Genomic DNA, 62,778 nt, shown 5'->3' on the forward strand with positions numbered 1-62,778 from the left:
GTAGAATTTTTTATTTAAAACTGGAACAATGCATTTTATCGGTGTACATAGGGTTTTTTTTCCATTGAGGTCAAAGGTCATTAAGGGGGTCAAAAGGTCAATCAAAAATTTTCAAAAAATCAAAATCCATGTATAAGTTCCGATTAAGCTGAAATTCACCAGAAATATTTCTTATGACATCCTAAGCACAATGCAAGAGCAGTTGACCCCATCTGTGACCCAGGGGTCAAGTTATAGGGGTCAAATCGCGGCTTGTATTCAGCGTCTGTTGACTCTAGTTCTTTCTTCTTCTTCTTTCTTCTGGCAACCGCAATCAGCTGCATGTAGCTCCGCAAGGGATTGACAGATTTCAACCAAAGTTGACCCAAATGACCACTGGGCTAGGCCAAACCTTCCATTTGACTTTGACCTCGCTGTGACCTTTGACCTAGCTATAATGGTCAAAATGTGATTTCACAAAAATGCTACTCCTTCCACAAATTTCATGCAATGATCATGTGACTCATGCATATGAATTAACATGTGGCAGTGCTTAAAACTTCCTAAAAAGAATTGAGGTCAAAGGTCATTAAGGGGGTCATTTCCGGTCTGAAAGCTAAAAATATTCAAAAAATCACTGTCTTTACAAATTATATAGCAGAGAGTCGCCATTAGCACACATGCATTGCTACTAGCCAGGGTCTTTAGGATGCCTACAGTTTTGTGGTCAAAGGTCATTAAGGGGTTACTTCCGGTCAAAAACCAAAAAGTTCAAAAAATTTTTATCTCAAAATGTAAACAGACCAGAGTAATATAACCATCATACATGAATCAGTGTTACCTGATGTATGCATATTATTTTTATTTTGGGGTCAAAGGTCATTAAGGGGTCACTTCCTGTTTTTAACTAAATAACTTCAAGAATTTTTATCTCAACAACTAAACATAGTAGAATTTTTTAATTAAAACTGGAACAATGCATTTTGTCGGTGTACATAAGGTTTTTTTCCATTGAGGTCAAAGGTCATTAAGGGGGTCAAAAGGTCAATCAAAATTTTCAAAAATCAAAATCCATGTATAAGTTCCGATTAAGCTGAAATTCACCAGGAATATTTCTTATGACATCCTAAGCACAATGCAAGAGCAGTTGACCCCATCCGTGACCCAGGGGTCAAGTTATAGGGGTCAAATCGCGGCTTGTATTCAGCGTCTGTTGACTCTAGTTGTCTTTCTTTTCTTTTCTTGTTTTAGTTATTTTTTTCTTTATTTTTCTTTGATTTATATTGCCAGGGTAAGGAGAGGAGGGAACTAAAGGCCCATTCAGTGATTTTTTGATTTTTTTTTCATCCCGACGATCGTAAAAATCATCAAAATTCAGATTTTGGATACTAGACTGCGGAACTCAGTCTTCAATGATAGTCAGTAATTTTTATATTTTGGACATTATTATGACTATCATTTGAGGACTGAGTTCTTATGATCCGAGGAGCAGTTTCAGACAATTGCTTGGGATTATTGGGGCAGAGGTTATTTGAATTCTTTCATGACCACTGAAGCATAGTCGAACCTGTCAAGGACACTCGGCGTGAATTGAAGACCATGTCACTCGCCACAAAAGAATGTCAAAGGTCATAAAAGGCCTATGGCTGATTTTGTACCTTTCGTCATTGTCATAGATGTGCTAACATAGCTTGCTAGTGTAGTGGTTCAGCCGAAAGCCGTGTGTCTAAGACAAAAAAATAATGCATTTACGTGAGTCTGTAATTTATATACCGGTACTGACAGTATGTATTTGAATGGGGCTTCAACTTCGTCAATACTGTCGTTTTCCTGTTTTGTTTTTTGCCATTTGTTTTTCATTAACAAAATTTATAAACGTAACGATTTTTTTTTTCACTTTCGCTGGGATCACTGAATGGGACTTTGTAGCGCGGATTCTTCAAAATGTGTTTTTACCTACTGCTATACGCCGTAGAAGTGACGTAGTTAATCGGATTAACTACCATAGCAATAGATGAATACAATTTTGGCAATATCGCCCCGCACTACAACGTTCATGCGGTACCGATGCATTGAACCATAGATGTCAAAGAAATGCTAATCACTTGCACCTGTAAGATTAGTCTCTTTGAAAAGAGCGGTATTTTTATTCAATCTATTATTTGATTGAAGACAGGTGATGAGTGCAACCTGCTGCAGTGCAGCGCGGTATATTCAAAAATTGTATTCATCTATTGCTATGGTAGTTAATCCGATTATGACGTCACTTCTACAGCGTATATAGTATGAATCCGATTATTACATAACTTAGCTAGCGTATTCAAGACATATGTTATGTAAGGGATAAACTATACATGGGTATAGGGTATAGAGGCCCTGCATGCTTTTATCGATTGGCTCCAAACAAAGGATTTGAACCGGTGTCCTTCACCGTAATCACGGCGCAGCAGCCAGTGTCTTGAATGGCCAATCATATGGGACATAATCAAATTGCAGTGACTGCTTCCTTTGTTACCACATGTCAGTCATCTTGTGATTATTGGACCATGTAAACCTGCAAAAAAACGAGACAAAGTGCTGGCCCTGTGTTTTGCGCTAACGCGTATCTGCCAAAAAGTGTTACAAAGCGGTAAAGAGACGCCAAAGTTATTAATGCTTTCCTCCTTTTTATAACTTTGGCCCTTCAAGAAAATGTGCGGATTTTTAAACGGATGCAAAGTAATCTACATTAGAGTCACGCGGTAGCCGTGACCAGCAAGTTTTAAAAAAAAGACTGATAAAGAAGACTAATAACAGATGCTCCCGCGAGACTATATTTACACCTAACATTAAAACACTTGACTTCTATTGTTCGATGTTATTTTTCGCTGGGTACAAAATGTATCTAAAACCCATGATGCAGTCATGTCTACAGTAGAATTCACCTCGACCTTTGCAGGACTTAAACCCCATTAAAAGCTATTAAACCAAGATAACACTCATTGAAAACAGCTCAACTGATTAAATCATATCTTCTCTTGTTAAATACACACAATACAGCCTGTCTCAAAAAAAAAATTGTGCAAGTAAAAAGCGCCCTCTGTGGCAATTAGAAAATACCGTTGTGACATAATGCTTACATTGACGTCAAGGGCATAGTCTTAGCTCTCAAATCAGTTCGGGGGCACTGCTAATTCAAAGACGTCTCTGATATCAAATACTCTTGAAGCGTCATGTCACATAACAGTATCATATTTCAGAGACGTCTCATAAATCACATACTCCATGATGCAGTCATGTCTACAGTAGAATTCATCTCGACCTTTGCAGGACTTAAACCCCATTAAAAGCTATTAAACCAAGATAACACTCATTGAAGCAGCTCAACTGATTAAATCAGATCTTCTCTGGTTGTGCACAAGTGTCTGTTTTCAATGTGCGACATCGCAATAAAGCTGGTATTATAGCTTCAGTTGGGTAACCGATTATAAAGGAAACGAAAGGAAACAAAGGTATGTGTACCTTTGTTCACGAAATGAGACAAAGACCTGCTTTTTGTTAACCAGCATTCTTCAAAATGAGCAACATAATGATTGTTGACTTAACACAGTTTGGAAATAATTTCTTCATATTTTTGGTGTTATCTGTCGTTTACATATCCTTCCTAAAACACAAAAGTGCGACCCTCTCCAAACATCTAAATGTTACAAAACTATATTTTCTAGAACCTATTTAGAATAGTTTAAATGTAGCTTTTACCGTTTTTTTTGTGGCATCCTTCAGAAGTGAGCGGTCCGATACCAATATTTTCGGTCAAATCTCCATTCAATTAACACGGGGAGTTGGCTAGCTATGCCTTGCCCTCACTCATATTTTACAAAAGTGCGACCATTTCTGAACATCTAACCTAGCTGTAATTTTAGGTCATGTTAGAGAAATATATTTGCTAGAAGTTTTGGAGAATAAATAAAACATTGGCTGGTTATTTTTCACACAGTGATGTTAACTAGGCAAGTGTCCATTCTTTCCAACATACATCATTTGTTGAGGTCACGCGTCAATGGTGAGAGCACTGTGTATTGTGTATAGGAAAACGGACAGTAACTGCAGTATGCCCTAGTTTCAAAACCCAGTCGCAAACGATATTAGTAATTTTGGTGAACGTGCCAGCGCAGTGGGAATAACTTGTGTATAGGCCTTATCAGGGTTGTAGCTAGCCCAAGTTGAGCAATTGTTGAGTGCCTGCTAATTTTACTATCCAATTCATGAATTGGATAGTAAAATTGGGATTTTTACTTCAAAACATTTGATTCTGGCCATTGCAATCTAAGTGTGTTCTGGGACCATTTGTCCGAATTTGCACAGACAGATATAATTTTTGCACAGGTAGATATTTGCTAAACATAGGAAATCTTATTCTAATCCACTCAGCTCTGTTCCGATGTGCTGCATCGAGTGCCGAGCTGTCAAAAAAGCTCGACGTATGTGATATCACAGACCCCCGTATGTGAAATCACTGACCCGTCTTTGAAATCAGAGACGTCCGTTTATTACGAGTGCCCCTGAACTGAAATGCCGTTTAGTCTGTTCAATTTGCTTGTTTTAATCTCGAGATATGCTAACTTAAATGGCCAAAATAACCAGTGGGGTTTCTTTCACTTTACTTTGTTATTTCAACTTAAAATGGGCAGCAACCCTTCCCGACAGTTATTACTAATATTATTTCAACATTTTGAATAAACAATAACAAAATTAAATTTTGACGGAAATCGTACATTAAGGCCTTAACCAGCAGTATAGGAATATTGTTGAAAAGAAATCTAAACTAGGCCCCTACGTAATACTAACAATCCTAATGGACGTATTTGTGATGTTTTGTAGACATAAAATAGTGTGTTCATTTCAAACAGCTGCTGTATGATGCATATTAAGTAAAATAATGAGCCACGGTCAATTATATACATGTCATAGTTAGGGAAAAAGTTCACTTTGGTGACCACTCTCTGGCTAGTAAGGTTTGACGATTGATTCGACTTCTATGGACCATTTAGAAAAAAATAGCCACCATGTCCCTCGCGAAAATCCCGGCATTTTTCGCTAGAGGCCAAAATCCAAAATGGCCGCCACCACCATTTTGAAAATTTAAGTTTTGAACCAGAGCACCTATAATCATGCACAAAGACACTTTTTCGGGTATGTCGAGTACAAGGATTCCGATTCTGACATTAGTTTGACATTACGGCATCATTTTCACCCAGAAATCCAAGATGGTGGCCGGCACCATCATGAAAAATTTAGTTTTGAACAAGAGGACCTTAAATCGTGTACAAAGACACTTTTTTGGATAAGTCGACCACAAGGATTTCAAATTTGACATTACTTTGACATTACGAACTCATATTTACCCAGAAATCCAAGATGGTGGCTGCCGACGCCATCTTGAAAAAAATAAGTTTTGAACCAAATTACCTAAAATCGTGTACAAAGACACTTTTTCCGGTAAGTCGACCCCAAGAAATCCGAATCTGACATTGATTTGACGTTACAAAATAATTTTTGCCCAGAAATCCAAGATGGCCCCATTTGGTAGAGCGTAAATGTGATTTTTGAATGAGAGCAGAAGCATAAGTGTGTCATTTCCGCCTTATCTGGGGTTCATGTCCCTTATATGGGATTTAAACTGCCTTATCTTGGGTTTACATCCCTTATCTAGGGATAAGGCGCCTTACCTGTGGTTTAGACGGCCTTATCATGGGTTTACGTTCCTTACCTGTGGCTAAGATGCCTTAACCTTAGCATATCGCAGTCTAAACCCAGATAAGGCATAAACCCCAGATAATGCGCCGTAACCCCAGATAAGGGACGTAGACCGCCGATAAAGCAGTCCAAACCCCAAATAAGGCGCTTTAACCCTAAATGAGGAACATAAACCTAAGATAAGGCATCTAAACCCCACATAAGGTGCCCAAACTCTAGATACGGGTCGTTAACCACAGATAAGGGTCGTAAACCTCAGATAAGACATCTAAACCCAAGATAAGGCGCCTTAACCCCAGATAAGAGACGTAAACTCAGATATGACAGTTTAAACCCCCGATAAGGCGCCGTAACCCCAGATAAGGGACGTCCACCTCAGATAAACCAGTCCCAACCCCAAATAAGGCGCCTTAACCATAAATAAGGAACATAAACCTAATATAAGAGAAGTAAACCCCAGACGGCGCCTTATCTGGGGTTTAGACTGCCATATCTGAGTTTACGTCTCTTATCTGGGGTTAAGGCGCCTTATCTTGGGTTTAGATGCCTTATCTGAGGTTTACGACCCTTGTCTGGGGTTAACAACCCTTATCTAGAGTTAAGGCACCTTATGTGGGGTTTAGATGCCTTTTCTGGGGTTTATGTTCCTTATCTAGGATTAAGGCGCCTTATTTGGGGTTTAGACTGCTTTATCTGGGGTCTACGTCGCTTATCTGGGGTTACGGCGCATTATCTGGGGTTTATATGCCTTATCTGGGTTTAGACTGCGATATGCTAAGGTTAAGGCATCTTAGCCACAGGTAAGGAACGTAAACCCAGGATAAGGCCGTCTAAACCACAGGTAAGGCGCCTTATCCCTAGATAAGGGATGTAAACCCAAGATAAGGCAGTTTAAACCCCATATAAGGGACATGAACCCCAGATAAGGCGGAAATGACACACTTATGCTTCTGCTCTCATTCAAAAATCACATTTACGCTCTACCAAATGGGGCCATCTTGGATTTCTGGTCAAAAATTATTTTGTAACGTCAAATTAATGTCAGATTCGGATTTCTTGGGGTCGACTTACCGGAAAAGTGTCTTTGTACACGATTTTAGGTAATTTGGTTCAAAACTTATTTTTTTCAAGATGGCGTCGGCGGCCACCATCTTGGATTTCTGGGTAAATATGAGTTCGTAATGTCAAAGTAATGTCAAATTTGAAATCCTTGTGGTCGACTTATCCAAAAAAGTGTCTTTGTACACGATTTAAGGTCCTCTTGTTCAAAACTAAATTTTTCATGATGGTGCCGGCCACCATCTTGGATTTCTGGGTGAAAATGATGCCGTAATGTCAAACTAATGTCAGAATCGGAACCTTGTACCGACATACCCGAAAAAGTGTCTTTGTGCATGATTATAGGTGCTCTGGTTCAAAACTTACATTTTCAAAATGGTGGTGGCGGCCATTTTGGATTTTGGCCTATAGCGAAAAATGCCGGGATTTTCGCGAGGGACATGGTGGCTATTTTTTTCTAAATGGTCCATAGAAGTCGAATCAATCGTCAAACCTTACTAGCCAGAGAGTGGTCACCAAAGTGAACTTTTTCCCCTAACTATCATGTCGTTTGCACTTTTCTAATGTATATCAAACAAACACGTAGACGAATAATTATAATGCCGTTAAAGAAACTTTATTTCACGAATTTTCTTGCCCTTTATCGGGTGATAGTGTAGTAGAGTGGGGCCTAGACGATAGAAACATTTAAAACATGATCAAAAACGCGAGCGCGAGTGCTTAGGTAAAAGCGATACGCAGTGCGTTTCTTTATTAAAGCCATATTATATATAACATTTTCATACAAAATAGATTAGTATTTCTTTGCCATAAAATATGTGACCATCCAGCACCAGTGAGCCCTGAAGTCGCCAATCATCATTTTTGAGATATTCAACCAAAATATTCTGCTTGAAATTAGCTTTAAAATGATGTATATCATGTCTATAGTACTTGACATTCAACCATACGACGTACGTTCGCGTTGAGTGGAGTAAATTTGAGCAAGAAATCCAATCGATATTTCTGAAGTTGCCGTTCCAGTTAAAGTAAATTTTCTAACTTAATTTCGCAAAATCTCTATTTACGCGTCCCGCACGCCGTGTTATGAACATCCGTTTCCATAACTAATTTTTCCATCGTAATAATAAAATGACGGTTCATGCGTTTGTTCAAAATCTCGGATTTTTCAGCTGCAGCACCTAAGGTTTTGATTTCTGCAGGGTATGTTGGTTTAATTGACCGAGTTATATAGCCAAAAGAGTACATTTTGAGTTTTGATGCTTCGAAATAGTATTTTTCTCTCATCGTATGACACTTTTGTTGTAATATTGATTGAGGAATGTGATATGGCGTGATTACAGTAAAACTGTTTACGGGTCTATATAACCAGGCAATTGCAAAACCAGTAATACACAGTTGAAACAGATTCATCAGGATCGTTCATAGTTCAATTAAGGTAGAAAAGGTTCTTTTTCAGATCCAATTATTCTGGTACTTACTCAGAAATATTTCAATTCCTATCAGGAATCTTGATCACTCTGTTGTGGTGTTTCTAGATGTTTGATGAAACGGCAACACTGTTTGGTCTTGATGACGTTTCCAAACTTCTTGGTTGCCGTTTGTTGATGAGTTGATCGTAGATCTTGTCTAGTTTGTAAGCCCCCTCGTCTTTGTTCATGGTGTTATGCCCCCTACTTCTTATCCAGATTGCCTCCTTCAGCCAGCGTGTTGTTTTGTCTGCTTCTTGGTCAATGATCTGTGCCTCCTCCCACCCAATTACGTGATTTTTTGCTGCTACATGTTCTGCTATTGCTGATTTGTGAATTTCTGATGTTGAGGCTTTTCTTTGTGCCCTAGTAAAGCTTTTTGCACTCACTTTCTCAGTTTCTGTTTTATGTTCTGAAAGTCTTGTACCGAACAAGCGACCAGTTTCACCAATATATGTTTTGGGACAGTTTTGGCACGGTATTTCGTAAATAGCCTCTGCTGTCTGCAATGGGTCGCGTTTGTCCTTAGGGTGTACAAGTAGGTTTCGTAGTGTGCGGTGGGTTTTGAAACAAGTGGAAAACCCGTGTTTCTTGAAAACCCTGGAAACACGTTCTGACAATCCCTCAACATAGGGAATGACCACAAAACCTTTGTTCTTTTCTTTACTGTCATTGGAAGGCTTTTCTTTGGTTTTGGATTCTCTTTTCTTCTTTCACCTTGTTGATGGTCCATGCTGGGTATCCGCACGTTGCGAGTGCTTGTTTGATGTGCGACTCCTCTTTTTGCCGGTCTTCTGGCTCGGTGACTATACTATCCTTCCTGTCGAGCAGGGTACGCACTACTCCTAACTTCTGATGAAGTGGGTGGTGGGATTGGAACTGTAAGTATTGGTCTGTGTGAGTTGGTTTCCTGTATATGCAGAGCTTGGTCGTGCCGTCGGGTTTCTTGATGATGAGAGTATCTAGGAATGGTATGCTGCCTTCCGATTCCTCCTCGTACGTGAACTTGATACTTCCTGTTGGATCCACTTGGTTGAGATGTTCTGTTAAATTGTCCACTTCCCCACGCTTGATGATCTCTAGTACGTCGTCTACGTACCTCTTCCAGAGCGTCGGCTTACAATTGAGCGGTGCTGTTGCGATGGCTTCCTCTTCCAACCATTCCATAAAGAGATCTACGGCGATCGGACTCAGAGGACTGCCCATAGCCATGCCTTTCTTCTGTTGGTATATGCTGCCCTTCGAAGTGAAGTATGTTGTGGTTAAGATGAACTTGACTAGTTCCATGGGATCATCAACATTGAGAAGTGTCCTTTTTTTGAGATCAGGATCTTGCTCCAATTTCCGACGAATAAATAAAGTGATCTCAATCGGAGTGTTGGTGAAAGGGGACACCACGTCATGAGAAATGAGGCATTCGTCTTCCTTGATGGTTACTTCCCCTAAATCGTCGGCTAACTGCTTTGAGTTAAGCACATGGTGACAAGAAGTGCCTACTATAGGGCTTATGATGTCCGCCAAAGATCGGGATACATTGTACCCAATCGAGCCTGTATAGTCGATTATGGGACGAAGTGGGGTATCCTTCTTGTGGATTTTTGGACTGCCGTATATCCGAGGGACAATTTCAGCAGTGGGATACAGATATTTTTTGTCCGCACTATTTATCTTACACTCTTTCTCGAGTCTGCTGAGTATAGTCACCAACTGCTTTTTATATTTTGGTGTAGGATCTTTGTCAAGTTTAACATATACACTGGTGTCATTCAACATGTCAGATAACTTGGTCTCATACTCAGTAGTATCCATGATAACGGTAGCTCGACCCTTGTCAGCACCTAAAATCTTGACAGATTTCTCTTTCTGAAGTTGTTTTATAGCAACTCTTTCCTCTTTGGGTATGTTTGATTTTGGGGGTTTGGTAGATTTAATAGCCCCTACAACCTCTGATCTGAGTTGGGCTGCGACACCGCCCAGTAATTTCCAGCACGCTTTCTCACACGCGATGATGTACTCATTTGTTATGGACGAGTCTACACTGTCCGGGGATATGGCAAAATTAAGGCCATGGCTGAGAGCTTTTTCTTGCGTATCAGTAACCTTGAATTTAGACATATTTACTACCCAACGTTTGAGCTGCTTACCGCTTAGATCTACATCGCCACCAACACTGCCTGTCATGGACGGAACACTTGCTTTGTTATTGTTAAGCTTCTCTCTTTTCTCCACCAGGCGATCGTATTTACCTTGCTGACGGGCGCGGACATCTTGGAATGTTTTCTCGCGAGATTTGGCGAGATGTTGAGCGATGTTTGTTTTGATGTCGTCCGGGAAACCGCGGGCATTTAAATCCTTGTTTAACTGAGATTTCTTACGATCTAAATTCTCAAGCTTGTTGTTTTGGAAGAGCTCTGGAAGAGGTACGTAGACGACGTACTAGAGATCATCAAGCGTGGGGAAGTGGACAATTTAACAGAACATCTCAACCAAGTGGATCCAACAGGAAGTATCAAGTTCACGTACGAGGAGGAATCGGAAGGCAGCATACCATTCCTAGATACTCTCATCATCAAGAAACCCGACGGCACGACCAAGCTCTGCATATACAGGAAACCAACTCACACAGACCAATACTTACAGTTCCAATCCCACCACCCACTTCATCAGAAGTTAGGAGTAGTGCGTACCCTGCTCGACAGGAAGGATAGTATAGTCACCGAGCCAGAAGACCGGCAAAAAGAGGAGTCGCACATCAAACAAGCACTCGCAACGTGCGGATACCCAGCATGGACCATCAACAAGGTGAAAGAAGAAAAAGAGAATCCAAAACCAAAGAGAAAGCCTTCCAATGACAGTAAAGAAAAGAACAAAGGTTTTGTGGTCATTCCCTATGTTGAGGGATTGTCAGAACGTGTTTCCAGGGTTTTCAAGAAACACGGGTTTTCCACTTGTTTCAAACCCCACCGCACACTACGAAACCTACTTGTACACCCTAAGGACAAACGCGACCCATTGCAGACAGCAGAGGCTATTTACGAAATACCGTGCCAAAACTGTCCCAAAACATATATTGGTGAAACTGGTCGCTTGTTCGGTACAAGACTTTCAGAACATAAAACAGAAACTGAGAAAGTGAGTGCAAAAAGCTTTACTAGGGCACAAAGAAAAGCCTCAACATCAGAAATTCACAAATCAGCAATAGCAGAACATGTAGCAGCAAAAAATCACGTAATTGGGTGGGAGGAGGCACAGATCATTGACCAAGAAGCAGACAAAACAACACGCTGGCTGAAGGAGGCAATCTGGATAAGAAGTAGGGGCCATAACACCATGAACAAAGACGAGGGGGCTTACAAACTAGACAAGATCTACGATCAACTCATCAACAAACGGCAACCAGGAAGTTTGGAAACGTCATCAAGACCAAACAGTGTTGCCGTTTCATCAAACATCTAGAAACACCACAACAGAGTGATCAAGATTCCTGATAGGAATTGAAATATTTCTGAGTAAGTAATAATTGGATCTGAAAAAGAACCTTTTCTACCTTAACAGTAATACACAGGTAATACACAAATTAAAGTAATTAAGCTCTATAACCTATATGTGACTGTACACGACGAATGAGCCGTAAATTCCTCCCCGGGTCAATTTTGTTTTATTCCATGTTTAGAAAATATACATCATAAGCTTTAAAATGGTATATCATTTGACTTCAAACGATATCCAGAAGCGGGTTATGGTATCTTAAACTTTGCTCCTTCAACAAAATGGTAGTTTTTTTTTCGTTTCTACATGTGTCCCTTTTTCCACATTGCTGGCAATAAATGTCGAACAGTCACATTTAGCGGTCATTTCAAATCATCCCCAAGCCAACGAGGTTCATGAAAGTTCTCTCATTGTTAATTGTTGGTTATACAACCTATACAAAATACAATGCCTGGTAACCCACCACTTGAACAGGATTTAGCCAAAGCAAAGAAAGACAAGGACTATTAAAAATTCTATAGCCATCCATGATGCAGTCATGTCTACAGTAGAATTCATCTCGACCTTTGCAGGACTTAAACCCCATTAAAAGCTATTAAACCAAGATAACACTCATTGAAACAGCTCAACTGATTAAATCGGATCTTCTCTGGTTGTGCACATGTGTCTGTTTTTGCATGTGCGATATCGTATTATAGCTTCAGTTGGGTAACCGATTATAAAGGAAACGGAAGGACACAATGGTATGTGGACCTTTGTTCACGAAATGAGACAATGCTCTGCTTTTTGTTAACCAGTATTCTTGAAAATGAGCAACATAATGATTGTTGACTTAACACAGTTTGGAAATAATTTCTTCATATTTTTGGTGTTATTTGTCGTTTACATATCCTTCCTAAAACACAAAAGTGCGACCCTCTCCAAACACCTAAATTAGCTAAAATTTAGGACATGTTACAAAACTATATTTTCTAGAATTTCATAGAATAATTTAAATGTAGCTTGTACCGTTTTTTTGTGGTATCCTTCAGAAGTGAGCGGTCCGATACCAATATTTTCGGTCAAATCTCCATTCAATTAACACGGGGAGTTGGCTAGCTATGCCTTGCCCTCACTCATATTTTACAAAAGTGCGACCATTTCTGAACATCTAACCTAGCTGTAATTTTAGGTCATGTTAGAGAAATATATTTGCTAGAAGTTTGGAGAATAAATTAAATATTGGCTGGTTATTTTTCACACAGTGATGTTAACTAGGCAAGTGTCCATTCTTCCAACATACATCATTTGTAGAGGTCACGCGTCAATGGTGAGAGCACTGTGTATTGTGTATAGGAAAACGGACAGTAACTGCAGTATGCTAAGGTAGAAGCTTATTAATCTCTTCAACAATATGATTATTGATTGGTCTATCAAATGAGATAGATATCGCGTCAACATGAGGTACCGATGAATACGACCGTCATGCGCATTTTACACTGTAACTCAAAATACAATTTAGGACATTTACGGCTCATTCAAGCTGTACGGTCACATATTGTAAACAGTTATGCACATTTTTACTTAGCTTGGGGAGGGTTGTTTACACACCCAGCTAGCTATTGATTTTCAATCCGATTCTTCTAAGGTATTTGTTATGCTATCCGATTCTTCTTTCTTTCTGGCCACAAACTTCAAAATGCTCATCCTCTTACATCTTACACCCTACAATTACATAACTTGCACCTTTGTATCGGCTTTATCAAGTGCCCATAGGGTGTAAACAGAATAGGCGTCAAGGGGCATTTTCGGTTTATAACCAAATACCTTCCCAATGTTTCTTTGTCACATATTACATAGCACAATGATGTCACTTGCACACATGCATTTGCTATACCGAATGCCCATAACTTGTACAAAGTATTGGGGTCAAAGGTCATTAGGGGTAAAATCTTACAATTGCATTATCTGGACATCTGTAAAAAAATCTCATGATCAGGGGACCATTTTGCAGGGGTCGAGTCAACTAGGTAATGTAGAGATAATTTAAGAAATGCATTTTCTGGACATATGTAAGTGGTACGTGGCTCAAACTCGGTGATAAACTTAATGACCAGGGGAATATTTTGGAACATTTTGCAAGGGTCAGGTCAAAGGTTATCTGGGGTCAAATCTTACAATTTCATTTTCTGGACATCGGTAAGGGGTATGGGGGCATTTTAAGTCTGTGATGCCTTTATCTTTGAGATGCCAAATATGCTTAGATAGTTCGGTCGAATTTGCTTTAGATTTCATTTTGAAGTAGTGGCCGATGTACTACGAGGGTTGGTCAATAATATCCCGCAACCATTATTTATCTCCGCACATGCATGACTTAGATGACTGTTACTTACGATCAATGAAGTTTCTACCTTTGTCTTTCAAAACGCACAACAATTAGTATCAGAGTACCTTTAATTACGTAATCTCATTTGCATAAAGTCATTGCTATATGTACACTGACATTATTGTCAACATTGGCGAGAAATTCGAATTGGTTTTGAGGAACGTGTAATAAAAAGAAGCAGAAGTAAGGACCAAAGTAGTTAACAAGCCTTATTTTTGGTATGAGATAATCTGAGTATATTCAATTGATAATTATGAAAGAAGAAATGTATCCGTCAACAGATGAGGAAAGGGACCGTCTTTGAACTTCACCAAAAATAGGCCTATAACAACAAGCAAAAATGGTGTGAAAATCGCGAAAAAGAGCCCACACGGCAGACGAAAGAATCCAAATTATCTCCAAAATAAAACAAAACAAAATATGGTTATTGGTATGGTATTAGAGATCATAGTCAGGACGATAGAATTTGTTGCAACAAAAATAGAAATATGCGCATGCGTTGATGGTATGCATGATTGAAAGTACCAAAAATGTATGAAAAAAAAAATTCATCAAAAACGCGCTAAAAATATGACTAATACAAGGTTTGCGGAACAGTAGCTGTGTGAGTGAATTGCTATACCAAGTCTTATGCTAAAATTAGACACACCTTTCGAAATTCAAATTTCTTATTCAATATAGATCCTCTCTATGGTGTGCTACTTTAATTACAAAAACAAGACTTTTTGAAATTAATGGTTCATTAAGAAAGAAATGTTTATGGTTTCACCACTGGGACCTCCCTTTTTTATAATCAGTAGATACCCAATCAAACCAGGTACCATTGGTTAAATTTTGTCATCGATAAATCTTTCTATCTCTTATTATGTAAAGAACAATGGGTGATAAAGCCTACTCAAAATTGGAGATATTCAACACGATTTATTTTCTTTAATAAAAATTGTATATGTCTAAAAAGAGTCCAGCAGTATGCCTATGTTATCGGTCTATAAAGCTGCAAAAACCGTGCAGATTCTATACTTTTATTCTCGAGATATTTGGAATTATGTAACAATACCTCAATTTGGCGCGAGATTTTCTTGACTACTTTTCACCATAAATCAGGCAGTGCCCATACGCTATTGTGTTTATGCTAATGTCATTACGTAATCAAGCATTCAGCATCGCTAATACATATTCGTTTTGAAAGACAAAAGTACAAACTTGAATTTGGCGTAAGTAACAGCCATCCAAGTCATGCATGAGCGGAGATACACCATAATTACGGGAACTTATTGACCAGCCCTCGTATTTAGTAGGCTCGTAAAAATTTTTGTTGTTGTGGGAGTTGATTATGCTAGAGATGTTTTCGGAACACGTGTAGCAGATTTCACTCTGTGGGGAATCCGCAGGAAAGTTAGTCTTCAAAAGTTTGGAAAATTCTTTGCCTACATCCGTGGTGACATTTTTTGAGTATTTTCTCGTCAATGCTGATTATTTGAATCATGATTAATAAGAGTTTGTCAGAGAATACAAATTATATGATGCAATGTTTAAACTTTCCTGTGGCCAACATCTAGAAAATGCGGCCGTCTTTAAGTTGGCCGCGCCGTTCCCAGAAAAAAATTGGAAGTCCCAGAAAAAAATGATAAAAAAAAAAAAAAAAATAAGTTTAAAAAAATGTTTGTACCTTACTGGTATTGCATGTATTCAAACCACCCAAGGCCAACTAAACCCTTGCCCTTACGGTATACCCAAAAGAGAATTAGGGTAGACAGAAAATCAGACCTACATTTAATGTTTTTAAATGCATGAATGTGTTTATGACGTTTTAATTACCTTATTTTGCCTCATTTCATCGAAATTGTTATTTTTATTGCTAACAAAATAAAAGAGAAACCTTTCATATAATTTTGGAAAATTAAAAAAAAATATTAAACGACCGATTTTGAAAAAAATTGGTCTGTAATATCATGAATATTGCCTCGAAGGTGTTTTTGCATGTATTGCAATAATACAGGGTGTCCCAGAAAAAAATACCGGGCGAATGAATTTGGACGTAAGTCGAGAGATAGACATCAGAATCCAAAAATCTAAAAATCGCGAAGAAATGAGTGATTACATAACACATGCCTTGAATCACTTCATTCCAAGTTTGAAAGAAGAAAGATCATTCAACACAATGCGCACTAGTGGTTAGCTGTCAATCTGCTTCATATTTTGTTCAGTGAAATCCTTTTCTTTTTAAATATTCTTTCTTGCAAAACATGTAATTAGGTTGTGTTCAAATTTGAAAATCTCCACGATATTGAAAATGAAAGCTTGCATGTCAGATGATGCTCAGTATGCTCGTTAATGTTGATATATAAATGATGCATACAGAATTATTGCATACAGAATTCCAGCTGGCTTAAAATCTTTCTCACACAGATTAATGTTTTTGGAATATATCCACGAAATTGTAATGCAAAGTCTAAATCTTTCAAAACTTCAACATTAATTGTCGAATAGTATCAAAAATCACATGCAAAGCTGTAAAGCACTTCATCATTGTCTTTCTTGGCTCAAATGTTCTTTGGAAAGTTAAAATGTAATATATTTGCACAACCTAAAAAATTAAAGTTGGAAAGCTTCCAATTGGAGAAATCAAAGTTTTCTCGACTGCAAGATCAGTCGAAAATGTACGTTTTCTTATATTTCGGAGGTATATTATAATATTAAAATTGAATTTTTGGGAGTTTGACCTACTACGATTTGGAAGAGGAATCGCTCTGAAGCAAATCAATGAAATCAATTGTTGAAAAAAATAGTACCCTCCCAGTGATAATCTGTAAGGTCGTGAAGATAGCAATGGAAATATAATAGCCTGCAAACCTTCCCCTTTTATAGGCGCTATAACTTTCATTGGTCTTTATTCATGTTCTAAAATGTTAGATTAATTGATAATTATTATAAGTTGCTTATTAAATTAAACACACTTCACAATAACATTTGTTCCAGAGACATTGGACTTTTAATTGCAATTTCAAATACTAATACAATTCAAGTTAAGCTTTCAACAATACCACTAAAGAAGGTCATGCAAATAAAATCGTATGTGTTATTTAACCGTAGAACTACGAGGGGTGTGTACCACCCCCTAATATTTTTTATCCTTCATAAATAAAAACGCCCATTTACGCCCAAAATACCTAAGCTAGTCGTAGATCCATCCTTTGCGCTCATTTTACAGTGGACTTCGGTTATATATATAAATGCGCTTTTATAAATGCGCACGTGGCCAGATGGCCAGCGCCATATTTGCATTACATCACTGTCAATCACTAAAATGGCGACCATTGAGGGAGTGGCTACAGTTGTGACCTTGTTTCGTGGCCAGCACTGTACTTACTTATTATTTTATAAATATTATTTGTTCCCCCTTTCGGCTAGGCAAAACCCACCCTCTCCCTTTACACTCATAAATTAATTGTTTTCTTTTGCTAAGTCCTTTCCGTGTAAAGTAAAACTTTATAAGCCGTTTGAACCAAACTGAACAAAATTGACGTATACAATTACAATATATAATACCACGACAATAATGTGTATGACGATCTAACTTGCCGAAATAAAAGTTTTTAAATCAGCTATATCTAGCTTTTCCGTCGTTAATATTTTTTTTCCGTAATGGGAACCCCAAATAAATAGTTTATGTTTCGGATCAAATTATTTTGCCTTTTGCAATAAATGCCACTATTTTGCAAAAACAATTTTCCTTGCTACCTGTCATTTTCGCCTATACTTTTGCGTGTGGAGTTTGTGTACATCCGGGTACCTTACATCATTGAACACGGTATGGCGACTTGCAGATTTCACGTGCGTATTTTTAAAAGCGCATTTATATATATATATATACCCGTATATGTCCACTGCTTTAGTGATAAAAGTTTACCCCCAGCACCTTACCCGGTAGTAGGACCGGCCATAAAGATGACCATAGAGGGAATTGGTGAGGCCTCAAGAATTTTCATTTCGCTCTTGTGAAATTATTCCAAGAGCTACTGACTTTTTACTCATTAGTGAGGTGAAAATAGTCATTTCCTTTTATATTTAGGAGAAAATTCGTTGAAAATCGGATTTTTGTAGATTTTTTTTTGCCGAAAATCAATTTTGGCTATACTTTTGTACATAGCCAGAATTTCCCAAATTTGCATGGGCGCCCTCACATAATGACGTCATAGCGATATTATGTGGGGAATGTTTGTACTTTTGTTGGTATCACTGGATAGAGGGGACCCATAGCGATACATTAGTACCACATAATAACGGTATGACGTTAAATTGAAAATTCGGGTGGTTGTCGTAGTCCGTGTTACAAAATATGGCTCATTAGTTAGGGTTAATAGGATTATTAGGGCTTTGTCGAACCAGAAGACCCCAAACATCCTAAAACCTTAGCATAAATGGTTCGGGCGCAAGGACGCACATTTTGATGACAGATAAAACACCATTGAGGTGGTACACCACCCTTCGTAGTTCTGCAGTTAATAGGCAAATAACTTACGAGTGAAATGTATTTTCCTCTACATCTAAATAAACTTTACGAATAAAATTATGCTTTATTTTGAATACTATATACAATAAATGAATAAGATATGCTTTCGTTTGACACTAACTATATTTTGTTTGACTATAATAACTAACGATTGCAGACATCCACAGGTGATGTGTTCAACCTGCTTGTAGTGCAGCGGGATATATTCAAAATTGTTTTCACTTATTGCTATGGTAGTTAATCCGATTTATTACGTAACTTCGCAACAAAAGAAGGTTAGTCACTTTGTATGATGTGATAATTGCTGCTTATTTATTGTTATCAGACGACGGCCCTTTGGTAGATGATGTACGATCCCAGGACTACTTCTTGTTCATATCTTCATTTAATCGGAACTATAATTAAAAGACACATAAAACATCAAGAATTTCATTTCCTAAAACAGTAGATACAATTGAAGACCGAATCAAAAAAGACTAGTTTGCATCTGACGGCAGGGTAAAGGCGCGACGTTATTGCTTGCTAACCTGCGCAGTACAACATTTTTGGTCTAGTTGGCAGGAAATCAGATGCAAACTACAATTCTTTCTTTCTGGCAACCAATTTCAAAATATTTCAAAATGCTCTTGCTCCGCTAGGGATTGGCCGATTTCAACCATACTTGACCCAAATGACCACTGGGCTAGACCAAACCTTCCATTTGACTTTGACCTGGCGGTGACCGTTGACCTTATGGCCAAAATTGTTGATTTCACAAAAAATGCCACTCCTTTCACAAATTACATGCAGTGATCATGTGACTCATGCATATGAATCAACTTTAGTTAGTGTCTATACGATGTGCACAGATAACGGGTCAAAGGTCATTAAAGGGTCATTTCCGGTCAAAATCTAAAAAATTCATATCTGATATGTGTGGAATAGCTAGGTGATATCACTTGCACTCATGCATGGCCGGGGACTGATATTTACTGCAGGGTCACATATTTGGGGTCAACGGTCACCTGGCTATATCTCAGGATATGGAAGACGGATAGGGCCATTATTACTATAGTGATGCACCATTAGTGGCAGCGGAGGTCTATGATAGTCTCGACCCCATAGGCCAAGTTCAAGGTCAAAGGTAAAAATCTACAAACAAGCTCCGAACTTTTGCCGCCACAACATCAGTAGGGCTGATGATGCGTTCAGGATTGGACGTGAAAATTTCCCACTCAAAAATAGTAAGTCCAGTTGACTAGATTATAGTTTAATATTAATAAAGCTCCGATTGAGCTGAAATTCACCAGGAGTAATATTTGTGACATCCTTAACACAAACTGTTTACCGTCGAATTATATGTAGGCTGTAGCCCTATTGTACCGAGTGTGGAAAATAGGCTTGCACTGAACATGCATTACTTTAGTATAGACCTATACGTTTTCTAGCATTTCGCCAGGATCGTAATGCAGAGAGAGAAAAGTTAGCACAGAACATTTGCTAGATTTTCTTTTTTAAATCGGATACATAGCGGGTTGAACTGATGAAAAGAAAACGAAATACAATAGTACTTTATGTGTTGAATTGAATTAACGAATCTCACATTTGACGTCGATTTGATGACTTCAAATATGTGACATGTCATGTCAACTGCAGACACTTTTGGGCAGGATCGTAAATGGAGAAATAGCCAAAAATCTGCCCGGGGGTATTTTTTTCACAATTTGTGTTTGTTGCGAATTTGTGATGTTATCAATGTTAAAAATATTGTCTGGTAGTTTCAGACCGGAATATAACTGCCATCTTGTATTTTTTGAGCCATTTTCTCAACATTGGCAATAATATTTTTAAAGGCCGATATCTCAATTTTCAATCTTATAATATCATAACATACGAACTCAATATCTTTGCTTAGGAATGTCCGATTTCATAGGGGAAAACGGCGTTGTGGAGCAAAATATCTCTATATTTAAATTTTGGATTTATAAAGCGCCTTTCTCCAGATCTTAGAGGACTCAAAGCGCTGTAATATCGCTGCAATAGTGAATCATCACAATCAGATCGCATCAACTAGGTTGTTGCCAAACGGCGCACACCTATCCGCTTTTAGATTGTAACACCCACCAATTATCTGTGCAGCTCCCCAAATTCCATTGGGTGAAGGAAGTTTTTGATAACCATACAACTAATCACCGATTTTTGCGATACAGGAGGAAACCGGAGATCCCGGAGAAAACCTGCGAGAGCGAGCATGGAATCGGGATAAACCAAGGTCGCATAAAGTGCGTCTCTCAAACGCGCCCATCATTCATGGCGCGCTTGCATGAAAACGAATGCCTCAAGCGCATTCCGAGGGAAACCGAATACCCCCAATTATTGCTCCATTCCTGTATCAAGATGGCGGTCGAGTCCTGGTTCTCTGGTTTTATTTCTGTGGCAGTAACACACTTCTGAACTGAGTGTCAGGACCCCGATTACAGGCTAAAACGATTAACTAAATTTTGAATGTGTGCGCGTGGGTGTATGAATTTGATGTGGGGTTTACATACGTTGACTGCAGGTTAGTCCAATGTATCCGGTTGCGCAGTCACATGTAAATCCCTGGCCCTGGTCACCCGGTGTACATGTTCCTCCATTCAGGCAGGGGAGTGAAGAACAGGGATCAACTGAGGAACGAAAACAATAAAAATAAATCATTGACGAAATAAGTCAGTGATGTATCGCTCGAGTCCGGACTCGGAATCGAGTCCGGACTCGAGTCCAGTTTTTGTCGGACTCGGACTCTGCTCTGTTCAAAATAGATCTAAAATTTGATTTAAAATTTGTTGACTTCACTTTATTTGCCCTTTTTCCTAAAATTAGGGGCTGTCAAATAAGTCATCTGTCATGTGTCCTACATATCCACCATATTATTTAGGTTAATATTTGTGAATTAGCATAATTAGGTTAGGTCTTGATAATTAATTATGCATAATGTATAAAAATATCTGATATTGTAACTAGACTTTTATAGTGTTAAGCATGCAGTTTTTTAAGGTTGGTCTGAACCCTGGAATTATGGAAACTTTCGTGCCTCATAACTGCTAAACTGTCGGTGTCAAGTATATAAAAGTTTATAATAAATATTTAGAATGGCAAAGACTTGATAAGTTCATTTGTGAGGTAAAATTTGGGCCAAAATGCTCATTTTGGGCCCAAAATTTTTTTTCGTGCCCATTTTTTTTTTAACTAATTTTTAAAAACTAGATAAAAATATCTAAGAGCCGTTTTTTTTTTTTTTTCAATTTTTACCAACTTCTCCAAAAATATTAGAAATTTGGGCGAAAATCAGGCCTTTTATGTTTTTTTTTATTTTAGCATTTTTAATTTTATCAAATCAAATTTAATTTATTTTTAATTTTTTTAATTTCATATTGGGGAAATGTGACTGGGAGAATTTATGTATGGCGTGGAGTGGTGTGGTGGACAATAGTCAAAGTGGATGCGGAAAAGTGGAACGCCGGAAACATACCTCAATCAGAACTGTGCAATATACACATGTGCCCGACCATAGCATAATGATGTACCAGGAGGCAGACCCAAGGTGGTGTTGGCAATTAAGACACACCTGAAGGGGTGCATTTATGTAATGCCCCTCTCCACGGTTCACTTTCCTCCGGCCCGAAAAACTGGGGCACAGCGGAACGACTTCGTCAAGTTCACACCATGATTTAAGAATATTGTGTTTTAGAGAAACTTTGTTATTTGTTAGTTGCAGTCCTAATCTAAGAATATCACCTAAATCTTTTACCTTCCAGTGATTTGTAATCCCTTTTGGAAACAAACTCATTTTATACATATTCATAACACACATAGCTACACGTTATCACTGTTTGTAACCAATATCACATTTCATTTGATCTAACGTACATTCATCTATCACCACCTTAGATCTCCATACTTCTTTTCCATTCTGGAATAGAACATTACAGCACACGGTAGACTGTAAACTCGCACCAGCTAAATTTGCACGCTACAGAGCCTGAAAAAAGATCCCGCGAACCAAACATTGACACACGTATGGGCGCTGCCATTGAGTGCTAACAGGTGCTGGGGTGCTAATGAACGCGTCGCCAGCACAAGCGTCCAACGCGATCAATAACGCGTATAGGGCGCATACAAGTGCGCGTACGCGGCCGGTAGTTCCAGGATACGCAATTACATGGTCAATGGCCGCTTCCACGCAGTAACCACAGAATTAGAGAAGGAGAACCGGGACTCCCTATACCGCCACGTACAATCGCGCCGTCAGCTATGGGGAGAAAATTGGGGGCATTCGGGTCCTTGCCGACGGTGCGCGGAGACGAACGAAAACAATTCGGCGTCTCATATGAAGCGTCTTGGTACTCGCGTACAGGTCGCATAAAGTGCGTCTCTCAAACGCGCCCATCATTCATGGCGCGCTTGCATGAAAACGAATGCCTCGAGCGCATTCCGAGGGAAACCGAATACCCCCAATTTTTGCTCCATTCCTGTATCAAGATGGCGGTCGAGTCCTGGTTCTCTGGTTTTAATTCTGTGGCAGGAACTGAACTGAGTGTCAGGACCCCGATTACAGGCTAAAACGATTAACTAAATTTGGGGTGTGTGCGCGTGGGTGTATGAATTTGATGTGGGGTTTACATACGTTGACTGCAGGTTGGTCCAATGGATCCTGTTGCGCAGTCACATGTAAATCCCTGGCCCTGGTCACCCGTTGTACATGTTCCTCCATTCAGGCAGGGGTATGAAGAACAGGGATCAACTGAGGAACGAAAACAATAAAAATAAATCATTGACGAAATAAGTCAGTGATGTATCGCTCGAGTCCGGACTCGGAACCGAGTCCGGACTCGAGTTTTTGTCGGACTCGGACTCTGCTCGGACTCGGACATAAAAAGACTCGGCTCGGCGCGGCTCGGAATCTGACACAAAAGGACTCGGACTCGAAGCCGAGTCCGGTCCGAGTTCATGCAATTAAATACATGTTAAATGTGAACTGATTATCCTAAAAATTTCAAATAGATCTAAAATTTGATTTAAAATTTGTTGACTTCACTTTATTTGCCTTTTTTCCTAAAATTAGGGGCTGTCAAATAAGTCATCTGTCATGTGTCCTACATATCCACCATATTATTTAGGTTAATATTTGTGAATTAGCATAATCAGGTTAGGTCTTGATAATTAATTATGCATAATACTGTATAAAAATATCTGATATTGTAACTAGAGGTTTATAGTGTTAAGCATGCAGTTTTTTAAGGTTGGTCTGGTGCCTCATAACTGCTAAACTGTTGGTGTCAAGTATATAAAAGTTTATAATAAATATTTAGAATGGCAAAGACTTGATAAGTTCATTTGTGAGGTAAAATTTGGGCCAAAATGCTCATTTTGGGCCCCAAATTTTTTTTTCGTGCAACCTAACAAAAAAATTCTTGGGCCCATTTTTTTTTAAACTAATTTTTAAAAACGAGATAAAAATATCTAAGAGCCGTTTTTTTTTTTTTTTTTTTTTAAATTTTGACCAACTTTCTACAAAAATATTTGAAATGTGGGCGAAAATCAGGCCTTTTCATGTTTTTTTTTTAATTTAGCATTTTTGACCATTTTTGGTGCAAATTTCTCGAAGTTGGTTGAAATTTCAAAAAATGAAAAAAAAACGGCTCCTAGACCTAGATATTTTTATCTAGTTTTGAAAAATTAATACAAACAAATTTCGGCCAAGAATTTTTTGTTATGTTGCACGAAAAGAACTGGGCCAAAAAAACCGTTTGGGACTTTGGGCAAAAAAAATGAACATTTTGGGCCAAATTTGACCTCACAGATGAAGATGTAGATCAAGTCGTTGCCATTCTACATAAAAATTATATATACTTTTATGTACTTTAGACCAGCAATTTAGCAGTTATGAGGCCCGAAAGTTTCCATAATTCCAGGGTTCAGACCAACCTTAATGCATTAAAATCATTTGTTGGTTCAAAGCTAACGCAGCAATTGTGGTAAGTTGCAAAAAGTGGCAAAGTATGAGGGTTTTGTTGAAAGATTGTTGAAAGAGAGCGTCACGTAACCAGCGTGTGCCCAAAGAGCATTAAACCGTAGTGATCAAGGATGAACTAATTATGCAGGGGTGTGCGTGGGTGTATGCAATATGGGTGTGGTGTATAATACTTACCCACACATGTGTACCCATCAGTCAGACTATGTATACATATTTCTCCATTATCGCAGGGTGGAGAACAGGTATCAGCTGAGGAATGAAAACAAACAAACAAATAAGAGACATTAAAATCATTGACGAAATAAGCAAATAATAATAATAGTAATTATAATAATTACTACCTCATTTTCCCAAAACTGTTCAAAAAATGTTTTCATCAATTACTGAGCAGTAGATTTTTGAAAACAATCTAAGTTAATGTTAACAAAATAATATAAATGTCCTTTCCATGACATTATGTATGTACCCTCTACAAGTACCCCTGTGAATGTCAAGTTCACAACGTGCGTATTTAGCTCGCATTTCTGAGCAAGCTGTTTATCATGTTGGCGCGACATAATGCAACAGGAGGTTAGCTGCCCGCACACGGCACACAGTGTATATGGCGGGTTTGAGTATAGGATTAGAGGATTAGCCATAGCATGGCAGGCGCAGTATATTATTTTGTTGAACAGATAATTAAACCTGTTCAGTTTTACTTCTAAAGTTCGGTCAGAAAATGGACAATATTCTGACAGTATGTAAAACAGCAGCGATTTCAATCAAACAAAACCCAAACAAAGCCTAAATGCAAATTGTTATTAATTTTATTAATTAAAGATTTCTTCTATGCAAGTCCAATTGAAACACTATATGGGACGTTTCAATAGCTTAGGTCTGCTCTTTTCATCAGCCAGATGATGCACTGATCTGCTTGGGTTGCCAGTTGACTTCTTATTGGTATTGATTGAAATAACAATACATCTTAATGTGAATCTGGCTGATGAAAAGCCCGGGGGGTACTCAAGTTTGGTTTTGGTAGGGACGTGCCGCTGAGAATTTGAAAGTGGACCCATAAATATACCAATTTTTCAAGAAATTTGGACCCATTTATATACCAAGAGTCAAAATTTTCGGCCGAATTTAACCCAAATTGTCCTAGTTTTTACAAATTTTCCGAAAAATTTGGGACAATTAACGAAAAATTGGGCTATTTTCCGAAAAAATTGAGAAAATTGTGAAAAAAGGACCCATTCATATACCAAAATAGGCTTTGAAAAAGGGGTCATTGATATACCAAGAGGCTGAAAATGCTACCCATATTTGCGGCACGTCCCCGTATGGTCATTTATACTGAGAACCCCCCCGGATGAAAAGAGCAGACCTTAGCCGACCTTAGCTCTTGAAACGTCCCATACAGTAAGTGTTTCAATTGGACTTGCATAGAAGAAATCTTTAATTAATGGAATACTACAGTCCTGATGAACTTAATCAAGAATGTTATTAATTTTATTATGTTGATGGCAGGAGATGCAGCGTGCAGAAATGCCTTCACCAAAAAGTGTGTCTCACTAATAACCATCTTTATTTTTACTAACAAGACTTTACAAAAAAAATGTCTGTTTTTCATAGATTATTATAGAAATAATTATGAACCTACAGCCTGTCTCAAAAAAAAATTGTGCAAGTGAAAAGCGCCCTCTTTGGCAATTAGAAAATACCGTTGTGACATGATGCTTACATCACCGTCAAGGGCGCAGTCTTAGCTCTCAAATAACATTTATACTGTGTTTACTGTTTTATTACGATACAGGTATAATGATTCTCTTTTTCCTCTTAAAACAGATTAAAAGATAAATAAATATTTCACATTCTGCTGTAAAATCAATTTTTATACACATGCATGCCAATGATTTTATCGTGGTGTCACTCAAGACATGTTAAAAGACATACAAATATTGCACACCTATAGGTTAATGATAATTATTATTATATATATAATGGTTATTTACTTGTTGGGAGAAATTAGACAAAATAATGCACGCACGCTGATATTGATGCATCTAATGCACGATCTCCGAAGGGGGAGTGCATTAGACGCATCAGCATCAGCTATCATTGATTTACATGTACAGCCCACTACCCTATAAGTGGCACAAATGTCACTTTACCCTTTCGTTGTTATCTAAACATATCTCGAGATTGAAACAAGCAAATTTAACAGAACAAATGGTATTTGAGAGCTAAGACCGCGCCCTTGACGGAGATGTAAGCATTATATCACAACGGTATTTTCTAATTGCCAAAGAGGGCACTTTTCACTTGCACAACTTTTTTTGAGACAGGCTGTATAATTATCAGGCCCCATGTCGCATGGGGGAAAATGGGAGATCACACAGCATGACTTCATTTGATATTGTTATGGTCACCAAAATGACCCAGGCCAAAATCACCTGCTTCGGGTTCACGCAACACCAAACACACAAACACACTGTTTATTACTTAAAACACTTATGATTATTTATTAATTAGTGCAGTATGGCTATCAATCAATCCTTATACAATGTTACAACAATTACTTAATTTACTCTTTCTTTATGCTATGGTTACTTAGCTAAGCCTGGAGATCTTGATTGGCTGGCTTTCTGATGAGATTCCGTTGATGGTCTCAGTTCTTGATCCAAGATCCGGCAATATCCGCGATCCTATCTACCACAATCTCAGTCCAAAGTCCTGATGACTATACTTTCACTACCCTAGCTACTCTGCTAGTGTTCTCCAAAATTAATGGTCTCCTATGTTGACCTTAAGCTCCTCTCTCGGAGATCTCTTGAGCAAGCTTTCTGCTCCACTTGACAGACATATAACACTCTATGCTAGTCCAGCAAAATATCACAGTTCGGTGATGGAGATACTTCAGTCTGTCACTTCTTTGAGTCGACAAACAATAAAGCACTATTGGCTTTCACTACCGCCTTTGGCGTAAAGAATTCTCTCCAACACGCACACACAAGAACCGCGAACCGAAGTTTGAAGACTTCAATGGTAACTTTGTACCAATACTGGCTAACATAAGTTTCCCAGAGTTTCCTCTTACACCTCAAGACTGCTGCCTACCAATCATTCAACCGCCAGGCTTTTATACTATTTCTTGTGATTCTAGATTAATCTGCATAAATTACAGCATTTAATCATCCCATATACGGCATATTACATTACCTCAATTCCCAAAATAGTGCATGAAATCACCACAATCCAATCAGATCAATTACTCTGTATACATAGTTCTAAAAATAGCACATTACCTCAACACAAACCAATCAGATTTCATTAGTGTATAGATGGTTACTGTAATAGAATGTTCTAGAAGCTTCTAGGGCACTCATGATTGTTCTAACAATATCCAAATGCTTCTAGAACTTTCTCCATATTACTAGATGTGAATTTCTTGCTCACTTTAATCATTAACATTTTCCATATGAGTTCCAGAACATTCCATGAACAAACCAATAGGGATAAATACAGTGTTTTAATTATATAAATATTATGAATCATTTTGGGGGACACATAACAATATCTACACTCCTGTGTACAAGATTGACGTCATGACCTCTATCTATAGCCAAAATATTTAATTATCGATCATGTGAGCCAACTTGGGTACGCACAGTAATTTTCATCGAGCGTACTACGCAAAGACCGGCACTTACGGCGCAAAGGCAGCTTTTGAGAATTAACCAATCACACGGTCGTTGCTAGGCAAGGTCAAGGTTCGGTCATGAAGGTCGCGCGATCGTGTTATTCTATGAAAAGTACGCTGACGCAGGAGGTACATCCTCTCATGATCGAGAATTTGTTATTTTGGCTATAGGGGGTGTAATGATTTTTTGGCTGCATCTCACACATCGGATGTGGCAAGGTAGGCTGCTAAATCACAGTGTAAGGACATTGTGTACTTTTTATCTGTGGAGCAAATTTGATTTAAATTTCCTACAAGCAATATGTGCGTTCTCGTTAAGAAACTTCCGGAATCAATGCCATTTTTTTTACGCCAGAGGAAAAAAGCACTTGCTATACCAGAAAAATGCATGTGAAGTTTTAATTTTACATTGAACCCAATGCAAAATATACAAGTTGGAACCAAAATATCCTACACATTTGCTGCCTTGAAATTCCAGTGGTTGAAAATATGAGCGATTTCGAACGTTTCGAATTTCCCCATCTGTACTCTCGCGTTAAAATGTCTTTCCGCAGCGCAGTGTTGATTTTTTAGTCAATTTAACAAATCGCCAGGTGGTAAGCGCCATGCATTCTCTAAATTCAGTACATTTCTGTTGTCAACCGTGTAATTGAATGGGATTATTTTGAAATTTTAAAACGCTTAAAATATCACAAACAAGTAGGCCTATGTTAATAAATAATATTAATACAAGCTAAAACCGTTGGGGTTCGATAACCCCACAAAACTAACCGAGTGTATAAAAAATGCCATGCGGCTGAGCGGTTATGCCGTCTCTCCGCCCATCATGCCGTTCGCCGCCTGCAAATTGTCGTTCTTTGAGCCTTTATCTAATATGTGTTTAGTGTAATGAAGCTTAATATCAAACTTACGTGTTTCACAGTTGACTCCAGTGAAGAAGGGCGCACATGTACAGGTATGAGAATTGGTTTCATCTGTACAAGTACCTCCATTCTGACACGGGTTAGGATCGCAATTATTTTCTTCAGAACTAGAACTAGAACTAGAACTAGAACTAGAACTAGAACTAGAACTAGACCCATGTCCATGTCCGTGTCCGTGTCCGTGTCCTTGTCCTTGCCCTTGCCCTTGTCCTTGTCCTTGCCCTTGTCCCTGTCCTTGTCCTTGCCCTTGCCCTTGTCCTTTCTTAGCCATTACAGAAGTAACAGCTGCTAAAAGTAGTAACAAGACTAAAACTCGTGCCTTGTACATTTTCGAATTGGCCTTCTGATTCCTCCAAGTCAGATCAATCCTTGTCTCTAAATGTAAAAGAAAGGAAACATATTTCTAACAAGTCATCGGAGAACACTATCTGCCAAAAACATTGCAAGAATTCTTTGTGTCTTTATCCTTATTCAAACTTGGTCCCATTTATGGAAAGTTCTATTTTTGAATTCTAATCAATTCTTTTGTTTTGATATTTTTTCTCCTACTGAAAGTACTCAGCTTCTTCATTCTTATTTAATATAGATGGAATGAAACATGGCAATGATCATCCCATTAACCATAATAATTAAACTCATCTGATACGACTTCTTTCCAAAAAGGAACGTTATAATAATTTGTTAGCATACACCAGACGTTGTCAACTATATAGTTGGGCCATAATTCTATGAAAGGACTCAAACGTAAGTTCATACAATTTCCAAAAGTTTAACTGACTGTCAGCACAATGAATACAGCTATAAACCTGCAATCAAGTGCAAATTTGCTGGGACACTTTCATAGTTCAATGACCCTCCCCGCACCCCTTATTCAATGTTGTATACCAAACACCTCATTTTTTAAATGGCCTATATTTTTGCTCCAACAATGGTTGGTGGCGGAGGGAGGGGATTCGAAATAGGTTGGAAACTATACAAATAAAATATCATATGGTGAACTTCACATGACCGGTTTTATTGAACAGAGGGCGCGAAATATAAACAAGTGTCCCAGGGAAATTTGCACTTGATTGTATTGAAGAAGACAATGATTTTTTCACTAATTTAAAACAAATAAAATTGCGCATTTTTTGGTTACTTAAATTGTCATTATTTGTCAAACTAAATATTTTTAGGTATCAAAACGCTGTAATATATGCATTATTGAAGTCATATTTGACACATGATTGCTATTATAAGCGCATTATCTTAAAATTCACTTTTAAAACTATTTAAAACTTATCAAAAGTAAACCATATTGGAAATATAGAGAACAATCGGTTAAAAAATAACAAAACAAAAAAATCATAAAATAAAATAATTGTTTCCCTTTAGTTAATTTTTGGCTCACTTAAGGGAACGGTTATGAACGTTTGGACAGTATTTATTTAGAGCACATCAGACATATCGAATTGCATTCTGAATACGAAGAATGTCCTTCTGATATCAAATAATTTTGAATTTTGAAATTCGCAATGTAATACACATTTTATGGCAAATCATTAAAATTGATATTTTGATATTTAACAGTACTTGAAGTAAACTTTATAAATCTGATGATGTATACTTAAAGTGTATGTAGGTGGGATGAAAAGCCGACGATCAATTGAAAATTTTGACCTTTCGTATTGAAGATATGGATTTTTTTTCCCAAAACACAAAAAATAGGTCTTTTGGGGAAAAAAATCCATATCTTCAATATAAAAGATCAATATTTTCAATTGATCGTCGGCTTTTCCTTCCAGCTACATACACTTTAAGAATATATCATTAGATTTATAAAATTTATTTCGAGGACTGTTATATATCAAAAATTTGAAAAATATCAAATTTTAATAATTTGTCATAAAATTTGTATTATATCGTGAATTAAAAAAAATGAAAATTATTTGATATCAGAAAGATATGCTTCGTATTCAGAATGCAATTCGATACGTCTGAGGTGCTCTCATGTCCCACAAAAATACTGTCGAGACGCCATAAACGCTCATTCTAGATCCCTTAAGTTATTAAGCCTAAAAAAAAAAAAAAAAAGAAAGAAAGAAAGAAAGAAAGAAAGAAAGAAAGAAAGAAAGAAAGAAAGAAAGAAAGAAAGAAAGAAAGAAAGAAAGAAAGAAAGAAAGAAAGAAAGAAAGAAAGAAAGAAAGAAAGAAAGACAAAATAGCATTACATGGATTCGAACTCGAGATCTCGGGGGCGAGAAGCGAGTCCAGTAAGTATGTGCCATCGGGAAAATAATGTTAACCAGTTAAAATCAGGATACTCAAAGAGTATTACTGAGTGTGGCCAGGGAGATCATGAGTTTCCGACAATGCTATTTAAAACAGCCTCTGAGCGATGGAGATGGATGGATGTTTTCCCCGATTAGCTGGAAGTATGGTTATTTCGAAGCTACGAAAATGGTCCAAAGTAAGACATAGGGTCTTCTGCGGATTGTGAAGGACTTTATGAAAAATGTTATAATTATTATCATCTGGATACGGATCTGACAGGAGGTCATAGCCTTTATTATGGCCGAGATTTCAAGACAGAATGTCTGGGAGATAAGTAATAGGAGTAAGCAGCATCATTTTCGTGTGAGGATTTCATACGCAAGGATATTTATAAATGCAAGTGTACACTGGACTTTGCTGATTTTCGCAGGACAAGTGAATAAGGATATATTACATCAGTCGTCCAGAACATTGCAAAAACTCTAGGATCACCAACAGGAAGACCGCTGGTTAAGTACTGATAGAATACAACTGATTGTGTGATTTTATTGTATATGCAATATTATTATTATGTACCAAGCATACTTTGTTTTCAATTAAAGACTTAGATTATGTTAGCTTAATCAAACAGTGTATTTGTGTTGTGCATTCGTGTGAGTTCGGGTAAAAGGTGATTTTGGTACGACTCGTAACAAAATGTATAGGATGTGGAAAAGTGCAACTTTTTCTAATAGCATCATTTCTGGAAAATGTGATTATTTTTGGCCAAAACAAAACGACTTTTTAGTGAAGGAACTTTGGGAGGGTAGGGGAAATTTTTAAAATCAACGAAATGTATGTCAAGTTTAACGCAAAGTAAATGTTTTGTAATTTTAGAAGGGGATGGTATTTTTTTAACCCTTAACTATTTGGAAACATGTTTTCTAAATTTATAATAGTCTGGTTCTATTTTATAAAAAATTCCATTCCAACAGGAAAGTTTAGGTAAAAGTTGGCAACCAGCTTGTTTCTGTTAATTTGGGTATGCTGAACTCGAACGTGTTGTCTGACAAGCAGTCATTTGACCGTGACCCTCATAAAGACCCCCCCCCCCCCCGACTCTATAGGCCTAGTTTGTGCATGTTTGTGCGTGTACGATCTATAAAAGAAGTTATTGGGGCACATAAGGTTGATTTGCATGATGTGTATGTATCAAAAGTCAAAGTTGCTCGAATTTCCGTAAAAGTTAGGGCAAATTGTTTGCTTAGTTTAGAGGTTTCAGAAATAGAATAGTTTACATTCTCTGAGATGTCTAGTTAGCATGTTACACAGCAAAGAGTTAAAATATATGTAGAATTCCATAGGATTTAATGGCATTTATATTTATTTATCATCTATCTTCTGACCTTCACATCGCAGATAGTAAACGAATTTCTCTTTTCCAGAATCCCTTGAAGTGGGAAAATAGTTTACATCCATTTTTACGAAAATGGGATTTTGTCAAATAGGCTATAGCCTAGGACTTGCTAAAAAGGGCATTTCGTGATCCACAACCTCATCCCCCACTTTTCTCAAATAAAGGTTGAGATTTTTTATATCACTGGAAACCTCTAGCTACACCATGCTTAAGTACAAAAAAGTTCTTGCAGATTAATTCGTTTTGCAAAAATATCGTCAAATTTGAATTTCGTTCTGGTATACCAGATCGAAATTGCAACAGTGGCCTATGGAGCAGTGTAACACACATAATCATGTATAACTCGCAAACGCAAAATCGGAATCATCTGAAAATTTGGGAGTAATCTTTTTTCGTGGATATCTACTGAAAATGTCCTAAAAATAGGATGCTAGGATCACGAAATCCTCCCTAATATAATTGACTCTGTATAATTGACCTATGTAGTTGCAGTAATCTGATATGCAAGTTTGTTTTTGTTCAGGCATCAAGGTATCATGGATGAATTTAAAGAAGACATCCCTCAAGCATTTTTGACTATATTTATTAGCAAAATTAATCAAGAAAACTCCAAACAAAATAGCCTTTAAAAATGGATGCTGGGAGAGGGCTGCTGGTTTCATGAGTAAAAGGTCCAACTATGGTGTTGCCTACTTGACAATAGATCAGGATATATGTGTTTCAACTTTTACATGACTGTCCGCTGATTCAATTAACACATCTGAAAGGTTTAGAAGCACGGAATTAAAGCCATATTATAACATTTCTTTAAAAATAGATTATTATTCATTTTCTATAAAATGTTAGCATTTACTGTCAGATATGTCCCCGTTTAATTTTGAACCGAACAAGTGAGGTAAAGCAAAGAAAATTGGAATTTACTACTAGCGCCAATGCGTGTTACTCCGGCGGTTGTAATTTGGTACGCTGGCGGGTGTCTGTGTGTCCCGCACACCGTGTACGTAGGTGTGTGTTGACATCGCATACGCGTTCGATTAATATTTCTATCGTAATAATAAAACGACGGTTCCGGCGGTTTATTCAAAATCTCGGATTTTGACAAATCTACAGCACCTAAAGTTATAATATATCAGCAAATGTTATAATATGGCTTTAAGTCCTGTCTGATTAATGTTGCTATCTTCAGTAGATAGCACATGGTTAGCAATACACATGCTGCGTTAATTGATTTGAGTTAGCATCATACTTAAAGTTGAATTATTTAACTTTTAATGGTCAAGAAAGGCTGAAAGCCATTTATAATGATCTTTTTAAACATGTGTTGTACCCTTATGAGATCATACCACTAAAGCAGGTCCACCCTTTCAAACTGAAAAATAACAACAAGTGTTTCCATTCGCAGGTCATACTTGTTCGATCAAAATGACAAAAAAAAGAGAGGGAGTGATCTTACCTTATTTATCTTCAGTTATCTTCCTTCGGTCTGTGCGAGGCAACAATGGCAAGCGAAATGAAACATAAAGATACAAACATTGATTAAATAATAATGTTTTTGCCAGCTGTTTATACGGCTTGATTGACAAGATAACGTCATAATTATAATGATGTTGCACCGCCCATTAGGCGGCGCAAACATGATTTATTTTAAGAATGTTACACGCAGAACGCTAGTCAGCCGGTGGCTATTGTTAAACAAGACCTACTCAGTCACTATGGTCACTTAAAACCTTAATGTACAATCTTTTTAAATTTTCAGATTTTTCTTTTTTTCTTCCAATAAAATGATAATATGCAATCATAATCAAACTTCTCAATACATTTTGTCGCGAAAAACATTGTGAATTTGCAAAGAAACAACATGATAAACTTTGCTCATAGCTTTAAGTTGGAACATGTGCAAGTATTACAAATATGCCAAAAAATCGGTTTTGAAAAAAATAAAGGTATATTCTGAAAAAAAAAAAAAAAAGATCGTACATTAAGGCTTTAATTAGGCGCTAGAAACGAACAAATTCGGTGTTGAAATTAGCAAACTTTTAGTTAGACCTTTTCAATTCATATATAATTAATTTTCTCGCTTAAATGAAAAGCAATAGTTTTCAATTCTTCGGTAAATGTCAGGAGAAAACTATAATGCTTGGTACTGTACTATACCAAGATTTTTTTAAAGGTATATCCAAGCACTATGTTTTTAACTGATATTATTGAAGAAAAAATATTGCTTATATTTAACCGAGAAAATGAATTTCATAGCAAAAATGTGTATCTCTGAATTGTGCTGATTTCAACATGTATCGATCGACTTTTAGCGCGACTATGTATACCAAAAGAAGCTTTAAAGTGGCGTACTGAGTGGTTATCCCAGGGACGATCTTTTTCAGGCACGTAAAATACCATAAACCATACATGATCTTTTTTAGGCACGTAAAATATCATACCCTGGAGAAACTTCAGGGACCCCGGGATAAAGGGAAAGAAGGGACAACAAAGGAGAGAAGAAAAGGTCGAGAGAAGAGAGAGGAGTGGAGTACACTAAAAAGGGCACTATAAGAAAAATACGCGCAACGTATAACCTATTTGTACCACAGGCAGCACCCTTAGGAAAAGGGTTCTACTATTGTTCTTGTTCAAGAACAACTGGCCCTTTGTACATTGAGTTGATTTGCTTGTACAAATCAATTTGGTACAGTCAAGAGATTTTAATACCGTGTTTGCATATGTCTCTTTGCATATTGAACATTATGTTATTGGATATTAACCCCATATGAACTGGATTTTTTTTTTTTTAGTCAAAGGCCCATTCTCCGATAAAGTGTTCAAGTTTGGTCTCAGGAATGACAAAATGCAAACCTCGAAGAATTCATGAAATTCATTCAGAATCGTAAACTTTAATAGTTTAAGAACACAAAACAATGCATGGGTGATTTTTGAACAATACTTCATTTTTTAGCAATATTACTTGTACGTATTGGTGGTAACGTATATGTGGTAAAGTATCTGTGAAGCCCTTTCCCACCTTTGTCTTAATCGTGCAAGTGTAAAAACTTACCGACTTAATACCCATACTTGATCAGTCATCACCCAATGTACTAAAGTCTGGTATGATATTTGTCTTCATTTATCACAGCGTTTTTTTCCGAGGGGAGTAAAATTTAGGTAACGTATCTGTGACGACATGAACGTAACGTCAGGACTTTTTGCCATTAATAGACCAGACTATTTTTACTTTGAAACCATTGTGTCATGTTCCATATATATAATATAACTATGGAGCCTACTTGATCCATCACATATGGGAACATTCATCTAGCCAATTATTTTCACAGATTGTTATCCATTAGAAATATGGTAACGTATCTGTGAACAATATTGGCGACATAGTCTCAAAGACCTGTTTGAAAAAATTAATAATCCGTGTTGTGATGTTTTATACTTTAAAATTAGGGCATGATACCAGCTAATGAAAAGTACATATAATCCATTATATGCGCGCATGTTTAGCGAGCAGGGACACATTATACGTAACGCACCTTGGCTGGCGACATGCAGGAAAATAATGGACATGCATAATCAGCTTTATTATTCTATACTTTCAAGGCACGTTACAACCTCTAGCCTCACACATTTTAGTAAGCAACTCCTAAGCATAAGTTATCTTAATAAAAGTTATTTCTTTCTGACGAAACAAGTCTGAATACGACTTGAAACTATGGGCGACACAAATTTGGCATTTTGAACACTTTATCGGAGAATGTGCCCAAATGCAGGCCAATGCGTTGTATCAAAATACATAAATTTATTTCTTTATTATTTATTTCTCATACAGGCTGAGTCAAAAAGAAGTAAACTCATGTTTGAGGGGCTGTAACTCGAGATCTGTAAGGAATCTGCTATAAATGAAAATACCACTGGAAAGAGCAAATTCTACACGTCTAAATAAATTTTTTTAAAAGAATTGTTGCAATTACTCACAGCAAACTAAAGTTATACTCATTTGAATACAACCACTCATTTTTGTAGCTGCACGACTTCAAATGAGTATAACTTTAGTTTGCTGTGAGTAATTGCAACAATTCTTTTCTTTATTTAGACGTGTATAATTTGCTCTTTCCAGTGGTATTTTTATTCTTAGCAGATTTCTTGCAGATCTCGAGTTACAGCCCCTCAAAAACATGAGTTAACTTCTTTTGACTCAGCCTGTACAACATGTGATTGTAGGTCTATACCTAATACAGACCTCAAAATACTGTTTCGATGTAATACAGGGGCTATTTCGTGAGATATCTGGAGCTACCTTTGATATTGCATTTTCTTTGATGTAATAACCCTTTTATAAAAAATAAATTGCAGAAATGTTTCCACAAAAATGTTTTACAATAACATATTAAGAACTTTTATATGTTGCTGTAGTGTTTTTTTATACACAACATTTGTTTTCATGACCTTATATAGCCCAAAGTTTAAATTTTATTGGAAATTATTTTTGCTCAGAGCAAAAACACTTTTAAAATGTTTTAGAAAATATTTATGTGTTTGCAGGAATGTTATGTTAAGATGCAGAATTCAGCAGTGCAAAACAATGTGTTTGGCTATATTTTCACGGCTCATTTTGCAACAACACTTTAGTTTTCAAATCAACTGAACATTCTGAAGGTAATTTACATGAATCATAAATCTATATAATAATGACCTATGGGGAAAGGTTGATGCCACTGTTTTGAGTGGACAAAGAGAGGACAGTTGTGTTCAATTGTTATTTCAGTCTCTAATACAAATTACATTGGCGCTTTATTATATTAGTAATATTGATATGCCAGGGCAAAACTCAAAATCAATACTTGTATCCTAGAAATGTGTCCCATTTTGGGCATAAGATATCTAATGCTAAATTATGTGTATACTTTAGTTAAGAATTTAAAATGAATGAAAATTATATTAGTTTAGGTTTTAAATGACTTTTTAAAGCTATATCGAAATGTTGTACCCATTTTTAAAGCGAGGTTCAAAATTGCTATGTAGTAGGAATTAATCCCGGATCTGTGTCTACATAAGATAACATGCATATATGTGACGTGTCATGTCAAAAGGAGACACTTTTGGGCAGGATCGTAAATGGAGAAATAGCCAAAAATCTGTCCGCGGGTGATTTTTTCACAATTTGAGTTTGTTGTGAATTTGTGATGTTATTTATGTTAAAAATATTGTCTGATAGTTTCAGACCAGAATAAAAATGGCATCTTGTATTTTTTGAGAGATGTTTCAAGGTAATTCCTACTCTCAACATTGTCAATAATATTTTTAAAGGCCGATATCTCAATTTCCAATTTTATAATACCATAACTTACGAACTCAATATCTTTGCTTAGGAATGTCCGATTAATTGGGGGGAAACGGCGTTGTGAAGCAAAATATCTCTATATTTAAGATATGTAAAAACCTCAAAATTGATAACCTGCCCAAAAGTGTCTCCTTTTGACATGACACGTCACATATTTTGTTAACAAGATTGCACGAATTCAAAAGCAAATTAAGCATTGACAACGTGGCAGTTGTTGAAAATGATCATATCAATTAAGAAACAATGTGAAAGATGTTGTTCTTTAATGTTGCTATACATCAACATTAAATTGATCATTTCAAACAAGTGATAGTTTGCTAACAGAATCTCGTGACTTCAAAATATATTAAATCTAATGCTAATTGATAAAAACATGCAACAGTTGTTTAAAATGATCACAGTGAATTTTTAAAAATGAAAGTTTGATGTAACCATCTCCATTAATGAAAGTTTTGCGCTAATGAGACGCCAACGTTAATAATGCTTTCCTGATTTTTATAGTTTGGGCTCATGAAGAAAAATGTGCGTTTTTTTAAACAGATATAAAGTAATTTACATATAGCTATTTAATCGGTGTTTTGTTCGAAGTGTTAATGGAAAACTGCTGTCAATGTGTAGTTCTCCAATCACCTCCTGTAAATATATTAATATCACAACTCACACTATTTCTTTGTGTACAGTAAGTTTATAACATTTGGCCGCAGGGGACCATTCAAATTTTCTGAGTGCGTACCACTTTTAAGAGGCATACTTTTTATAGCTCCTCCTACTTTCAAAACTGGTAGATCAAAAGTGCATTTAAGTTCTGACGAACACTTATTGGTATTTCGGTTCAGTAAAATCGCCTCAAACCTCAATAAATTTGATAATATCAGAATAATGTTGCTCAAATTCAGAAATTGACCCCCCCCCCCCCCCCACAAAAGTCAAATTCTGTCTTCTTAAACCCGCCATTTTACGCTAATTCACTACATTATGAGCGCCACAATGTAAACTAATGGAAAACACATTTTCTGCCAAACAATTACTTTACACCATCTCCCGACACACCCCAATTAATATTTAATCCGTGCCGTTTATACTGACATCTACCAAACCAGTCTGGGATTTTTGCGAAAAGTATTCCATATTAAGTGTCAAGTCTGTATATACATAATTTTGACAATCCTAATAACGTATTTGCTGATGTTTTGTAGAAATAAAAATAATGTGTTCATTTCAAACAGCTGTTGTGTGTTGTTATATAGCCAAAAAAAGTACATTTTGGGTTTTGATGCTTCGAAATGTTATCTTTCCTCTCATTATATGACACTTTTGTTGTAATATTACCCAAATTTAGTAAATATTCACCTTTCCCAATTGTAACTTTCAGCTTCGAGAGTGCACTGCCATTTTAAGGTGTTTACGGTTCAGTACGTTAAAACAAGAATAGTCTCAAGTCAACCTACGTTGAGTTGTTGATCATTTGGGATCTAAATCATCTAGTTTCACCTGGCATTGGTGGCGTTTAACTGTGAGAGTTCGGAATATGAAAACATTTCGCCCGAAATTAGCCATTTTTCCATTGAAAACCGTGTAATAGGTAGTGGTGTTGAACCATGAGGTATTCCGTGCGTATCAAGTAAGGTTGTGTTCTCAAAGGCGGACGTGATATTGCAATTTTCTTTTTTGAAAAGAAATAGTGAGCACGAATTTGGAAATATATTTGATTATAATATAGAAATCAACTTTCTAAATATCCCAATAAAAACCATGGAATCTTTCCCTTGCAGGAATAACTATATCAAATTCGTATGGAATATGTATCAAAACTGTATCAAATCCCGTTTTGATACAGTTTTGATATATCAGTATATCAAAATTATATCAAATTATTTTTGATATGAATTTGATAGTATCAAATCTACATCAAAACTGTATCAAATACCTTTGTGGGTTTTGATACTCGTATCAAAGTGTATCAAATTGGACTTTGAACATTTTGTTACAGAAATTGTTATATCAAAATTGCATCGAATTGGACTTTGAAAAACTATCAAAATCATATCAAATTGTATCAAATTGGACTTTTGTTACTGAAATGGCTATATTAAAATTATATCAAATTGGACTTTTTATTATATAAAGAATTTTTTTATCTTTCCACAGTATAGCTCAGTATACACCAGGTACACCGTAAATTGATTTCCTGTGATGAACATGTACTGAGGTTTGGACCTTATAAGCGTGGAATTGTGTAATTCAATCATTTAAAACAGATGGGTACTAATTAGTTATACATAATTATGCGCAATATGTTGATCATACGATATATGATTGCAGGTCTCAATGCTCAATCCAGGCCTCAAAATACTTTTTTGATTTAATACAGGATCTATTTTGGAGATATTTGAGACTACCTTTGATTTACATCTTCATTAATGTAACAACCCTTTTATCATCTGTGTCTGGACCCATTTCTTATCACAAGTGAAATTCTGACCATCACTTGGCTTGTTGGATTCGTCTATAGACGAATCCAATTTCACGCATTCCTACACCTCAATGACAACCATAGCCGCGACGGGGGTGAACCAGCTATCTCACCTAGAATGTGAAATGATGCGGCCTTGAAGGGTATTTTAAACTGCATTCTATCACCCGTGTTACACGTAGACAAAAGAATGATGACAGTTTACAACACACAAAAAATCATACATCGAATTTTAAGCGGGTTTAATCCACCCAATCGGGCACTCACAACACCTGTTTGGTGCATGCGGGGACCCGATAATGGCCGACCAAATACTGACCATGACTTGGCTCGTTGTATTCGTCTATAGGGACCACCTCAAGTTAAGGCTTCCTGATTTACGTATGCGTGAGATAGTTTGATGGGACTCGATCAAAATTAACTTTGCAATACCTTACCTTACGTAAACTCAATAAGAAGACCTTGTAGATTTCATGTACAAATAGAGAGCCCCTCCTCTAAAAAGCCCAAAAGTATCTGTCCTTATTTGCTGGTGGGATTTTCACGGGAGGGCCCTTTTAGATTGTGCCTAAAATTCCAGTTATGTCAGGGCAGCCCATAGCACCATTAGGCGAACGTTTACGGTATCCGTGCGTGTAAATGACAACGTGCGCGCTAACACAATAGGTGTCGCAAATAGGATGGCATTGAAGTTTTTTAATTTTACTATACATCAAAATAATGTAATCATATTAAACATTAAATTTTGTTAACAGTATCTCGTGACTTCATATTAAATTTAATCGACGAGCGTGCTAATTATGCAACAGTTGTTTGAAATGACGATCACAAAAATTCGTTTTAAGGGTACACGATGTATTATTTTTATTATTTTAATCATTATATTATTGAAAAATAACACTTTGATGTTTTGCAGTAATTCATTCTACATATTAAATGAAGTGAGGTATGGGGCTGGTAGGTTGGTGGCTTAGGGACGTTAGGTTGGTGGCTAAGGGACGTTAAAAAAGAACCACTAACCGCGAAATGTGGATATCCAACTAGTTTGCCTATTTTTGTCCTACCCCTCATTTCCAAAATTATTGAAAGAGCTGTACATAATCAATTATGTTCTTCTTCTTCTTCTTCTTCTTCTTCTCCTTCTTCATCATCATCTTCTTCTTCTTCTTCTTCTTCTTCAACTTCTTCAACTTCTTCTTCTTCTTCTTCCTTATAAGTGCCTCCCTCATATGTATGAGTATTATTGCACTGTGTACAGACAAGCTGGACCTCGCAGTCACCGTCCCAGCTTGCTATTAAAGTCATGGCGGAATAACCCCGAGTGCAAAGGGTGGGCCAGTATTGCAAACACTGCACTCCACCTGAAAGCTCCACTGCGCAGGCAGGAAGGCCACAACACCTAACTTTAGGCAAATAACCAAACCCTGTAGCGATAGGAAAAGCACAAAAACGACAGGTGGAAGATGTCACTGGAAGCCTTAGTCTCAATCCTGCATGCAGGTAGCTTAGGAGTATGGGTCGTGTTGACCTGGAGGCGACAGCAATACCCGGCAGCACCCTGAGCGACCAATCAGACTTTTGTAGGATAGCGCTGCTTGCTCCACATGGAGAGGGGCCTAGAAAAGGTGGCCTAAACAAAGCTCGTCTCCCTACTACCCATTTGACAATCCGCGGCCAACGGGCATCTTTATTACGGTCGAACAAATACGAAGAAAGGGTGTTTATCACTCCAGAGGTTGGATAGATATCGCTGCTCTCAGTGAAGTTAGTGGCAGCCTTAAAGAACATGGTGCTGGATACACCCTCTACTGGTCGGGCAAGTCCAAGGGGAGTCGACGCATCTCAGGCGTTTGTTTCATGGTCAGAGACTCCATCGCGTCCAGACTTAAAAACATGCCCACCGGTCACTCTGATCGCATCATGTCTTTGCGTATCCCTCTGCAAAATGAACAGTTTGTTACACTCTTCAGTATAATAATGCTCCAACTCTACAGGCAGAACCAGCAAACAAAGAAAAGTTCTACTCTGATTTCCGCAGCTTCTTGCAAAGCACTCCAACAGAAGACAAGATCTTTATCCTAGGCGATTTCAATGCCAGAGTATGCCGAGACTCAGACACCAGACACCTGGAAAGGAGCACTTGGAATACGTGGCATCGGAAACTCGAATGACAATGGTCGTTTACTCCTGGAGCTTTGTGCTGAGCAGCAACTTGTCCTCACCAATACTATCTTTCAGCAGAAGGACAGCCTAAAAACAACGTGGATGCATTCTAGGTCCAAACACTGACACCTGATAGATTACATAGTTACACACCAAAGTAACCTTAAAGATATTTACACACCAGAGTGATGCCCAGTGCAGAATGTCATACGGGCCACCACCTTGTCCGCTGCAAACTGAACCTTCAGTGTAAATCAAAGCCCAGGAAAGGAGCCCTCCCCCCTCCTAAGAGAAAGATCAGTGTTGGTAGCTTACAGTCAACAGAAATAAAAGCTAGCTTTCAGGTAAATCTCCTAACTGAAGGCTCAAGTTACCCCGTACCAGAAGTGTTCTGGGAACAGTTGAAAACCACCAAACAGCAGTCGTCTGAAGAAATCCTGTGTTACACTTCCATGAAAAATCGTGACTGGTTCGACGACAACAATGCTGAGATCCAAACTCTCATGGCAAAGAAGAGATCAGCGCTTCAGGCCCACCTGGCAAAGCCTCTTTGTCCAGAAAAGAAAGCTTCCTTCAGAACTGCATGTAGCATTCTACAGGGCGAGCTTCGTGTGATCCAAAACAAGCGGTGGACAGACCTGGCACAGAAAACCCAGCTTTGTGCTAACAAGATTTTTGTGTTTCCAAAGCATTGAGTGAGAGTTTACCTGACATTCTATTGAAATTTGGAGGATTTTCTCAACACTTTAAAAATAATCCGGTAGAAGTTGGGTACCATTATTTTAGAAGGTCTCATTATACGGATTTGTAGGTACGGTGATTTTGGATAGTGAATGGCCTTGGGTGAATAATTATACTCCTCACCAAAAGCATTCAGTTCATAACATGCATACAGTCATAGGCGTAGATCCCGGTCCCCCACCCCCAATATTTTGCCAGGGGTGGTCCATACAATCACCCAACCCCCCCCACCCAACCCCAATGTTGACGCCTGGTAATGTGTTTCTGACCAAATTAACCTCATATTTGCCCATTTCAGCCACAAAAGTGCAAATTTTTCGCGCGCATTTATTCTACTTTCACACCATATTTCATCAGTTCAGCTTCAAAATAGCAAAACTTTTCGCGCGCTTCGCGCGCATTTGTACCATAAACTTATTCTGTCGCGAAAAGGTGCTGGATTGACTATACTTCAAGATTTTCCATCACCCCCCCCCCTATGTCAAAAAGAAATCTACGCCACTGCATACAGTGTTTCTTATTGGCATATTTATTCTTAGTGTATTTACTCAGTGATCGCAGCTGTCCATCAGCCAATTACAACAATTCGGTGCGGTATTTGAATCTTCTTCTGTGCATGCTTGTGGCTTGGCCCAATTCTATAATAAATACAAATTGTATGCCCAATGAATGCTCTGATGTTATTGGTGAGGAGTATAATCCACAATACACTCCAGACGCATAGTAAATTGCCCTATCATTGGTTATAATGCACCAACTGTGACATCTTTTGAGTTATTAGCGTTGTTGCGGCTCCCGTATGCATATGCACCGTAGATTTTGATGAATAGACTTACGGTTAAAAGTCAATCAGCTGTATGATTTGAAGTACTCAATATGCGTGACACACCACGAAGAGCGTGCTGATATCAATCAATAAATCCCACTTGAAATCGAATCCAAAATATATACACATAACAATGAGAGGGTTTGTGGTTTGTGCATCGATACATATATAATAGTAGGTCTAATATCTCACCCTCTCTCAGGCTCCTCTCAAGAAGAGGGGGGGGGGTAGTGGGGGCGGCATGAATTTCTCTTTCGGGGATAGGGGCAAAGTGAATGTCTGGGGTGGGGTAGACAACTTTTGCTCAAAATTGGCGCCACAAGTTTACATTTGCATAATTTTTTGTGTACTATGTCATAAACAATGGTGGGCCAGGATTTTTTTCGGAGGCATAGGGAGGGGGCTAAATCAACTAATTTTCTCCCATGCCCCCCCCTATTGTACTAAATAAAAACCGAAGGGATGATATAGGGCTGATTATACTTGCCTTTGGAGTGGTCAGGCGCCCTCTCTATCTCTCTCATCATAATGCTCTCTCTCTCCCTTTCTTCTCTCTCTCCCACATATGGCCCCAACCCACCCACCCCGTGTCTCTCACTCCCTCTCACCCCCACTCACACACACACACACACACACCCTTCCCTCTAGGTGTGTGTGTGTGGGGGGGCTGATCGCCTTTGATTGAAGTTATACCAAGTACAATGCTAGAGTCCCCTTCCCTCCCGTAACATTAACTCTTCCTCCTCTCCCAGTCCATCCCCTTTCCTTATCTGCTCTCTCTCCTTTCTTCTCTCTCCCACACGTGGCCCCAACCCACCCACCCCGTCTCTCTCATTCCCTCTCACCTCCACTCTCTCCTCTCCCGGGAGTGAACTTACAAGTAGGCCAACGTCTTGTGTGGACACACTCGCAAGTTACTTTCGAAATTAAACGAACATGTAAACACACCCACTTGTATGGGATAAGGTGAATGACCGCTAAGGTCCTCCTTTGTTAGTATGCTAATTCTCCTTTGATTGTTCTGGATAAAGGATATGACCGGAACCATGACTACTCCGTGCCTTCATTGTTATGTATCACGGGTACCATGGCTACTATGTGCCTCCTTTGTTAGTATGCTAATTCTCCTTTGTTAGTTACAGTACGTTTGATTGTTCTGGATAAAGGATGTGACCGGAACCATGACTACTCCGTGCCTTCATTGTTATGTATCACGGGTACCATGGCTACTATGTGCCTCCTTTGTTAGTATGCTAATTCTCCTTTGTTAGTTACAGTACGTTTGATTGTTCTGGATAAAGGATGTGACCGGAACCATGACTACTCGGTACCTTCATTGTTATGCATCACGGGTACCATGGCTACTAGGTACATCCTTTGTTAATATGCTAATTCTCCTTTGTTAGATACCGTACATTTGATTGTTCTGGATAAAGGATATGACCGGAACCATGACTACTCCGTTCCTTCATTGTTAAGGGATTAGAGAGCGCAAGGCCGCTTGTTATGCTAATTATCTTCATTGTTTGTTACGGAAGAGGTTACTCACCTTAGGTAAAGGTTTAAACTCAGTCGCTACGTTATCGCGACGATTGATTGACTTTTATTGAATAAAACCGCTGTTCCAAAGGCGACTGGGTGTAAACCTTTACCTAAAGTGTCTAACTTGCGGGTAAAACAATGAAGAGAATTAGCATAACACTGAGCGGGCTTGCGCAGTTGAGCAGTCTCTCTAATCCCTTACGCAAACTAACCATGGTGTGGTGGGGAGGTGGTGGATGGGGGGCAGTGGCGGCGGCAGGCATTTTTCGGGGGTACAAGGGTGGGGAGGGGCGAAGTGAATTTCAGGGTGGTGAATCAACCCATTTTGCGCAAAATTGGAACAAAAGGTATTTTTTATCTCAATTTCTGGTTCTTTATTGTGGGTTTATGTGAGTTGATTTATAACTTGGCTTCTTTAAACAAGATTTGTACATCAATTGATCTTTTTAAATACAATTAAGCATGCTGCCAAATACCGATAGATATACTATGTAGGGTTAGTTATCTTTTAAGTGGTCAAACGCTCATCATAATACATGTAATATTATAATCACTATTTTAACTCAATTTCTGTTTGTGTATTGTACCAAACGAAAACCGAAGAGATTATGTGAGTTGATTTATAACTTGGCTTCTTTAACAAAGATTTGCTCATTAATTAATTTATATGCATGCAGGAGCCGCAACAACGCTATTAGCGTTGTTGCGGCTCCCGTATGCATATGTACCGTAGATATTGATGAATAGACTTACGGTTAAAAGTCAATCAGCTGTAAAATTTGAAGTAGATTCACGTGCGTGACGCACCACGAATACAGGCTGATATCAATCAATAAATCCCACCGTTAAGTCTTTATAAATGTGACCCTAAAGTTGTGCCTCATACATCAATAGAGGCCCTGCATGAAATTATCGATTGGCTCCAAACAAAGGATTTGAGCCGGTGTCCTTCACCGTAGTTATGGCGGAGTGCAGTCCATTCAATCAAATGTTGTCATCAACCTATTTGATCGTAGTCATGGTAGTGCAGGGTTATGTGTGTGAGTGAACTGTCACGGTAGATTGCAATCATGCTTTTGTTGAATGCATTTGAGTAGTCCGCCATATTTACGGGATGATACGTCACATGCAAGGCCTCTATTATAGAGCTGGGTGGGTGCTGTCCACTATATCTGTCAGGTCGGGGATAAAGAGGAAGGGATAAGCATCCTAGTCTGCTGCCCTCTTTTGAAATATGTATCCTAGGTCTAGACAATAGGCGGATTAGCGGCCATTTTGTCTTCGACATGATTTTATTCACGTGTCCTTATACTTTAGTACACAAATATATAAGTTAACAGGTTTACAATATTAAAACTATATTTTGAATATACAATATATTCTGTAGTAAATCGATCAAATGACGGTGATTGTTCATGTATTATATGCTTCATAAAATTAAACTGTCTGACCAGCTAGTATTCTCCTCCGCCGTCAGTATGATTCCAGACACTCCACGTACCGTGTTGCGAAGGTGGTGGAGACTAAAGCTGTACATGTATTGACGAACACGCATGCGTTAAAAAATATGTAGCCTAGGTCGAACAATAGCGTGACGTAGTTTCCGGCATTGTTCCTATGCACTTTCACCCTCCTGGTCAGGTTTCAAGGTTTGATAGACACTCATGGTGTTTGAATTGGTCAAGCGTCCTCATTGCTCATAATAATTATTTTATTGATGGAATCGGGGCAAGTTTTGTTTTAAATATAAAATAGGGTCTTTTGATGATAGTGATGAAATTGGGAACATCATCTAAATCTAATTCCACCCTTTTCCCCCTTCTCTCATCTCCGGCCGGGGCTTTCCCTCCCCGCTCGCGATTATTTTTTTCGTACATCATATTTGAAAATTATTTCCGTTTTTGATAATCAAACACGGAATAAAGCAAAACTCTGAAAAATCAACTGATTTTACCACATGCGTTACAAATATATAGGCCTAATTATGATGTACGAAAAATAATCGCCCTGCTCCTATCCTGTCCTCGATTTCTTTTCTTCGCCTTTCCTCTCCTCTCCTCTCATCTCCACAGATGTCCGCATTTTTCTCAAATGTTCCTCAAAGCTTAAGTTTTTGGGTAGGCGTACACACCGTCAGTCCAAACCACTGTCAGTCCGAATTTTTAGGGTTTCTAACCCTAACACTAACGCTAAACCTAACCCTAAACCTAACTCTAACTTAACCCGAACCATAAAAATTAGGACTGACGGTGGTTTGGTCAGCCCCCCCGCCAAATGGGTTGATCCCCCCTCCTGAAATTCACTTTGCCCCTCTGCGGACTCTGCCATTGTAGTTGGTAACTTCAGTCAAAGGCGGTCAGCCTCCCCCTCAGCCTAGAGGAAAAGAGGGTGTATGTTGTGTTTCATTGAGTTGTGTGTGGAGAGAGAAGAAAGGGAGGGTGGGGTGAGAAAGGGACCGGGAGATGAGGGACAGGCGAAGAGGGGTAGGAAAAATTGGATCAAGTTCCCAATAGCGGCACCACTTTCACCAAAAGACCCTTGAAGTTTTATTAACTGAACTAATAATATCGAGTTCAAATAGTGATAATAATTATTATTATTATGAGAGAGGGGGCGCCTGACCACTTCCAATGACAGTATAATAAGCCATCTGCTGAATTCTATTTAAAAAAGATAAATTAATGAGCAAATCTTTGTTAAAGAAGCCAAGTTATAAATCAACTCACATAATCTCTTCGGTTTTCGTTTGGTACAATACACAAACAGAAATTGAGTTAAAATAGTGATTATAATATTACATGTATTATGATGAGCGTTTGACCACTTAAAAGATAACTAACCCTACATAGTATATCTATCAGTTAGCAGCCTGCACAACCGATTCTTTTGTTTGGCAAGGCTCACTCAGTCATTTAATGAGGCAATACAAACGATCGAATTTGGTGTTGAAATGAGCTAAATTTTTAGTTACACCTTTTCGATGTAAAATTAATTTTCTCGGCCAAATGAAAAGCAATCATTTTCATTTTTTCAGTAAATGTCAGGAAAAATTGTAGTGCTTGATACTGTATTTTTTTTTCAAATTCTATTGTTAAACTTAGGCGTGAAATTTAGTCATTTAGTGTAAGATTTTCGATTTTGATAGGCTTAAACTCTGTCCGCGAGCCTTTTTTTGGATCAACCTTTTAGCTTTTCAAAGTAAGATAGTTCGCTAATGAAGGATTTTTCCCAACTTTCTAACGCACATCACCGTGAGCGATATATCATAGTTTTGTCAGAATTTTCGTTTTCATTTCACTATTTTAACTGCCGGCTGACCATTTTTCAAAATCAACGAGTGAAATCTAAGGCTAATACTAGCATTGTGGATCGATATCCCTGGGTTTAATAGGAATACCGGCATGGCTACAGTGTTGCTAGAACTTCAATATAGCAAAGAAATTCCCAGGCCTATAGCGCTCCTACTGATCATGTTTAACCAGAACACTCAATTGGGGATTTGGGCTACCAAATCGCTGGTCGGGCAATTTGCTTTCAATGGAAAATTGACCTGGATAAACAACAAAGGAAATATCGACTATTTCTGTTGGTTGCTCTCGAGATAATAAGTAATGAGTTAGACATTTTCGGAGTATGAAGGGAAAAAGGGTAAAATAAAACGGAAATTCTAACAAAACTATAATATATAGACCCACACGATGTGCTTTACAGAGGTGGGAAATATCTTTCTTTAGCAAACTATATTAGTTTGAGACGCTAAAAATGAATTCCGTAAAAAGCTCGCGTGCGAACTGAAGGCCTATAAAAATCAAAAATATCACACTAAAAGACACAATTTGATGCTTAATTTTAACACCAGGATTTGTAAAAAAAATTTATATCCAAGCACCAAGTTTTTAACTGACATTACTGAAGAAAAAAAAATATTGCTTTATATTTGACCGAGAAAATTAATTTCATAGCAAAAAGGTGTATCTCTGAATTGTGCTGATTTTAACATGTATCGATCGACTTTCAGCGCGACTAAGCATTTCTAAAGAATCGGTTGTCCAGGCTGCTAACTGCTATCGGTATTTGGCAGCATGCTTAATTGTATTTAAAAAGATAAATTGATGTACAAATCTTGTTTAAAGAAGCCAAGTTATAAATCAACTCACATAAACCCACAATAAAGAACCAGAAATTGAGATAAAAAAGACCTTTTGTTCCAATTTTGCGCAAAATGGGTTGATTCACCACCCTGAAATTCACTTCGCCCCCTCCCCACCCTTGTACCCCCGAAAAATGCCTGCCGCCGCCACTGCCCCCCCCCCATCCACCACCTCCCCCACCACACCATGGTTAGTTTGCGTAAGGGATTAGAATGACTGCTCAACTGCGCAAGCCCGCTCAGTGTTATGCTAATTCTCTTCATTGTTTTACCCAAAGAGCTTTTAAATAGAAATAGAGTCGCAATAGATTATATAATCTTTTGTTCGTTTGATGCCGATTAGAAGTTGCGACAGGCTATTCATAAAAGTGGTACCATTGTTTGGAATAAAGGGGTTCCGCCATTAAATTGGTCACTGATCCGGCATCATATTAACGCTCTACACAACAGGCGAGTATCAATAAGTGACCACACTACAGTCATGTGTAAGGGCAGTCATGTGTAAAAGTGGTACCATTGTACTCATGTATCCCAAATGTGTGCTTGTGTGGGTCTGAAGACTATAGGAGGCTTTAGCTGTCGATGCAATCATCTTTACCACCCACCTGACGATAGGCGTTTCATTTAAATAAATTGAATGCTCTTGGTGATCGATTACACACAGGAGGGTGAAAGTGCATATAGGAACAATGCCAAAAACTACGTCACGCCGGTCATGCTATTGTTCGACTTAAACTACATCATTCGCCATTTTGTAAATATTAACGCATGATCGTTGCTTTGAAGTTTCCACCGGATAGTCTGTGGATAGCGCAAGAGCATGCTTTGACCATGCGCAAAAAAATGAATATCATGAAGATGCTTAAGATTGATTCTTAGATGTTTCAAAAATTACCGTCATATTGCATAGATTCATCAAAGAATGGTTTGAAGTACTAACCTTATTTAGTAATTTTAAAAAATCGGGAGAATTTTACAAAATCAATGTTTTTACCTGTCGGTATTACAACTCGTGAAACACATTAGTGATGTGCCTGGGTGACCTAATCTACCAACCTTTAACGTTTCCTCTATGAACTCTAACCCTCCTGCAATATGGCGCCTATTGTCTAGAGTTAAACTACATCATTCGGTGTGTTACGTAATAGCTACGATGCCTATCCCTTTATATCCCTGTTACACACTAGAATTTATGAAGGCTGCCATGTCCAGTCTATACATCTATATTACACTATAATGGTAATCGTTATACGTATACATGTAAGTATAAGTATAGGCATATAAGTTGTTTTTAAGAAATTTCCATTTAATTTCATTTTAAGAAGGAGATTGGTATATTAGGCATATACAATAACTAAACACATAACAGCACTGGGCAGCCATTCGACGATGTCAATGCCTTTATTCGTTACGTAATTAAAACGCCCAGTCAGATGTATTTCACACCTACCAAACACAACTCACCCAATTTCGCAAATTGGACGTTGAATGTACACTCTCATGAATATTGATTGGCAACATTTTCCAATATGTCAGCGCTCTAATCGGAAACAATAGAACAATAGACCCTGCAGAGCGTTGGTTTTACCCGCAAGTTAGACACTTTAGGTAAAGGTTTACACCCAGTCGCCTTTGGAACAGCGGTTTTATTCAATAAAAGTCAATCAATCGTCGCGATAACGTAGCGACTGAGTTTAAACCTTTACCTAAGGTGAGTAACCTCTTCCGTAACAAACAATGAAGATAATTAGCATAACAAGCGGCCTTGCGCTCTCTAATCCCTTAACAATGAAGGAACGGAGTAGTCATGGTTCCGGTCATATCCTTTATCCAGAACAATCAAATGTACGGTATCTAACAAAGGAGAATTAGCATATTAACAAAGGATGTACCTAGTAGCCATGGTACCCGTGATGCATAACAATGAAGGTACCGAGTAGTCATGGTTCCGGTCACATCCTTTATCCAGAACAATCAAACGTACGGTAACTAACAAAGGAGAATTAGCATACTAACAAAGGAGGCACATAGTAGCCATGGTACCCGTGATACATAACAATGAAGGCACGGAGTAGTCATGGTTCCGGTCATATCCTTTATCCAGAACAATCAAACGTACGGTAGGAGAATTAGCATACCAACAAAGGAGGCACCTTAGCGGTCATTCACCTAATCCCAGAGAAGTGGGTGTGTTTACGTAGGCCTACTTGTAAGTTCACTCCCGGGAGAGGAGCGAGTGGAGGTGAGAGGGAATGAGAGAGACGGGGTGGGTGGATTGGGGCCATATGTGGGAGAGAGAAGAAAGGGAGAGAGAGCAGATAAGGAAAGGGGATGGACTGGGAGAGGAGGAAGAATTAATGTTACAGGAGGGAAGCGGACTCTGCCATTGTAGTTGGTAACTTCAATCAAAGGCGGTCAGCCCCCCCCGCCCCCGCCTAGAGTGAAAGAGGGTGTGTGTGTGTGTATTTCATGGAGTTGTGTGTGGAGAGACTGAGAAGAAAGGGAGGGTGGGGTGAGAAAGGGACCGGGAGATGAGGGACAGATGAAGAGGGAAGGAAAATTGGATTAAGTTCCCAATTGCGGCACCACTTTCACTAAAATACCTTTGAAGTTTTGTTAACTGAACTCATAATATCGAATTGGTTCAAATAGTGATACCCCGGTAATAATAATTATTATTATCATGAGAGAGAGAGAGAGAGAGAGAGAGAGAGAGATCAGTGGCGTACCGTGGCCGCCCCTACCCCTGGGGCTGAAGAAAATTAAATTTTGGAGTCCTTCCTCAAACAGCCCGAAAAGGAGGTCTGAAAAGTGAAGAGCAAAAAAAAAAGAAAATGAAAAAGCGTTAGCTTTTAGCGCCCTAAAACAAATGTATAGTACCATTTTTTCCAAGTTTTTTATACTATTTAAAATTTGTTCGCCCTTTTTTTCTTTACTAATTCTTTTTGCCGCCCTTCTTCTTTTTGCCGCCCTTCTTCTTTTGCCGCCCCTTCTTTTTGGCCGCCCCTACCTTGACCCCGGGGGGCTGGCGCCCCCAAAAGCCGCCCCCCCCCAAATACTCGCATGGAGAGAGGAAAGAGAGGGGCGCCTGACCACTTCCAATGACAGTATAATAAGCCCTATATATCAGTATTTGGCAGCATGCTGAATTCTATTTAAAAAGATAAATTGATGTGCAAATCAATCTTGTTTAAAGAAGCCAAATTATAAATCAACTCACATAACCCCGTTTGTTTTCGTTTGGTACAATAAACAACCAGAAACTTTTTGCTCCAATTTTGCGAAAAATGGGTTAATTCTACCCACCCCTGAAATTTACTTTGCCCCCTCCCACCCTTGTACCCCCGAAAATGCCTGTCGCCGCCACTGCCCCCCCCAACATTCCCCCACCCCCCACCCCACCACTTATATGGTTAATTTGCGTAAGAGATTAGATAGACTGCTCAGCTGCGCAAGCCCCGCTCAGTGTTATGCTAATTCTCTTCATTGTTTTACCCTACAGGTTAGACACCTTAGGTAAAGGTTTACACCCAGTCGCCTTTGGAACAGCGATTTTATTCAATAAAAGTCAATCAATCGTCGCGATAGCGTAGCGACTGAGTTTAAACCTTTACCTAAGGTGAGTAACCTGTTTCGTAACAAACAATGAAGAGAATTAGCATAACAAGCGGCTTGCGCTCTCTAATCCTTTACGGAAACTAACAATGAAGGCACGGAGTAGCCATGGTTCCGGTGTTATCCTTTATCCAGAACAATCAAATGTACGGTATCTAACAAGGAGAATTAGCATATTAACAAAGGATGTACCTAGTAGCCATGGTACCCGTGATACATAACAATCAAGGTACCGAGTAGTCATGGTTCCGGTCATATCCTTTATCCAGAACAATCAAACGTACGGTAACTAACAAAGGAGAATTAGCATACTAACAAAGGAGGCACATAGTAGCCATGGTACCCGTGATACATAACAATGAAGGCACGGAGTAGTCATGGTTCCGGTCATATCCTTTATCCAGAACAATCAAACGTACGGTAACTAACAAAGGAGAATTAGCATACTAACAAAGGAGGACCTTAGCGGTCATTCACCTAATCCCACAGAAGTGGGTGTGTTTACATGTTCGTTTAATTTCGAAAGTAACTGGCGAGTGTGTCCACACAAGACGTTGGCCTACTTGTAAGTTCACTCCCGGGAGAGGAGATAGTGGAGGTGAGAGGGAATGAGAGAGACGGGGTGGGTGGGTTGGGGCCACGTGTGGGAGAGAGAAGAAAGGAGAGAGAGCAGATAAGGAAAGGGGATGGACTGGGAGAGGAGGAAGAGTTAATGTTACGGGAGGGAAGGGTACTCTAGCATTGTACTTGGTATAACTTCAATCAGCAGGATCAGTTTTCCACACACACACACCTAGAGGGTAAGAGGGGTGTGTGTGTGGGGTGTGTGTGTGTGAGTGTGTGAGTGGGGTGAGAGAGACGGGGTGGGTGGGTTGGGGCCATATGTGGGAGAGAGAGAAGAAAGGGAGAGAGAGAGAGAGAGAGCATTATGATGAGAGAGATAGAGAGGGCGTCTGACCACTCCAAAGGCCAGTATAATCAGCCCTATATCATCCCTTCGGTTTTTATTTAGTACAATAGAAATTGAGATAAAAAAAATACCTAATTTAAACAAATACATATAGGCGGCGCCGCGGGGGGGGGCATGGGAGAAAATTAGTTGATTTAGCCCCCTCCCTATGCCCCCGAAAAAAATCATGGCCCGCCATTGTTTATGACATAGTACACAAAAAAGTATGCAAATGTAAACTTGTGGCGCCAATTTTGAGCAAAAGTTGTCTACCCCACCCCAGACATTCACTTTGCCCCTATCCCCGAAAGAGAAATTCATGCCGCCCCACCCTACCCCCCCCCCCTCTTCTTGAGAGGAGCCTGAGAGAGGGTGAGATATTAGACCTACTATTATATATGTATAGATGCACAAACCACAAACCCTCTCATTGTTATGTGTATATACTTTGGATTCGATTTCAAGTGGGATTTATTGATTGATATCAGCACGCTCTTCGTGGTGTGTCACGCATATTGAGTACTTCAAATCATACAGCTGATTGACTTTTAACCGTAAGTCTATTCATCAAAATCTACGGTGCATATGCATACGGGAGCCGCAACAACGCTATTAGTAAAAGCATGGAAGAAAGATTATCGCTCAAGTTTCTTCCATGGTAAAGGCATCTATTATTATATTGCATCGATGATACGGAACAAAGAAAAAAGTGTGTTATCACTAATGTTCAAACACCCCTTACTGTAAATAGATTATCCCATCAAAAGTTTCAAGTCATTAGGAATATTCGCCTGGACCCATATATCTTGCTGTAAAACAGTCAAAATTGAATAAAAGTAGACAAGAAAAAATATTTTTTCATCGCTTTACTTAAAATTTCTGTTAGGTCTGACAGTGTTTATCAACTTTTCTTTCATGACTTTTTGCCAAAGTGAAAACTTTTCGAAATAAATCATAAAAACCGGGTCTCTAAGTCAATTGGACAGACAGTAGCGTTGCCTTGCATTGCATTCCGTTGTCGAGTTACTTAGGCTACTATTTCCTTTAACTTAAGGGATCTAGAATGAGCGTTTATGGCGTTTCGACAGTATTTTTTGTGGGACATGAGAGCATCTCAGACGTATCGAATTGCATTCTGAATACGAAGCATGTCTTTCTGATATCAAATAATTTTCATTTTTTGAAATTCACGATATAATACAAATTTTCAATTGTTCGTCGGCTTTTCATCCCACCTTTAAGTATAAATCATCAGATTTATAAAGTTTACTTCAAGTACTGTTAAATATCAACAATATCAATTTTAATTAATTTGCAAAAAAATGTGTATTACATTGCGAATTTCAAAAAATCAAAATTATTTGATATCAGAAGGACATTCTTCGTATTCAGAATGCAATTCGATATGTCTGATGTGCTCTAATGTCCCACAATAAATACTGCCTCATTTCAAATATATAGTTTTAGTTTTGGTTTTGGTTTTGGTCACGTGGTTTCCTATTGTCCTGCCTAACCACTTGAATCATAAGATATCGAACTCATTGTTTCTACCTTTTGTTTAAAACCGAACATTTGTGTCAGTCAGTTTCGGTTTTGGTTTCAGTTTCTTATAAGTGGTGTGGATCGTAAAATTATTTGATTTGAAGTTACCTACTCTAAGTATACAAAAGAAATGTTTAAATTTCGCAGTGCAATATTCACGAGCAGAGAAGTCGAACAAAGCAGTCTACATTTGAAAGCATTGATTTAGTTTGAAAGCATTGACTTGAGACTACGAATTAGCTAAGCTGATTTCACTGTGAAAATATATAGACCATCGAAATATTTCCACAGACATTACAATAGGCACTTGACAGATTATGACTTCAGTGATATAAACACTATTATACACCATTCTATTTATGTGCATGTCGCATGACGGAAGATCAATATCATAGAAAGCTGGTTTAAACTAACTTTTATTCAATTTATTTATTAGAGAATAGAGAGAGAGAGAGATAGAAGAGATCGCCAGGGAAAGAGGGTATGTGTGTGTGAGGGGGAAGGGGTAAGGGTAGGGAGAAAGAGAAACAGAGGGGAGAGAGCATTAGAAGTGGGAAGGGAAGGAGGGGAGAGGGGGGCTCAAGAGTGGAGTGGAATAATAGGGAAGAGTCGATATCGAGTGTGGGGAGGGGGAGGAGGAGGTTATATATAGGTGGCGGAGGGAACATAGGTAAGAGGTATGGGTTGTGCTTTCCGGGGAATAATCTAATTCATAATCAAATCATCTACATCATCATGCATCGTTTATATTTCAGACAAATAAACAAAACACCCCCACCCCCACCCCACAATATATGCACATGATGTCTATGCATAACTTATCAAACAAATCTCGGAACTCGGCTGTAATTTTATGGTGTCATGGAAGTGTGCCAGCTACGGCAGAGAACATCAAAAGTCGTCCGCGTTGATAGATATCGATAATGAAAATGTTAGCACAATAGGCTATTATATACGTATGGTTATAGGCCATTATACTTTTGATTATATATACCCTCTTGTGTCCTCCCAGCACAATAGTGTTATGATTGCATACCAGTTCATCTCCACATTTTAATCCCTTGATTTTTGGTTTCTGAACAATAGAGAAACCAAAACTATATATGTGACCGTACAGCACGAATGAGCCGTAAATTCCCTAAATTGTATTCTGAGTTACAGCGTAAAATGTATACGAATGTCGTATTCAATGTCGTTGAAGGAGCAAAGTTTAACAAACTATAACCCCGCTTCTGGGTATCGTTTGAAGTCAAATGATATACCATTTTAAAGCTTATGATGTATATTTGTTAAACATGAAATAAAACAAAATTGACCGGGGGAGGAATTTACGGCTCATTCGCCGTGAACGGTCACATATTTGAAATGAGGGACTGTCCAAACGTTCATACCCCTTCCCTTAATAAAAAGAAACGAAACAAGTTAGATTTAAAATTCTACCAAGGATCCACCGGGGTTCGAACCAGCAACCTATCAATCCATAGTCGAGTCACTACACACTATGCTACAAGTGGTTGTGCTAGAAAGCCGTCTATTTATTATACTTATTGTTTACGGAATAAGGCGCGCGCACACGGTATACTATTACTAGTATATTACCAATGAATAACCCTAACCCTAACCCTAATCCTAATCATAACCCTAACCCTAACACTAATCCTAACCCTAACCCCAACCCTAATCCTAACCCTAATCCTAACCCTAACCCTAACACTAACACTAATCCTAACCCTAATCCTAATCCAAACCCTAATCCTAGTCCTAGTGCTCTGCGCAGGTACGCCGGGCAAAACATGCACCGGCTAAACGCTTGCAAGCTTTTCTTTTTTTCTTTTGTTTGAAGAGGGTTGGTGCTTTCAGCTGATGTGGCTATGTGCACCACCTGCTGTACAATACTCTCGTGAACAATACCTTTGTTTCCATACAATACCACGAATACTTTGGGTCCTTTCATCTTTTCTGTTTCTGTTTCGGTTTCCGGTTTCGGTTTCGGATCTCATTGTTATTTTGAAGTGTTAGCATGGTACGTGTGAACAATCCTTTTATTCTAGTCTTTTGTTGACTACAGAAAAGTTGAACGAAGATAACTTCTGTTTCGGTTTCGGGAGTTATGTTAATTTCTGGCAGGAAAAAAAGTGAGATGATAGGGTTGATGCTAATCTAGACAAAAGAAGTGTCTAAATTTTACGGTCGTAAATTCGCGATAAATTGTACGGCTTCAATTGACTTGCGTTGGGTGTATAGGTACTCCAGCCTAAGCGGGAGTAGATTGTGAAAATTGCCCAACGTAGAAATATATACATTAACACGAGTAATCAGTGTTGGCAAGAATTACGTACTTGTTCGTGCAATCGCGCAAAAATCGGTTATATTATGATTATGTAGCGATTAAACGGGGAATTGTTTTCGTCCCAAATACACCTTAAAACTTGGTAATATGCAACACCAGAGAAGTGCGTTGAAGTGAAACTAATAGGATTTCTTTCATTGAATTGGTAATCTGATAATTGCTTCAGGCAAAATTGCCAGACTCAAAATCTATTTTAAATGTATATTATATGAGAGAGTGGGGATGCTAGACGAGGAGATGATCTGGCGGAGGGGAGGGGAGGGGAGGGGAGGGGAGGGGAGGGGAGGAGGAGGAGGAGAGGAGAGGAGAGGAGAGGAGAGGAGAGGAGAGGAGAGGAGAGGAGTGGAGATCGAGAGAAGAGAGGGGGCGAGCAGAGCAGTGGAGATCGAGAGAAGAGAGGGGGCGAGTAGAGCAGGGAGGAGTTTATTCCGTTTATTTTGATTTTTCCACGTTGATCATAGGCCTTCTGCTAAAACAGTGAGAGGGGGAGAAGGGTAAAGGAAATACAACATCCAATATAATTCAGATATCCACATAATTCAAAAGATGGCACAGGTGAGAGCTGGGGTCCTTTTTTTTAAAGTAAGAGTGAGTAAGATTGCCCACTTGAGACGCCAGTGTTGCATATAATTGACTTATCCAACCTTTATTGACAGACATAAGTGTGATTGACAGCACCTATTATTACCTCTTCAAATGAGAAGCATGATGCCCCAAACGTAACAATGAAGTCAACTTACACACCATCCTACTTAATCCCTTGCGTTTTCGTTTCTGAACAATAGAGCTCCCGAAACAGAAAACTTGAAACGAGGGTTTATACGGTTCACTTCACCTTGGTTATGCTATGCTGTACATATTTCCAAACGGTTACTTTTACGTTAATTCTTCTCGGATGCTCAATTCCTTGCACTCAATTCAAAACCAAACGTAGTCTTCTCAGAGCCACACCAGGCCGAATCAGCAGAAGAAGTGGCTAGACCGTGGCCAAAACTATACATGGTCTCCGACTACGCCGAAATCTTCGCTTCCACGCCTGTTCCCCATTGCACAAGTTAGCGTTACCCATCCGACACCACGTGGAGGTTTGGGTTGGGTTGCTCGCGAGCAATTACTATGCCAGCTCTGCGGGCCTTGCCGGACCAACGCTTGCAAGCGGGTTAGCCAGTGCCTTTTATAGTGCTTACAAGCGATAAAAAGTGTGACAACGGGGTGAATCAATGGTGTACGTAAACCGTGCCCTCTATTATAGTTCAGTTAAGGGGGTACTACACCCCTCAATAAATTTGTGTCTATTTTTGCATTTTTCTCAAAAACTAAGAACACAGCGGTAACAAAAGTTACGTATATTATAGGGGCAAGGAATCCAATTACTACACTGGAATTTCAGTGACCTGTGACAAGCGGTTCGTTATTTATGATAAGAAAAGAGGTACCGCTAGGATGTACCTCATTTCCAATCATATATACTGAACCGCTTGCCTTGAGTCACTAAAATTTCAGTATAGTAATTGGATTCCTTGCCCCAATAATATACATAACTTTTGTTACTAGTGTGTTATTATTTTTTGAGAAAAATGCAAAAATAGTCACAAATTCACCACAGGGGTGTAGTACCCCCTTAATAATACTCTGTGAGCATAAAATTAGAAAAGGAGTGCATGGGACCGATAGAAAGCAGTTGTGTCCGGGAGTGGTATAATATGACCCAGATAAAGTTTATGCCTGTACTTCGCGCTGGTTAAAAACTAATCACTAATAGAAAAATAAGGCCAATATAAAAAACAGTTTTCAGAATGAAGTCTCAAGATTAAGATAATAACAAAACAAAAAGTTTTGGAAAGAATGTTTTTGGTATGATGTACCAAAAAAATGCCAAAAAATCCGTTTTGATTAATTTCTTCATAGTTGTTGTTTTACACCAAATCTGTATTTATATTCAGATTCCTTGATGTCTTGCCGTTAAAAAAATATACTTTTATACAGGATGTTATACGTCTTGCGTGAATAACTACAAAACTATGGCACTTTTACTGCATGCATGTCTGAGAGAACACAGTCACCTTAATTGGGGTGTGTCGGGAGATGGTGTAAAATAATTATAAAATAATAAAATAATGACAGGAATTGTGCTTTCTATTAGTTTACATTGCGGCGCTCATAATGTATTACGTAATGAATTAGCCTAAAATGGCGGATTTAATGAAGCTGAGTCTTGATTTGAAAGGGCAAAATTTCTCAATTTTAGCAACCGATTCTGGTATTATCACATTTTCTGAGGTTTCGTCAGTGTTCGTCCACAGCAGCTAAAGGGAGTGTCCCATCATGCATTGCAGTCTATCTGCTTGCTCCATAGCAAATGTATACAAAATATAAACAAAGAGCCGCTTAGATATTGAGAGCTATGGGTAGTTCCACAATACTTTAGAGATCATATTTTTTCAAACAAGTCTTAAGCTCCCCTGATATAAGCGAGTAATTGAAAGTTGAAGTGAAGGATTTTGTGTACACTTTCTATGGCATGTGCAGTTCTACTATGGTACTGCAGAGCATGATGGGATACACCTATCCGCTGCTGTGGTGTTCGTCAGAACTGAAATGCACTTGTAATCTGCATGTTTTGAAAGTGGGAGGGGCTTTATGTGACACTTATGGGAAACACGTTTTCTATCGAACAATTATTTTACACCATCTCCCGACTCACCGCAATAATATTTAGCCCGTGCGGTTTATGCAGACCCACTCCGGAGAAGTCTTAAAGGTTTAATATTTAAGAAATAAAGGGTAATGCATTATCCTTTACACCCAAATAATGTGTCCGAGGCAGTAAAAACGTAAATTATTTAAACGTTTTTACTGCCGAGGACACATTATTTGCGCGTAAATGATAATGCTGTACCATTTATTTCTATTCTATTACCAGGAAATAGTGTGATTTAAAGCGAAAATATCATTTTTGGCACAAATATTTTAAGTTGTTTACTTCAAGGTGGAGCGCGTACGCGTAAGTGGCATCTCGCATCGCTGAAATATTGCACGCGTAACCAATCGTAATGCTGTGCGTAGAATGTGTTACGGCGCTTGACCCAATATTGCAGAAGTGGGCTCTCACGTGACGTGTTTTAACAAATCACAGTGCGCGATTTTGAATAATGGGTCGTAAGAGTAATAGAATCCATATTAAGGTTATTAATTATTTTAAACTGTTGTGATTTGGTAGTTCACAGCATCGTACGAATGGTAGTGAGTTTTAGCAAAAACTGCATTGCTCAATTCATAGCGAGCGTGTAGAAGAGTTAAAATATCACAGAGATACTTTTATAGGTGCTGCGGTTCTTGAGTTACGTTGTAAATAGTGCTGAAACAACAACACTTTTGTAAAACGTACATAACTCATTAAGAACAATAAATTAAGCAAGTTTGCAAAGTGTACAATTTGTAGAATGAACTTTTGCAAAACATCAAGGTGTTAATTTTCAATAATATATTGATCTAGATAATGAAAATCGATTTTTAGGTTGCTTCGACCAACAATACCTCGTCTACCCTTAAATGTCAAGTCTATAATTACACTCATAGAAATTGTTCGTTGGCATTACTCAGTATGTTGATGTAAGTCGTTGCGTCAACTTTCCGAGTAATGCCAACGCGTAAAATTTTGAGTAACGCTGACTCGATATCATTATGTTGGTCGCACTCATTTGCACTTACTTTATTGAGTTGTTACAACTCAGAAAATGAAACTAGGTTAGCATAATTTTCTAGAGGTGTGCTACAGTATACAAAATTTTGCACTGATTACAAAAATAAATATTTGAATACGTACTGCTAATTGTGCAGAAAATGATCCAATTACGTGAAATAAGTAAAAAGTACCAAATTGGAATAACTCAAAACAATAAGTACCAGTAACTTAATATGAACGAGTTACATCAACTTACATGTTGAGTTACAATAACTCAACTAATTGGTTCTTTGAACCTTGTTTATTTTTCTAATTTCCTGAACTTGAATTAGAAGTTGGCATTACTTAAAAGTTGACGCAACGACTTACATCAATTTTTAAGTAATGCCAACAAAGTTGATTAGTTGACGGAACTTTTTGAGCTTTTTCAGCATTTTTAAGTTCGGATAACTAAAATGAATTTTGTTTTGGCAACTTTTACACTATTTTTGAGTTGTCCAAACTTACTCCTTTTGAATTGCGCCAACAAGGCGAACAAGTCATTTCTAT

General features: G+C 38.3%; 1 protein-coding gene across 3 annotated transcripts; it reads right to left on the reverse strand.

Annotated features, from left to right (window-relative positions):
• Positions 1-17,066: 17,066 nt before the first annotated feature.
• LOC140162716 (uncharacterized) lies at positions 17,067-59,398 on the reverse strand. 3 transcript variants are annotated; one of them, XM_072185999.1, is made up of 7 exons: positions 59,380-59,398; positions 34,309-34,338; positions 29,196-29,582; positions 24,780-24,854; positions 23,256-23,372; positions 21,139-21,255; positions 17,067-19,005 (listed from the first exon to the last, which is right to left on the reverse strand). In XM_072185999.1, the coding sequence occupies exons 3-7, from the start codon at positions 29,533-29,535 to the stop codon at positions 18,992-18,994; spliced, it is 663 nt and encodes a 220-aa protein (XP_072042100.1). In that variant the 5' UTR covers positions 29,536-29,582; positions 34,309-34,338; positions 59,380-59,398; the 3' UTR covers positions 17,067-18,991. The 3 variants fall into 3 exon arrangements, with proteins under 3 accessions (XP_072042100.1, XP_072042099.1, XP_072042101.1); XM_072185998.1 differs by lacking the exon at positions 59,380-59,398 and adding an exon at positions 41,104-41,356; XM_072186000.1 differs by lacking the exons at positions 21,139-21,255; positions 59,380-59,398 and having other exon boundaries at positions 34,309-34,395.
• Between the last annotated feature and the right edge of the window lie 3,380 nt (positions 59,399-62,778).

This window comes from Amphiura filiformis, chromosome 10 (genome assembly GCF_039555335.1).
Source record: "Amphiura filiformis chromosome 10, Afil_fr2py, whole genome shotgun sequence".
NCBI classification, from domain to species: Eukaryota; Metazoa; Echinodermata; class Ophiuroidea; order Amphilepidida; family Amphiuridae; genus Amphiura; species Amphiura filiformis.

Bases quoted from the DNA above. Each gene is read 5' to 3' on its own strand.
- LOC140162716 (XM_072185999.1), bottom strand. From the start codon at position 29,535: ATGTACAAGGCACGAGTTTTAGTCTTGTTACTACTTTTAGCAGCTGTT. The intron at 23,373-24,779 runs GTAAGTATTATA...TTCGTTCCTCAG, and splicing joins TGATGGGTACACATGTGTGG to TTGATCCCTGTTCTTCATAC. The intron at 21,256-23,255 runs GTATGTAAACCC...TTCGTTCCTCAG, and splicing joins TGGACCAACCTGCAGTCAAC to TTGATCCCTGTTCTTCACTC.